Source organism: Choloepus didactylus, chromosome 13 (assembly GCF_015220235.1).
Source record: "Choloepus didactylus isolate mChoDid1 chromosome 13, mChoDid1.pri, whole genome shotgun sequence".
In the NCBI taxonomy this organism is placed as follows: Eukaryota; Metazoa; Chordata; class Mammalia; order Pilosa; family Megalonychidae; genus Choloepus; species Choloepus didactylus.
This window is the reverse complement of record NC_051319.1, coordinates 53,820,837-53,892,925: the sequence shown is the minus strand read 5'-3', so window position 1 is coordinate 53,892,925 and position 72,089 is coordinate 53,820,837. Positions and strand designations below refer to the sequence as shown.

The following is a 72,089-nucleotide window of genomic DNA, read 5'->3' as shown; positions in this document are numbered from 1 at the left end:
CAAAAATCCTGAGCTCTGCCTCATCATTTTTGTTTGAAAGAACTAAGGGACATTGAGGAGGAGTTAGCTACCCAGTAGGTAGTTAGAGAGATGGGTCAGGAAGTCAGGCACTCTGATCCTGCAGGAAGTGAGAAGGTAGATGGGGCCCAGGGAAGAGACAAGTGGCTTCTATCGGCAACCCTACCACTTCCAAGCTTTATGACTGTGCTGGTTTGAATGTATTGTGTCCCCCAAATGCCATTATCTTTGATGTAATCTTGTGTGGGCAGACATTATCAGTGTTGATTAGATTGTAATTCTTTGAGTGTTTCTTTGGAATGCGCCCCACCCAGCTGTGGGTGATGACTCTGATGGGATAATTTCTATGGAAGTGTTGCTCCACCCATTTGGGGTGGGTCTAAGTTGATCAGTGGAGCCATATAATGAGCTGACATCACAGAAGGATTCAGTGCAGCTGTGAGTGACATTTTGAAGAGGAGCAAGCTTGCTAGAGAGGAACTTCCTGGGAGAAAGCCATTTTGAAACCAGAACTTTGGAGCAGATGCCAGCCACGTGCCTTCCCAGCTAACAGAGGTTTTCTGGACGCCATTGGCCATCCTCCATGAAGGTACCCGATTACTGATGTGTTACCTTGGACACTTTATGGCCGTAAGACTGTAACTGTAGCCAAATAAACCCCCTTTTTATAAAAGCCAATCCATCTCTGGTGTTTTGCATTCCACAGCATTAGCAAACTATAACAATGACCCCAGAAAAAGTCATTTGAGATCTCTGATTCTCTCTTTACCCATATGACAAAGGATACTAAACAAATATCTTTATATTCCTGTTCAGCTGTAAAATACTACTGCTCAAATTTAGCTTGCCATTCCTAATGTCTTTTCCAACCATGACACTTTTGCCCCAAATTTACAGCACACCTCATGTCCCAGCCTTTGCTTATTATGATGTTTCTTGAGCCTAAACCATGCTTCTCTGAAATACTTCACCTATCTTGTATCATTTAGAATACCTTGGGTTGCAATTACATAAATCCAAATTTCAATTGACCTTAACAGTTAAGTGAATTTATTGACTTAGTAACTGGAATAACCTGACGTATTTCCAGTTTCAGTATGGGTTAGATGTACTAGGGATCTATTTTTCTTCCTTTCTATCTGCTCTGTTTCCTCCCTCTACCAGCTTTGTCCTTAGGCTTGGTTCCCTTATGGTAGGAAAGAGTCTATAATTCCATGCTTTACACAAATACACTACACTACCAACCAGAAGGGAGTGAACCATAAATGTCATGGGATTCCAAGCAAACTGCCTGAAATTTATGAACATTCAACTGATGTTCAGGCTTGGGGATTGACTCATGTCCCCCACAAAAGGCATGTTCAGGTTTCAACCCCTGGTCCTGTGGATGTGAACCCATTTGTAAATACACCTTTGAAGATGTTCTTAGTTAAGGTGTGCTCAAACTGAATGAGGATGGACTTTAAACCATTATGGCTGAAGTTCTTGTAAGCAAAGAAAATTGGACACAGAAGGAGAAGCCATGTGGAGCAGCCAGAAGGTGGAAGTCAATGGAACCCAGAAGAGAAGGAGAAGATGCTGCCAGGTACATTGTCATTTGATAGAAAAATCAAGGATGAAGAACCCCTGGCAGCCAGTCCCACAAGGCTACAGTCCTCTGAGAGAAAACATTGCCTCACTAAGGCCATGATTTTAGACTTCTCTTAGCCTCAAAACCATGAGCCAATAAATTCTTGTTGTTTAAACTAACCCATTATGGTAATCATTTTAGCAGTGAGGAAACTAAGACACTGGGTTACCTGAATTAATTACAATGAAAATAAAGTGGAGTTCTACTGACTAGGTTAGACCAATCAGAGCCTACCCAGGGAGCAGTACTGGGTCAATCTCATTCAAACTCTATTGTTGCTACCCAAGGGCACATCAATGGGATGAGTACTGGCAAGATAATCACAATGCCTTCTAATTAGAAATATGTATCCCAGGTTGTCAAATCTTACCCTTAGCTCAGATGCCACCTCCTTTCATGGAGTCTTCCTCATTCAGTAGAATGTAATGTTTCCCTCCTTTGTATATTCCCCACACTGCATATATTTTTTCAATCTATTTTATCTTCCAGACTATAAGCTTCATTAGGACAAGGACTGTGCATTGTTTAGCATTGAATTTTTCATTTCTCTAGCACAATCTAACTGCCAGTATTAATAAATCTTTGCTGAATGAAATATAAACAATACATTCTGGGTAGCTGAGAAATGCACCCTCATTTTTCTTCTATCAATCCTTGGAAGACGGAAATCATACCTAGCTTATGTAGAGGAATATCAGAAGCACAAATGAGTAAAGTGACCCTCTGAGCAATAATTCTCAACATTTAAAGTATTTTAACAGTCTATTGGCCTTGACATTTATGATGTCTTAAAGTAGTGAATGACAAGATTTGAATTTCAACCACTTTAATATGGATACTTAATTTATCCCCCTCTGTTGGAAGAACTGAACTGATGGAGAGAGTGCCTAAAATGCAAATAAATTACCCACCCTCTCCTTTTGAAATGATTGAAGACTGTGTCCTTTCTGCCTTTGAAGAAAGGAGAGAGGAGTATTGGGTTTCAGTGACTAACGATTTTGGCTCTATTTTTAATGGACCTTGAAGGTCTACTTTAAAGGAAAAAGGAAAGGCTTTGAGGGATAGAATAAAGAGCTTTGGGGAGGAGAGTAGTTCTATGGGTAAAAGAAAAGGAGGTCCTGGGAAGACTGGGTGGAATAAACCCAAGCAAGTGTTTGCTGATCTTGTACCTGTCCCCTTCTTTCCCCACTTGGTACTGAGGATAAGAGTAGGGCAGTATCTGGGAAGTGTTTGTGCACACCATAGGCCATGTTGGATCTAATTTCTGGACACCCAAACACCAAGCTATCCCACTAAGAAGCTTCTTACAGCTATTTTCAAGCCTCAGGATGATTGTCCACTCTGCATCTTTACCTATCTTCATTAGTTTATCAGCATTTTACCACTATAGAGGGAACAATGTCCAGTCCATCCACAAGTCCTGGTTTGTCCTTAATCTATTAAATACCAAAGACACCTCCCAAACTCCCCCAAGCCACTGTGAGCCCAAAGAGAATATCAAACCTGCCTATGAGGAACTGAAGTGTGCTGGCTTGAAAGTATTATGTCCCCCAAAATGCCATTATCTTTGATGTACTCTTGTGTGGGCAGATGTATCAGTGTTGATTAGAATGTAATTCTTTGAATGTTTCCATGGAGATGCACCCCACCCAACTGTGGGTGATGACTCTGATTGGATAAATTTCCTGGAGGTGTTCTCCACCCATTCAGGGTAGGTCTAAATTAAATCACTGGAGCCATGTAATGAGCTGACAAACAGAAGGAACTCAGTGCAGCTGAGGTGACATTTTGAAGAGGAGCTACATCCAAGAGGGACACTTTGAAGACTGCACAGAAGCTGAGAGGTAGCTGCAGATGAGAGACAGTTTGAAGGTGGCTGTTGAAAGCAACTCTTGCTCCAGTGAAGCTAAGAGAGGACAAATGCCCCAAGAGCAACTAAGAGTGACATTTTTGAGGAACTGCAGCCTAGAGGAACATCCTGGGAGAAAGCCATTTCACAAGCAGAACTTGGAGCAAACACCAGCCACATGCCTTTCCTGCCAACAGAGGTTTTCTAGATGCCATTGGCCATCCTCCAGTGAAGGTACCTGATTGTTGATGCATTACATTGGACACTTTATGGCCTTAAGACTGTAACTGTGTAACAAAATAAACCCCTTATAAAAGCCAATCCATTTCTGTTTGTTTTGCATCCCGGCAGCATTAGCAAACTAGAACACAAAGTAAGCAAGTTCAAGACTCAGACTGTAGTTTAGTTAATTATACCCAGCAACTATTTTTCACATCAAAAGTGAATATTATCACATCTGTTTGGAGAATTTGAAAAATGAATCACAGCCTCTGAAAAAACTGGAGACATTCTGAGGTATTATAAAACTACATATTTGGGGCTCAACAACATCAGTCCAGAGATGTGACATAGAAGATTGTGCTATAAATTAAAAGCCATATGTTAGGATCAATAGAAAATAGGTATATCAAAGTTTTCCTTCCAGAATATTTAGGAAGGTTTGAAACTGTTCTCATTATCTTGAGATCTACATCCTGTTTTTCATTTAAGGAATGAGTGGTACCAGCTACCAGCCTAAACATGATGGTGACAGGAATAATACAATTCAAAGCGGGCAGGTCCTCAAAGACTTTGGACCTTTGACCTCCAATGCTGCACAGCTACTCAATGGTAATTCTCTTTCCTCAAATTAAATCTGTCTTCTGCTCCCCCTCTACTGTACATTTACTATTTGGTCCCTTATTTCACTGCTGTACTACATTCCCCACTCTTAACACCAGAGGCCCTTCTGCTTGATAGGAAAAAAGCTCAGAAACTAATTACTTTGAAGGGTAAATTAGGAGCTTAAAATGGACCACTCCCTAGGATCATACATTATAAAGCGGAGACTTGGAAACAAAAAATAAATTTCTGTATGTGGATTTTAGAATTTATGTCCCTTGGTTAAGAGATGTCTTCGGCCTGGGTCTCTTTTTAAATCCCCCATACTGTACACTGGTAATTTAGCCATTCACTCTAAGGCTGGGGCTCAAAGTCACTAATGTGCTCTTTTTTATCTTTCTACCACTCAGGGTCCAGAATGAACTAATGATTTGCTCCTGAGAAATAAACTAGCTACTGGATGGACAGATCTACAACCAGCTTTGAACAGATAGGTGAAACTGACTGGTTTATGGAGTTTCAATCAATAAAATGCAGGTTTTTTTTTACTGTATATAAAGTATTCTTAGATTTCAATTGGCCCCACAACTAAATCTTTCACCAGAACTTGTGGAAAGCAGGCAAACTGACAAACGGATGAGTTCCTTTACCCAACCTTCCTTCTGCTGTACAGTGCTTAATTAGCATCAAAATGACCTCCAAAAAGTAATAACAATAGTTCCCCTTGACTGATGGATACTACAGCATGGCACTCTTCAAGTACTTGATGTATACTGCCTCATTTAATCCTCATGAAAATCCTGTGAATTAGGTATTGTTTTTCGGTTTGCTAAGCTGTTGGAATGCAATATACCAGAAATGGGATGGCTTTTTCAATGGGGTTTTTAGGATACAAACTTACAGTTCTAAGTTCCATGAAAATGTCCAAATTAAGGCATCAACAAGAGGATCCTTCTCTAGGAAAGGCTGCTGGCAGCTGGGGTTCCTTTGTCACATGGGAAGGTACATGGAGATGTCTGCTGGTCCTCTCTTGGTTCTGGTTTCAATGGCTCTCTCCAAATGTCTCTGGGTGTTTCTCTCTCTGCCCTCCCTCTCTGTTTCTGCCTTTTATCCTCCCATAAACGGGATTAAGACTCACCTTGAATGGGCTGGGTCACATCCTAATTGAAACAACCTAACCAAAATTTCCCACGCACAATAGGTCTGTCCCCACAAGAATGGATTAAAAGAACTTGGCATTTTCTGGGGTACATAACAGCTCCAAACCAGCACAGGTACTATTATTATCCCCATTTGAAGGTGAGAAGATGGAGAGCCAAGTGAAGCGGCTTGTCCCAGGTTTTGCAGCTAGTGAGGGTCAGAGCTGGAAACTGGGGCGGAGAAGCACCCTCACCTCCTGCCTTCTCATCAAAGAATGCACAAAGCTTCCTGTTGCCACACACAAAAAAAGGCAATCTAATTAAGTGCTGAAAAATATGAAAACTGACTGCAGCCTTATGGATTTCAAAGTTTTTATAATAGCAACATAACAGGCAGAAATAGAATAGAATTCTCTTAAATAATATTCTCTATATTGATAAATCTAACAGTGCCACTACTGGATCACCTTTAAAAAAAGGATAGTAGCTAATATCTTAGTTCTACATAAAGAAATGTACATGAAATCTCTCCATAAACTTTAAGTACCCATCCAACTGTCAGAAGTAATTATTTTTATACATATGCATGTACTAAGCTGTAGTTTTTAACTGTTGTTTATAAAAGAGGTATGCCAAAGGTAGTAGTACTCTTTTTGAGTAAGTATTTCTGTAAGTTCAGATTAAGGAAAAGAATCAATGTAAACAAGCCCTAAACTAGCTGATACCTGCAAGGAAAACCACGGGTTTACAAGTTCCATGTACAAGAGTGGCAAGAGTGGACAAGAACCCACTCTGAACAATGCCAGAGCAAGTTTAAATTACCTTGGAGGGTGCAACATAACAGCTTTCCAGTGTTCTATAGCCAGCACTGAAAAGCCTACCTGTAGACTAAAACCTATCTTCATCTTAGGAAGAAAAATTTATATCAGAAAAAAAATCTTTTCTTGGGAATAAAGGCTAAAGAAAAGAATTTCCTTTATCCATTAAGTCCTTGTACTGAAATGCAGAAGTTCCTCAGTAAATCAAGTTTTAGTTAAACCTGGAAACAAAATATATTCTGACATTATATATTTTGACATTTAACTGGCTATGAAGACATCTGCTTAAGATTCTTATATAAAATGAAACAAAATACATTTCAGTGGCTAAGAGACTTCAAATGGAGTTGAGAGGTCACTCTGGTGGACACTCTTATGCACTTACATAGATAACCCTTTTTAGGTTTTAATGTATTGGAATAGCTAGAAGTAAACACCTGAAACTATCAAACTCCAATCCAATAGCCTTGACTCTTGAAGACAATTGCATAACAATGTAACTTACAAGGGGTGACAGTGTGATTGTGAAAACCTTGTGAATCACACTCCCTTTATCCAGTGTATGGATGGATGAGTAGAGAAATGGGGACAAAAACTAAAAGAAAAATACGGTGGGCTAGGGGGATGATTTGGGTGTTCTATTTACTTTTATTTTCTATTCTTATTTTTATTCTTTCTGGTGTAAGGAAAATGCTCAAAAATTGTTTGGGGTGGTGAATGCACAACTAACTATTTGATGATACTTGTGAACAGTTGATTATACACCATGGATGACTGTATGGTATGTAAATATATCTCAATAAAACTGAATTAAAAAAAAAGAAGAAAAAAAGATTCTTATGTAATAGGAGCCCAGGGGTAAACAGATTTTTGGGGAAAGACTGACTTTCCATTCGCTCCAACCACATTTGGCTTTGAAAAGTTACCTCTAACACATCTATGTGTGCTCAGATCACTAATTAAGATCAAGGAGGTAAGGTTAAGAGGAGGAAAGAGCAAAGCTAAGGAAAGTATTTCAACTAAAAAGGAAATACTATACATCATGAACATAAGACTTTATGTCAAAGTATCACTTGCAACAGTGATGTGGTTATTATGTTTCACTTTTCAACAGATGTATTAATTACTGTAAGATTTTATTTACATTCACATATCAGTAAAATTTACAGTTCAGCTTATCTATTCAGAGGGGTCTGTCTGGTCTTAAACACCTTCAGAGTAATTTTAAACAAGTCCAGTAACTTTGATTAATGCTAGTGATTTGTCCCACATCCCACCCTCACCCCACTCCCCCCAGTAACTTCTTGATCAATGAGCAGAGAGGTATATACCTGATGAAGTTAGGACACTTTTAATTTGGGGATAAGGACAGTTGGATTTTTCTGAAGTAAAAATGCCCCTTCCCTCTAAGCCCTTTGAACTAGGAGACCACCCTCCTCAGGTGGATCTAAATACCAAATGTCCAGAAAGTGAGGCCAATTTATCAAACCTAGAAGGCCACAGCTGCAGTTGAGAGGTGAAGCCCTTTACATGGAGCTGTTGACGCATCCCTGCTTTGACCTGGATGCATTGCTCTTGTCTTCAGCAATCAGCTGGGCTTTGAAGCTATAGCTGGAAGTTACTATACACCAGTGAACACAGGCTCTTTGTAAATCTCCCCCTTTCCTTTCTCTTATACTCCTCTTAATTGTTTCATCAGCATAAGTCAACTAAAAGCCCAAAGACATAGTTATTCCTTATTTGTAAAACAATTACTTCTGCAAGCATCCTGACAATTTGGCTTCTACATTATTGTTAACTACTGTTATGACAATAACCACTGTTATATTTTGATCACGATGCCTCACAGAAGATCATGACCTAAGTTGTCAAGGGAAGAAACACTGTAGGGCTAATGACTGAGGGTTTCTTCACATCACTGAAGATCTTTTGACCTAGTTTCAGCAGGACAAGGTGAGAGAATATGCAAACTGCCTGTTCCTTAAACACTTTCCAGTTCAGTTCAGTTTAACAAGCAATTTTTTTTAACATCTTGGGTATACACAGATTAAAAAGACATGGCCTCTGCCCCTGAGGACTTAGAATTAAGTGAGAGCAACAGAAACATGAAAAAGCATTTTGAAGATAGTGTGGTGAGTGCTAACCAGAGGCAAATTTACCATGAAACTAATGAAGTTTAAGCTCTCACTTCCACATGAGGAAGAGGTTTCTTAGCAATATGCTCACATGATCATATACTTACATAAATTACAAAATAAAGATATTTGTGTATGTTTGTTAAAAACATGGCACACCAAACTGTATAAGGTTGAGGGCCCATACTATTATAGATTTCCTCTGAAGCTGCCCTAGTTGTATGTACAGGGCACAATGGATTTTGACAGGCAAAGACTTGAGAACCCAACTTCAAGCCTGAAATCAGCCACAATACAGAAATGATAACACAGTAAGAAGGCCACACCACTGTGATGCTGCTGCTGTCATCAAAGGCCTCAACAACAAAGGGATTTTTTTCTAGGTGAAATCAAGGCAGAATTCAATGAAATAAATAGTCAAGGCATAATTATCCATCACTGAAGCTATTGTAAGGATCAGCCATTTTCCAAAGGCTCTGAACATCACTGGCAAAGCAGCTTTTGTACAGAGAAGTGTGTAAAATGCTAGCTTTTTGAAATGGAAAATGTTCATGAAAAATGATGCAAAGCAATTTAGAGCAATAGCTTGGCTGTTATACAATTAGGAATCAATAAGCCTGCTAGTTATTTAAAGCAGATAAATAGCTAGATAGCTAGATGTAACAACATGCTTATTCACTTCCTACTTCTCACAGAACACAAGAGAGCTAGACTCAAGCTTCTTTCTCTTTTTATCATCACACTTAAAATCCCTGCTTTGAAAGACAGATAGAGGGAGAACTAAATTAGACATAGTTAGGTTGATATCTGTTAGTTTACTGAATAAAAAAGTAGAAATGGCTGTTCTAGGGAAATTGTTAACATCTGTAGTTTGCAGTTCCCAAATAGCATGACCTTTTCTCCAAGAATACAGTACCATATCTTAATCATGCTTTAAAGTTACTGCAGGAGACATTAATTCCAACTACTGCTCACAGGAAATCGGGCCATTTGAAGAACAATTTGTGGTATTTCCTTCAGAAAGTAAACAAGACTTCATTATACTTCCTGTTTTCATTGTGGCTTCTTACACTGGGACCAGGAACTGTTAAATCCATTACTGTTTCCCACTGTTCTATTGCCTTTCTCTCTCCTTTTTCAACTTCCTTTTCCTTTTCTGTCACCTTTAGAATCTCTCCTGATTTTCCAGATTTTTTTAATTAAACTACTTTGTATAGGTTTTTAAATTTTTTTTTTATTTATCCCAGGAAAACACTTGATAAGAATCCTAAACTTAGCCGTCATGGTTTTCGCCATTTTCCTTTTACTCATACGAAAGAATATGGTTAAAAATTCCCTTTCTGCCAGACATCTGTAGGAGATACAAAGTTGAGTAAAGACCCTTCCTTTGGATTCCCATTATGTTCTGTCTCAGCCTCCTGTGTGGTGCTGTCTGCATTGTAAAATGGCTATTGTGTGCTTGTCCAATCTCTACTCTGCAGGCTGCACGCTCCTTTCCAGCAAGGTCATTGCTGACTGTGTCCTCCAAAGTGCTTCACAGGCAGTGCTTTTCACATAGCAGGCATGCTCAGAAATTAATTTTTTGGGGGGTGTCCTAATTTATATGAGCTTTCATTCTAGTAAAAGAGCTCTCAACCAGATTATCCCCTTCCCTTGGAATACAATAACAGTCCTTTAGTTGTCATGTTCAAGTCTGAAAAATCACTTTGTTAGTTAGAATATAAATTACAGTCTCTGCTACTATCAATGTGATTTTAGGCAATTTAATCTCACTGAAGATCAGTTTTCTCATAAAATGGAGATATTCCTACTTCATAGAAATGTGAAAAATAAATGTGAGATAATTTACACAAAACATAGTAACTTGCAACTAATATTCAAACAATTCTTCTGTATAACTACTATGATAAAAGATGCCAAGTATGATGCCTGGAACAAGGCAGGTATTTTCATTAATATTATTAGCTATATATTTATGGCTAGGCACTCAGGGCTGCTGCTTGACCAATAATGCAGGATGGAGTCTTGTTTAAAGGTTTAGCTCTTTTCTACTGTGGAGCTTTTATGAAAGCCTTGGGGTTCTAAAATGTGGTATTTACTGAAAATATTTTGGTTTAAAGAACACTATATGGAAAGGAAATATGACACCTGATTTATACCCAGTTTTCTTCTCTTTTCCAATGAAGACTTAATAGATGATTCTACAATAAAGTTAAATAAGTATCCATAGAGGAGTTAAATGAATTAAGACTGTTTCAATGCCATTGACCAAAGGTATTACTTCCTTCAAACTTCTAAAGGGGTAGCATTATTTGATACACATAACACATACTTAGGAATCAGGCTAAGTTCCAAGTTTCATTAGTTCTGTGAACCAACACAACTTACCTGAACCACATAAATGTGTTTTCTCATCTATAAAATGGATTTAATGATTGCACTCTCCTGATAGAGTCATTGTGAGGATTAGACTAAATAATGTATGTAAAACACAGGTGCTCAGTAAATGTCAGGGTTTCCTTTGGGGAGAGCACCAGAACATAAAGATTTGCTATTAAACAGATGCTATGTCAAGAATAGATTGCATACTGATCCATGCTTCCAAATTTAATTAAATTCTACAAAGGCACAAATTATAAACAAGTGTAGCCAGAAACTTTGAAATGAGATATAGAGCACTTGACGATTTCTCCAGTCCATTATCCCATAATTATACAAATAGTAAAAGGAAAAATAGCCTGTCTTAAGTCTTCCATTCTTACTCTATCTAAATTTGGAAATTACATTAGCTCTCTTTACATTGACTACCTCACTAATAAGTTTATCAACTGATATACTATGTTGATTGTAAATATTTCATCTTATCCATTTACTAAGTCTATTAGCTGAATTTATCATGTGTTTATTTGCTGATTTCATATACTCTGTGCCTATTACATAGTATCTGGAAAGAAGAATGATTGATGTATAAATGAACTAGACTGCAAGACCTGTGTGGGAGAAAACTGGTGAGTCACATATCAGGCAAAGAATCAACCCTGCCCCCCTTTCTTTGTTCCTACTTTAAAATCTATTCAGGTTTCCAATGACTTCCCTGAAAGAAGTGATCTGTTCTACCCCTTAGGTGTGTGTGAGTTGAGGAAGGAAGAGTTAGGGGCATATGGTTCCACAGTGCTCCTAATTCTATGATCCACCTGGACACTCTGGCAGTGCTTCTTTGGAGATAACCAAAGAGCTAGTTGGTCTTCTTCCAAATGTGTGCAAAGAGCATTATGTTTCTATGTTCAATATTTTACAAAGAACAAGATGCTTACTCTACATTATCTACACCTACTGTTATTTTTCCTGTGTATTTTTCCACCATCCTTGTGCTTCTAGCTCTGTTTTTCGTGCAAACCTGATTTATGCAGATGGTTATCTACTTAGTTCTAAAATACTTTTTCAACTTCAAAGGCCGAATAAATTTGAAGTTTAACTCACTCATAGGTAATCCTTCCCTACCATACACTTAACTATGATCACTCCAAATCTGAGGTGATTCATTTTTGGTTTCTAAAACCACTTACACATGCGCACAGCTATGACCATAAATGCATGGTTAGCGGCAAGGCCTGGATGCTAGTCCTGCCTCTGATCAATCCACTCACTGAGCGATCTTGGCCAAGTCACTTCCTCTTTCTGAATCTGAGTTTCCTTGTCTATCAAGGGAAGAGGTTAGACTCTTTCAAATTCAGTTGGAGGAAAACCCAAATTAAACTGACTTGGGAAAAAAAATAACAGTGTTTGTGTGTGTATGGGCATATGTGTCTGTGTGTGTTGGAGGAAGGGAGTGTTTATTGCCTCATGCAACTTAAAAGACCAGCTGTAAAAGTAGCTTTAGGTACAGCTTCATCGGCTTCCAGGACCTGGTCTCTTACTCCACATTAGCTTTACTCCATATTGGCTTCGTGGTCAGGCTTCAACCTGTGGCAAAACAATTGCTAGCAAATTCAACCCTATGTCCTCCCAGGTTCAAGTCCAAGGGTAAAAAGGAATTTCTCTTAGAAATTAGAGCAAGAGTTCTGGATCTATCCCTGGACCAATCAGTGAGCCAGAGAGATAGAACATGTGAATGGGCCAGGCCAGAGTTGCACATCCTGGAGCCAGGAATAGAGTCATCTCCACCCAAACCACCTGGGTTGAGAGTTGGAGAGAGGTGGGTCCCAAAATGGAAATTCAGGTGCCTTTACCAAAAACAGTAAGAAATATCTCATATAGACTATGATTACTAATGTAAATTCTGGTTCCAAATTTGTATGACTCCATAAGAGATTCATTCAAAAACATTCAGAAATAAATGTGAAATATTTTTATTTGGTATTCATGAATCTTGCTGAAATTAATTTGGATTCTTAATAAGAGGAAAACATTTTAAAGTGATATCTTGTGAATGGTGAGTAAAGTTGTGAAGTAATGAAGTAATTGGTTATTCAAATGTTTGACCCCAAGCAAACTCTATAGTAACAATGAATTCATTCCTCTAGAATAAATATATCAGGCAAAATTCTCAGACAGATTCCAATATTAAGATACTGAAAGGCGAATCTCATGCCATTATAAAGATACAAGAGACCATGTTCCTTCCTCTATTATGAAAAACTGCACAAAGTAAAAATTACATGAAAATTTGCAGCAGAAAACTCACCAAAGGCAATTAGGTGCTGAGTGCTTATTGGGGAGAAAAACAGGGTAATTACAAGGAGAATTGAGGCTGGTATGAAAGGAGAGGCTGGTATTAAAGGAGAGACCTGATTTTAAAAAATGTGTTCAGAATCCAAATATGGTCCATGGGATTTTTAAAATACTGTACAAATAGCAAAAGTTTGCTTTGAGGGAATCCATTGAAATAAGCATTTGCTGTTTGCAGCCTGGACCTCTGCCTGACAAGGATTCACAGGGGCCTTCTGGGTTCAGGGGTACAAAAGGCTACAGATCGGGCCTTGGGGTATGGTGAGTGCCCTTTTCAGAAGTCAAGGCTATAGAGGTGATCAGAGAAATGCATGGACTAAGACTAAGATTTCTGTGACAGACAGTGATTGTCCACAACATGTTATTATGCAGCTTCCTTTCCTTGAGTGTGATCAGACACAGTTTCTCTAGGCAGCTTATTAAATGATTGACGGATACCCTGTCAGCTGACACAAGTACAGGAAAATGGGAGGAAAGCGGATGGATTAAACAATAGGCATCATGTTTAAGTAAACCAGTATCATTCTCTTCACAGCTCCCAGAAGGTCCAGGGGTGTTATGCTTAGAATGGCAGGCAGACCCTTGCTCACTTTTACATGTCATGCTATAACAGATCCCTGGCTTGAAAAGAGGGGGCTAGGAATCGGGGAGGTGGGGGAAGGGTGAGGGTAGGAGTCCTGGTTCAGACTCCACCACTGACTCATTGAAAGATCCCAGAAAACTCACTTGCCTTCAGGGCCTTGGTTTCCCCGTTTATCTAGAGATGGTGGGCTACACAAAGTGTGTTGACTGAGCAAAGTCTGGAGCCTTGTGCCACTAGCAGTAAATAACCAGGCCAAGATAAGGTTATAGTGCAACGGACTTGAAATTTTATCTAGAAAAGTGAGTGTTAAGCTTGTTTGAGTCCCACATACTTAAAATGTTCACACGAGGTTTTTCAAAAGGCAAAGGCCAAAAACACACAAGAGAAGTTGCTCAGTTGAAGTGGACTGAGGACTCAGAACCCTGCCAACTTGGCTTCCTCTCCACTCAGGCCTCAGCAGCTCCTGAGGGGGCTCTGAAGAGGCAAAAATTAAGAACTGCTTGAAAATCACTCACTTTATAGATGAGAGCAGTGAAGCTGTGAAGAGTAATTAATTGACTTGGAGCTAGTTAATGGAAAGCTGTGATGAAAACCTAGGGAACGTGACCTCTGGTCTAGTGCTCACTGTTAGACGTCAGGTGATGCCTTTAATGAAGAGTGGCCAAGTCCAGAAGGCACAATCGGGCTTTTCAAAATGAGCCTGAGACTTGATTCCCCACAATATGTTGTCTACCTAACCCAAAAACCTCCAGCTACAAACAATGAGAAATGCTGGGTAGACAATAACAAATGTTGTCTTAAATGCAAAATTGAGCTCACAGGAAAAAAAGTGATTTCCTAGTTTCTAAAATTAAAGAGAGACTGAAACTAGAATTGTTAGTGTGTGAGAGCTAATGTGGCAGATAGATGCCCTGGAGCGGGAATGGGAGGTGGGGGTTGTGAAAATCTCAGCAACAAAGGGCTTGGACTTTAGTCCTCGTCAGAAACAAGAAATGAACTCTTAAGCCAGAGCAAACAGAGAGTTAGAACTAAGTTCTTCATTAGGCTATGTCCTCATGGTAAAGGTGGCCTAGAAATAATCTACTCTTTAGCACAGAGAGATGGTAAGAAAGTCTATTCCCACCTGGATTTGGGAGTGGGTGGGAAATGCGGAAGTCTCCATAAGAATTTGCAACTGCAAGTCTGTGCCTTATAAAGCCTTGGGATTAATTTGACATTGTCAGCAGCATCCAAGAAGCACAGAACATAGAAATTAATATTTTTTTTAAATGGCAGATTGGCAGCGATAACTGTAGTTACCAGCCCTTGGTCTAGAATATTTTATGTAAAACTGTTCCTGAAATTTGATAGAACTTGCTTAAAAATTATCTGACCTGAGTGCATGTATGTGTGTTGAGTAGATTTTTAACTGCAGTTTCAATTTCACTAATGGTTATATATCTATTAGATGTTCTGTTAATTTTCAATTCAAAACGAATAACCTCAGTAATTTTTGCCATCTTAGTAAAATGTTTATTTCATCAAAGTTTACAAATTTGATTGGCATAGTGTTGTTTGTATTCCATTGTGACTTTTATGTCTCTCAATTTTAGCATTATGTTCCATTTTCCGTTCTTAATTATCTTTTTTTCTTCCTCATTTTTGTGGTTAATCTTGCAAAATGTTTCTCTTTTTCATCAATATTTTCCAAGAATTATCTTTTGGTTCTATTAGTATTCTTTATTTTCTCTTTCTTTTCAATTTCATCAATCTTGGCTTTCATCTTTTTTATTTCCTCTCTTCTACTAATTTTCAGTTTGTATTTTTTTTTTTTTTTTCTATTTTCATGTGTGGGCCATACCATACCTGATGTAATGCTGTGTCATAGCACAGAAGTGGCCATAGACAATACATAAACAAATATATAGACAAACGGTCACAGCTGTGTTCCAATAAAATTCTATTTACCAAAACAGGAAATGGGCTGAATTTCACCCATGAGCTATAGTTCGACATCCCCTGTTTTAAACAACAGAAAAAGAGGAAACTCTCCCCAACTCATTTAATTAACTATTAAACTATTAAATACAAAAATCCAGCAAGGATTAGAAAGAAAACAAAGGTGAATGTTGCTTCTGAATATAGACGCAAAAATCCTACATAAAACATTAGCAAAATGAATATAGCAGAATTAAAAGAAAATAAATAATACAGTATGATGAAACAAGGATTGTCCCAGGATTTTAAGAATGATCTAATATTGGAAAATCTACCAATGTATTGTATTTAGTATAATTGCAATCAAAATCCCAATAAAATTTTTCAGGAAACTTGATGAGTTGATCTTCAAATTTACTTAGCAGGCCAAGAATGGCCAAGACTGTTTTTAAGGAAAACAATAAATGAGGATTATAGAAATTGACTTACTATGAGACTATAATAATTAAAACATGGGATACTGGCTCACGGAGCTCACAAACATATGGGAGTTGACACATGACAGAGAGTTGGTATTACAAATCAAATAGTGAAAAATATACTTTTTAATAAATGGTGCTGAAAATTCTGGCAATCCATGTAGCAAAATACGAAAATATATCTCCAACTCATGAATAAAAATTAATTCCGCATAATATCCTAAATGTAGGAAGCATTCTTTAACATTTTGGAGAATATCTTTACGATTTTAAGAAAAAAACTGTTTACTTATTCAGGTCTTTAAAAAGCCAAAACAATAAAGGAAATTTTTTAATTTGACTACATTAAAATTAAAAGCTTTATTAAAAAAGACATAATGAACAATGTAAAAAGGCAAATCATAGACTCAGAGAAGACAATAACCCAATAAAACTTTATGAAAAAAACACAAACAATACAAGAGAAAAATGTGTAGTTGATAAGAACTGAGAAACTGTGGAGGACAAAATCCAAATGGCCACTGAATGTATAAAATAATGATTCACCTCACTAGTAATCAGAGAAATATCATTCATTGAAAATTCTATTAAAATGAATAAAAGTAGAAAAATGAAATGCAATTTAACATCCCTCAGAGTTGCAAAATATGAAATGTCTAATAAACCTAGTGATTGATGTGTGGAAAAGTAGGACTTTTTAAAGAGGTATGACTTCATAACGTCATGCCCAGAGTGTTTGGAGCACTTCCGAAATGGGAATGTCTGGAAAAATGAGAATTCCAAAGAGTGGCTGCTGGTAGACAAATTTGATCTCTGTGGTAGTTTGGTGCCGTTATGTACCCCAGAGAAGGCCACGTTCTTTTAATCCATTCTTGTGGGTGCAGACCTATTACGGGTGGGACCTTTTGGTTAGCTTGTTTCAATTGGGATGTTACCCTTCCAATTCAAGATGGGTCTTAATCCTTTACTAGAGCCCTTTATGAGAGGATAAAAGGCAGAAACACAGAGAGAGAGAAACACCCACAGAAACTGAAAGAGCCAGAACCTGAAAGCCATGAAACCCAAGAGAGAAGGATCAGCAGACGTCAGCCATGTGTCTTCCCATGTGACAGAGGAACCCCTGATGCCATCAGCTTTTGTTCAGAGAATGTATCGTCCTGTAGATGCCTTAACTGGGACATATTCATGGACTTAGAACCATAAATTTGCAAGTTAATAAATCCCCATTGCAAAAATCAATCCATTTCTGGTATATTGCATTGCAGCAGCTTTAGCAAACCAAAACAGCCTCTTTCACCATCATGCCTGGTTTGGTACAAAAAAACTTGCCAGATCTTAAACAAGAACTCTTCTGTGCTGTGGGTGGGGGTGTAAATCAGTTGAACCCCTTTGAAGATGAGTTGGATAATAGGAAAGTTAAAGATGTGTATACATTATGATACACAATGATTAAAAATTTCACTTTTATTGTCTACCCTACAAAAATGTTCACAAATATTCACAAAGAAACAGCCTCTTTATGTTCATTACACTGTTGTTTACAATAGAAAAAAAACTGGAAAAAACCTATCTACTAGAAAACATTAATTAATTAAAGTATACACTGGAATTCTATATAGCTATAAAAAATAAAATTACATTAAAATTAAAATAAATTAAATTTAAATTGCATAAATTGACATGAACAGAACAAAAACACCATACGAAATGCAGAAAGCAATCAGAAAAAGGATAATATTCATAAAAATACGCATATATAGTAAAGTATAAGAAGATACTTGAGAAAGGTAAAAACAATCTTCTGGAGTAGGAGGAACAAGGGTAATGGAAGTTAGGTTATTTATCTATCTGTAATGTTTTATTTCCTAAAAAGTAAAAATAAAAAGAGAAAGAGAGGAAACTTGAATCAAATACAACAATGGTTTGACATTTGGGTATGTTATTTTTCAGGATGTTTGAAATATTTAATAATTAAAATTATTTTTTTCAAAGAGCCTTGAAGTAATATATGAACTTTTAATTGCAAAAACTCTTATTTACATCTGCAAATTATTTCCTTTGAATCAAATACAGCAATGGTTTGACATTTGGGTATGTTATTTTTCAGGATGTTTGAAATATTTCATAATTAAAATTATTTTTTTAAAAGGGCCGTGAAGTAATATGTGTACTTTTAATTGCAAAAACTCTTATTTACATCTGCAAATTATTTCCTTTTTAATAAACAATTTTCCAAAGAACAGTGATGACAATAAAAGAGACATGAGGAAAGGAAAGGAGAGTGCAAAGCCCACACTGGTGGTCCCTGGATGGAAAGATAGAGACACAAATAATGAGTTCTCCACATCCACAGGTACATAGTAGAGAAGTGGGTGTGTTCCCCATAGAATTCTGAGGTGAACACCCCTTCTTCTTGAAGCCTGCTTTCATCCCTTCTGGGGGGTAGATTTCAACATATAAAGTAATAGTTAGGAACCTACCAGTCCTAGCTTTCACACTCCCTCCCAGGTTGGAGCTCCTGACATCTCCCATCTCCCTATTCATCTTCTCTACATTCTAGACCCTTTGTCTTGATGGATGGACTTTACTTGTTTTTTATTTTGTTTTTTGTTTTTTTGGGTAATGTATACTTAATATTTGAGCTAAAATACATCATCCTAAATAATTTACAGGAGAAAATTTATGTGGATGGAAGGATGGATGGAGAGCTGATGGGTAGGTTCATAGATACATAGATAATCAGAGTAATGAATGTAATAGAAATATATTAAATGCCACAGTTTGAGGACTAAGTCCCACAGTTTCTGGTTTCTATAAGGTAAGGACAATTGATTTTGGGAGGAAGGAGGAGTTAAAGCAGCTGGCCCAATCTCCATTTCTCCCCCAATGGCTGGGAGGAAAGAAGACAGGTGGCCTTGACTAATCTGTTATCATGCTGATGACTATCTTCCCAGTGAATAGACAAATAATCTTTGTTAGGAGGAGGAAAGTTCTTAAATATGTGATGCTCTTGGCAGGAAGTCTCAGGATTAAGATTAATTGTACTAAGTGTGAAAGGTAGAATAATATCTCAGCTCCTGCAAAGAAGTCCATACCCTAATCTTGGAATATGTGCAGATCAACTTTAATTAACAAAGACAGCAGTCCACAGTCCCAATCTCCCCCAAATATCAAAATACAGTCCCTAAAAACCTTGACTTTCATGATAACCTACAGTACATCATGCCAGTTCACTATATTGACAAGATCACAATAACTGGACTTGATGAGCAGAAAGTAACACATACCTGAGATGCAAGACACATGCATGCCAAGGTTTGGCAACAATCTTCACAAATAATCAGGGAACTGCTACATCAGTGAAGTTTTCAGGGGTTCATTGGCCTTGGTATTATCTCTAAAGTAAAAGGCAAATTATTATACCGTATACCTCCTACTACTTAGCAAAGCACTTAGTAGGGCTCTTGAATTTTGGAGGCAATATATACTGGACTTTGGAAACTTGATCATACTAATACACTAAAAACTACCAAATCCCTTTGGATTTGTCTTTCTCAAGCAAACAGATAATAGATAACAAAACAACAGAGGCTCTCTGTAGAAAGTTAAAGAAGTCAAGGCTCTCCTGGATTCTTTCATGTGGATTAAGGAAATAGCTTTCCACGTGACCTGACTTCTACTTCTGCTCACCAATTGTCTATTCACACAACATCCAGGGTCATCCTTTTTAAACAAAAATCAGGTTGTGTTTCTCCTCTTCTCACAACTTTCCAATTACACATCCCCATCACATTCCAAATAGAATCCCATGTCCTTCCCACCAGCTGTCATCTGGGCCATGACTACTTCTCTGACCCTTTGCCCTCCTTTACTCATCCCGAGCCTCCCTGGTCTTCTTGCTACTCCCCCAATATTTCCATGACTTAATCCTTACTTGATTTAAGTCTTTACTTAAGTGTTGCTTCCTCGGTGTGGTCTACTCTGACCACCACCTTTATTTACTACCCCTATACTCTGCATTAGCTTTTTTCATTGCCCCTTATCACTACCAAACCTCATATATTATTTGTTTAATGTTAGTCTTGCCCATTGGAGAGGGCAGAGATTTTTCCCTGTTATCTCCATATCATCAGCAACAAGAACAATGCTAGAACAGTATTTGGGATATGGTGGTGGCCCAGTTAATATTTGTTGAATGCCTCAACACTGCTGGTTTTGTAGTGTTACTGGTAACAAGATTCTATCATCTTCTTTTAGAAGTTCTCCTTCCAGTTAAGTTTTACATTGAGAATGAGTGGTTCAAAACCTGTATGATTATGTATTTTTGATATATTTTTTGAAATTCCTTTTTTTAGGTTAAAAAATTAACACAATTAAAAAAAAAAAAAAATCCCTCTCCTATCTCACTCTTGTTCTCCACCCCTCTTCCAGGATACCAACATTAACTACTGAAGTGTTTCATTCCATGCCTTTGTCCATGAAAATACCAGCATAAGGATACATATTAATTTTCTTTTAATTTTGGTAATCTTAGGGAAAGTAAAACCAAAAAAACCGTAGGGAAATTGAATGGGGAACACGCACATATTAAAATTTCTGTAAATTTATCACAGGATGATCTTTACAAGATCTTTCCATGGCTTCCATCTAGGGAATAAACACTATCCACATAATGTATTATTTGCTGAGAAATCTTTGCAAATTGAAGCCTCAGCAGCCATCTGTGACAACAGAAAGCAGAAGACTGAAGAGCATATAGGAAAAGACTGAACCACTGAAACTGAGGTGAATGGTGACCACAAATACGAGCCTACAGGAACACCACACTGTGGCAATCTGTTCCTCACAATTTAGCTGGCTAGGATCCAATTTTGCCAGGTGTGGATGACAGCAGGTGCTGACTAGTAGCTGGTAACTAGACTCTCAGGCCAGGTTTCTGAGGCTGCTGCTGCTGACACCTCCTCACTGTGTATTCAAAAACAACTCTCCCCTGCTTAACGCAATCACAGGCCCACAACTCCCTGATCCAAAGCACAAACTGACCTTTGAAATTGGAGTAATGCATCCATTTGTGTTGAACTTCATGCTCACTCTATTCAGAGTTCACAAAGGCCAATGTCTGGGCTCTCTTGGGATGAGGACCAGTGGGCTCTGATGCAGGTTTGTAAATCCTGGATTTTGAGAGACATCATTGTCTTAGTTTGCCAGGCTGCCAGGACAAATACCACACAATGTGTTGGCTTAAACAATGTGATCTGATTGTCTCATGGTTTCAGAGGCTAGAAGTCCAAATCAAGGCATCTGCAAGTTCCTGCTTTCTCCTGGGGGCAGCAGTATTCTGGTGCCAGCTTGCTACAATACTTGGGGTTCCTTGGCTTGCATCTCTGTCTTCTGTTACATGGTGATCTCTCTCCTTGTATCTGCTCTTCAGGTTTCCACTGATTTCCAGCTTCTTCCTGTATGGCTGTCACAGACTTTTTATAAGGCCTCCAGTAATATGGACTAAAGCCCACAGTGATTTGATTGGGCCACAAATGAAAAAAAATAACATCTTCATTAAGTCCTCTTAACAAATGTGTTCATACCCAGAGGAACCTGGATTAAGATTAAGAACAGTCTTTGTTGGGTGCCTAATTCATTCTATCATATGCATGATATATTGATAAGTAACAAAGAGAATCTATACTTTCTCAGTCCTGAACTCATATTGTTGTGCATATTTCTGCTTTGAGCTCATTTATATAATCAATTACCCAATTTAAGCCTCCAGCCTTAAGTCTCAGTAGAGGACAGTGTATGATTAGGCTCCAAATCGTTACTCCAAAACACTTATACCATGAGCTTCATATTTATTTTTCCATTCCCATCATTTCTATTGGAGAAAATTAAAAGGGATAAGGCATAGAGAAATCTGAAATTTTGTGAGACTAGGCACACCAACTTTTAAGATTCAGGGGCCTTAGCTATATTGCTAAGTTAAGTATAAGTTGTCCCATCTTCTCTGCCTAGTCAAGCATTTGATAACGAACTTCTGGTGAGTATATCCCATATCCCACCTCCCCTGACACCTAGAGAGCATACTCCCTAGTTGGTTGGGGAAAAGCCTAAGCTACATTTGCATAGATTAATGAATCTAAGATTATACTGAAACAGTCATATTGTGTTGGTTTTATTTTGAAGAATCCAATCTAGACATTTCTATGGTTTCCAAAAAGCCTGCCTTACCATTCTAGAGTCAGGATTGCACAATGTCTACCAACTGGTCAGGGACCAATTAATGACATTATTGTAATTAATTAATTGCATTGTGATAGACACGAAGTAATTCTTTATAGCAATTTTTAAATGTTATGGTGATCTATAGTTATTGTTACTGAAAGTGATAAGTAAAAAAATGAAGAAGGTTACAGAACTGTAGGTGTAAAACTATTTTTCTATATCTATATGCATGTGGGTGTGTGTACATACATACACAGAAAGACATCAGGAAAGATATCCAAAGAAATTTGCTCATTCAATCACAAATACTTTCTATGTCAGATATTGTTCCAGATGCTGGGGAGAGCAGTAGAGAACAAAACAAAGTCCTATCTTGATGGAGTTTATATTTAATAACAACAGGGAAAGAAAAATCAAATAAAGTAAGTAAATGAATGGCATCTCAGACAGTGATAGATAGGTACTTTGGAGAAAAATAAATCCAGGTGTACCGTATCATGATTTGTTGTCACTTTGACTAAGGCTGATGTCTTAGTTTGCCAGGACTGCTATGACAAATACACACACTGGTTGGCTTAAACAACCAGAAATTATGGGCTCACAGTTTGGAGGACAGAAATCTAATATCAAGGTATCCACAGGCCATGTTTTCTCCCTGTCTTAGTTTCCAGGCCATTATGACAAGTATCACACCATGGGCTGGATTCAACAATAGGAATTTGTTGGCTCATGGTTTCAAAGGCCAGAAGTTCAAATCAAGGCATTTGCTAAAAGGCTTGCTTTCTCTCAGGGCCGTAGCATTCAGGCTGGTTTGTAATCCTTGGTTTCCTTGGCTTCCCATTACATGGTGATGCCCTCTCCTTTCTCTACTGGGTTCCTTTGAATTTCAGCTTCTGGCTACTCCTTGTGACTTTCTTTCCTACTGTGTCTGAATTTCTTCTGTTTCTAAAGGACACCAATAATCCAGATTAATTCCTACCCTCATTCAGTTGGGCAAATGTTAACTAAAAATAACATTTCCAAGAAATCCTATCTACATTGGGGGTTCACACCCAACAAGAATGAGATTAAGATTAAGACTATGTTTTTTTCTAGGATATATAATCCAATCTACCACACCAGAGTCTATAGCATTCTGGTGCTGGCTTGTTGGCAATCTTTGGGGTCCCTGGCTTATAGATGCATCTCTGCATCTCTTTCCCTATTATGTAATGTAATATATAATATAATGTAATATAATATAATATAATATAACATAATATACTATAACATAATCTCTCTGATTAAGACCCTGAATCAATTTTGCCTCTTCCAAATAGGATAATCGAAGATACTATTTACAAATGTGTACATACCCACATGTCTCTGTGTGGGACCTATTTCAATCTACCATACCTGGGAATTATATTTCACAGAATCCCTTTCCCTATAGGACTTTGGGTTGGAGTTGGTCATAAAAACAGAACTGGCATGATATTTTAGGAGGCAGAAATTATGAAGTGGCAATCACTTTTGGGAAGTCATGACTGTCAGACAGAGTGACAGACAGATGTACATGTGTCTGGTGGGCTTCAGTTTCCTATGCATGTTCTTCACTGCTGGCCCCACTGACCAATAGCAGCCACAAGGCAACTACCAAACTATTACCTACAGTCCTCTCAGAGGCATTCTACTACATTTCCCTAAGCCATTAACACTCCCCACTCCTAGATAACTAGTTTACATCTTCCCTTCTTCCTCCCTTACTTTCTGTTTCACTAAGAAATTAAGAGAACTTCCACGTTTCCACAACTACATCTACTAAGAAGATATCATTTGAATCCATATGTTCTGCTTTCCCATCTGCAGCTAGAAGCTCACCAATTCTCTCTCTTTTCTGAGAATGCAGGAAGACTGCATTTTCCAGCCTTTCTTGTCATCAGGGTAAAGCATAGGGATTAATGATAGCAAAGGAACATGGGTAAAAGTAATGAAAGGCATTTTTAGAACTGGCCCTTGAAATCTCCCTTGAGATTCTTGGCCACTCTTTCTACCCCATCTGCATGGCTGGAAGTGAAGGATTCCAGTAAGGCAGAACCACACCATGGAAGGAGTCTCAGGCCTGGAGTCACTTCTTGGAGGGGTGCTACCCAAGACGGCCTCCCAAGCTGCACTGGACTATGGTATGAGAGAGAAATAGACTATTGTTTTAAGCTACTAAGATTAATTGATAATTTCACAGTGTCTAATAAGTATGACCCTGATTAGTATATCTCCAGTCACTCTAGATGAACCGTCCATACTCCTACCTGAGGCCAGCCCCTCCAGCTGTACACCAGACCTCATTGTCTTTTCCCTACCCAAGGGCAAAGCTTCAAAGACTGTCCCACTCCTGCCCAGATAATCAATTTCTCCCTCCCTACTGAATTAATCCCAGTAAATAAATATACTGCAATATTTCCTATTTTTAAAAATGACAAACAGTGCTTTTATCTGGGTGATGAGAATTTTTAAACAGATTACTATTTTTTTTCTCTCCCCTGTATTACTTAAATAAATCCTTTTTACAGAAACAAAACAGAAAACATTCATCACCACTGAAGAAGTCTTCAGAGTACATGACATTACCAATGATCTCCCCTTTCTTTCAAGGGCTGGGCATTCCCGGGGGCTCCTCCATTCATTCATAAGCAGGCCAAGAGCCTGACTCTCAGAACCTACTCACTGCATTGAGTCTCTCAACATTCACAAAGAACACAAGGAAATGGAAAAGAGAAACATTCATCAACAGCCACTCCTTCTCCCCTAACTAGCTGCAGACTCTCCTGGCCTGGTTTCTTCAAAACCATATATATTTATGATTTCATACTGTGTTAGTCAGGGTTCTCCAGAGGAACAGAACTGATATAATATATATGCAAATATTAAAAGATGTATTATAGGAATTGGCTCACATGACCATAGGGACTGGCAAGTCCAAATTCTGTAGGGCAAGGCACAAATTGGACACTCCGATGAAGGTGAAGTTTAATTTCCTAGGAGAAGCTGGCTGGATGAACTAGTGGCAGGGATTCTTTCTGATTTCTGAAATCCTCAGTTCTCGCTTTAAGACCCCCAACTGATTGGATGAGACTCTTCTCATTGCTGAGGGCAATCTCCTTGTTGATTGTAGATGCAATCAGCCATAGATGTAATCAACTGACTATAGATGCACTCTATCCATGAAATAACCTAACTGTAACAATTAGGCCTGGGCTTGCTCAACCAAACAACTGGACATCATAACCTAGCCAAGTTTACACATGAAATTAATGATCACACACACAGATATATATACACATACATAGAAATACACACACATATATATATATATAATTTCAAGTAATTTACATCTCAATAATTTCAAAAACATTCTATTTACTTCCATCCAAATCAATAAAGTACCCCTCCTTGGTTTTGCAACCTAACCCCCTGGCACAATCTAGTGCTTGAAAGAGTCCTTGGAAGAGTTAAAAGAGATAAAATTTTTTAATTTTTAAAATCTAAAGAGAAAATGTTTTCTAAACAGAAACAAATTAATTTCTTCACATTGACATTTCAGTAATGGGCATCAGCTGCTGTTGTATACACACTTAATTCACAGAAGCAATTCTTTGGGGAGAATTTTTAAACTGCCTGCCAGTCCCGAAATCAAGTGTTCCTGTTTCATTTGGACAGGGGTCAGAGCTTCTACAGTTTTCCTAAATGTTTTATTGCAGATTGAGCAGGGCCCAGGGTATATCAGCTTGACTGACCACTGTAGAAATTCTGAAGAATGTCAGTCTGTTACCCCCCATCCCCCCCACCACCACCACTCGTTATTCAGCTAGAAGTCTGTTTGCTGTCAGTCTTCGGGGGATAGAATAGCTTTTGGACAAAACAAGTCAGACAACACCCTGCTGCCCTGCAGATTCCTGCTGTCAACCGTGACTCTGGGCCACACCAAATGTCATCCCTAAGGAAACAAACAAGAACCCAAAGAGCAGAGGTGGCCGCAGCCTCTATTCCAGTGACATTCTTCTTCATAAGAATATTGGCTAAAACTTAGGTTAAGAATAGCCATTAAGGCAGTAACACTTCAATGCTTTTTTACTACTTTGTGTTTAATTCGTTTTTAATTTAAACTCAGAAAGATAACTTTATTAGCAAACATGGAACCTTACTTGCTACTTTGGGGAGCAAAAATTCTGTCTTCACCACATGTCTCAGAGTTTGTGTCTAGCAGAGATGAGCACTCTAAATTTAGGGGGCAGACACATTCTCATGTAAAACACCAGAGGAAAATGCCTGCAGGTCTCGTTTCCTTAATAAAGAGAGTTAATCAATTTCAATTCAGTCAATCAACAGGCATAAATTCAACACTTGCCATGTGCCTAACTTGCAGATCTGGTAGGAACAAAGCTTTGAGTTGGATTTGAGTCAGAAACAGCCAGGGGCATCTTTATTCCAATATCAGCAGCTGTAGGGGAGAAGAGAAAGCAGAACTGATTCCTCTCCTCCCAGAGTTTTATGGAATATATTTATATATGAGGAGGTCAAAGAAAGGAAAGAGGGAAAAGCTAGGTAAAACTGGTGCGGTAGGTCATACAGTTTAAGTGAAATAGAGCAATCATATTTCATGAAATTATATTATTCCTTTTAATAAATGTATTTTATTATGACAAGTAGATCTCTATATGTTTGACAAACTTTTTGATTTAAGATAAGCCTTGGGGTTAAGGAGCTACATTTCCAATAGGCCCCGTCACTATAGTACAACAACTTGATGACAAGAGTCCATTTCTTTGTAATGAATATCAGGAAAATATAACAGAGAAAGTCTTTAACTTATGATAAGCGATAGTCAAATTCAATCTTATCTAAGACCTTCTCCTAAGCCTAATTAATCAATTAATATAATTCTGGGTTTAGCGCACTAAGTCAAAAACTATCTTTAACCTTCAACATTCTTATCAGCATGCAGAAAGGAAATTTAAGGAACAGTGCCTGAATATACGAAGAGATTTTTGTCCAAATGATTGCTTCCTTTGCAAACTTCTATACCCACAATAAAACTGTGGCTTCTACTCAGGGATAAGTAAGACAAGACTTATAGGCAACTGTATTTCACACTTCTCTTCTCAAAGGAAAGATACTTTCTGATTCCACAGAAGGAACAAACGATACAGAAATGCAGGACATACTCCCTGCCCTCAAGAAGCTCCTGAAAAAATCTAACATTTGACAATGAGAAGTCAATTAAGGGTTCATCCACCTTACTCTAACTAAAATAGGAAATCAGAAAAAAAGGATTTTAGTGCAGCTGGAAGAGTTGGAGGAAATGGAATTTGAGTGAATCTTTTCTCAATGGCTTTATTTGGTTTTCTGGCTTCTTTCCATATGCCCAGTTAAGCTTGATCACTGGCCTGTTTCCTTCTCAGCAACACCTTCCCTAAAGAACCAGGGATTGACCCTCCCAAACACTGTTTAGGAAGCTGACATTCCCCCTTTTCACTCATTCAAATACTACAGAGAATTTTGCTGCCAGCTCAGTTTCACCCGTTTTCCTAGTCTGGCAGTTATGATTTCTAGTAGTAATGCTTTCATGTTACTAGAACAAGTCGAAGGCACTGTGGAGTTCACTAAAATAAACTTTATTTGTGCCAAGGCCCAACAATTTTAAATAGGAGCATTTTGATATATCTTCACTGTTTGGCACCAGCCCCAAAAATCATTAGGTCCTTGCAACCTGGCACTTCCTCCCCCACCATGACTTTTGGCTCCTCCCCATTGGCTGGCAGAATCGGAACCAGAATCCTGCAGATCTCTGGCTGGACCCAGACTCTGGCTTCTCACAGCCACGGGCGCAAGGGCCCCTTAATTCAGTAAATCTCACTGTTTCTTCTCTAAGCTTAACCAGCTTGAAAGACCTGGTCTATGATGATTTATACTCTGACAACTTATTAAATCTTCCCTAGCATTTCTGTACTTTCAACCAGAACCTCTATACAGACTGTTTCCCTGTGCAAATTTAATTGGCTGTTAGACTCAAAGTAACAAGCATGAAGTTGTGGAAAGGTCATTCAAAGCAGGCCAGGTTTCCTCTAAGTTGCTCCTGAAAAAAGAACACTTATTTAAATTATCACTGCCGTTCTTCTCATTTACTAAATTAGGAAATAAAGAGCTTTTGGTGTTAGCAAAAATGCTACCAAAGTCCAGGGTGATTTTGAGTGTTAAGATAAAGACATTATGGGAGAGAACATTCTTTTCTCTGTTGTCACAGAGAAGTAGAAAATTTCTTATTACCATGGTGAGGGATGGAAGCTGTTTTGACCAAGTTCTCAAAAGTATCTGTTTGCTACAACTTTTAATTGAATTATCTAACAAATATTTATTGACCCTTACCAAAATGGCCCAAAGTTAAACCCAATCCCCTAACAGAAATATAAAGTTCTCATCAAGCAATGAGATTTCCAATGTCCTTCCTAAATTGCTCAAGGTCTACTGTTTCAAGCTTTCCTGGAATCTAAGCTTTTAATCTAGAAGCCTATTCTGAGAGAAGATTCTCAGAGATGGTGTAGTGAAGCGATCAGAACAGAAAACATTTCAGAGTACTTTCCTGTACCTTCCCCCACCTTTCAGGTCTCATTATAAGCTAATTAGAGGAGCCAGATATGGAAACATAAAAGTTTAAAAAGCACATGTGTACTAAATAATGACATAAGACAATATAATAGATACTGCAAGATATTATATAAGGACCAAATAAATGAGATTTTACTTCATAGGTGGGAGAAATCTTTGTGGGTTAGTACAGTCAGGGAATTTATCCCGGAAGGGGTATGGGAAGAATGATTGGTTGTGAAGAGGCACAGACTAACTGACTGACAGACAAAGCATCAGGTAGAATTGTTCTAAAAGGGGTGGGTAAAGATCCTCTAGGGGGCCTGAGGAAATGCTTGGGGTGGGGGAAGGTGGGGGAGATTTAGGGTTATTACGATGATTAGGTGAGCATCCCTGGCTTGTAGTGGGTGAGAGCTTGGGGCACTAAACCTTCTGCAACACCCAAGGAATCACACACTACAGAGAACCGTCTCTCCCAAAATGCCAGCAGCTCCTCTCATTTTAAATATTCTAGAACTGGACAGTGGCAGGCCACTACGTATTTTGGAGCAAGCAGGTAACTCCTTCCCATCCACTGCATAAAAAAGTATAAATTCAACCCCCAAAAAGCTGGTGGAAAACTGAGATTTTCCCCTGTAGTAGAACACCACCAAATCTCCATTTAAAGGATCTTAAGAGTTAGACAAGCAAATGTCTCAACGCAGTGGTCTCCAACCATCTTTTACTTGTACCCTTAATTAATATATGTTAATATATTGTGGCTTATTATAAAACAGATACAAAAACTAAAAATTAACGATAGCATAAAAAGTAAATAGACATTTTTAACTTTCTTGTGACAACTCAATAATTTTTTTTTTTTAACCGGTCAAACCTTGGAATCTATGCTCAAAGCCATAAGCCAATCCAGTTCTAAATTAGTTGTCTTTCCCTTTGGTTCCATTGTTCACCCTATTTTTATTTCTTTTAACTGGGAAAAGTGCTAAACTGTAAGGGAGGAAGGTAGAAGGAATACCCTGAACACCTTTTACTATCATTTTTTTCCCTTTTTTTCCCATTTTTTTTATTGAGATTGTTCACATACCATACAATTATCCAAAGATCCAAAGTGTACAATCAATTGCCCATGGTACCATCATACAGCTGTGCATCCATCACCACAGTTAATTTTTTCTATTTTTAGAAATTTTCATTACACCAGAAAAGAAATAAAGGCACACGAAAAAAGGAAACTCAAATCCTCCCACACCCCTAACTACCCCCCCTCCATTATTGATTCATAGTATTGATATAGTACATTTGTTACTGTTGATGAAAGAATGTTAAAATACTAACTGTAGTATATAGTTTGCAATAGGTATATGTATATATGTTCCTATATGCCCCTCTATTATTAACTTCTAGTTATAGTGTCATACATTTGTTCTAGTGCTTGAGAGAGATTTCTAATATTTGTACAGTTAATCACAGACATTGTCCACCACCAAGATTCACTGTTTTATACATTCCCATCTTTTAATGTCCAACTTTTCTTTTGCTGACATACATGATTCTGAGCTTCCCCTTTCCACCACTTTCACACACCATTCAGCACTGTTAGTTATTCTCACAATGTGCTACCATCACCTTTGTCCATTTCCAAACGTTTAAGTTCACCCTAGTTGAACATTCGGCTCATAATAAGCAACCACTCCCCACTCTTTAGCCTCATTCTATATCCTGATAACTTACATTTCACATCTATGAATTTACATATAATTAGTTCACATCAGTGAGACCCTGCAATATTTATCTTTATGTGTCTGTCTTACTTCACTCAATAAAGTGCCCTCAAGGTTTCTTCATCAACACATTTTTTTTAAGATGGTTTTGTTCACACACCATACATTCCGCACTAAGTAAACAATTGATGGTTCCCTGTATAGTCATGTATTTATGTGTTCACCACCATCACCACTATCTGTATAAGAACATCTCCATTTCTTCCACAAAGAAGGAGGAAGAGTCAAAGAAGGTAGAGAGACAGGAGAAAAAGAAAAAAAGAAAGAGGAACAAATGAAAAAAAAATGACAGCTAGGGAGCAACAAAAGGAAAGATAGCATTAAACTAAAGTAGAATAAAGAGTCAGACAACATCACCAATGCCAAGAGGCCCATACACTTACCCTATGTGCCCTCCATATGCATTTAGCTTTGGTATATTGCCTGTGTTATATTAAAAGAGGCATAATACAACGTCTCTGTTAACTGTAGTCTCTAGTTTGCATTGATTGTATTTTTCCTCCAATCCCACCCCATTTTTAACAACTTTCAATATTGACATTCATTTCTTCTACCTCATGTAAAAATATATTTGTATCTTTTATCACAATTGTTGAGCACCCTAGGTTTCCCTGAGTTATACAGTACCAATCTTTATCTTTCCTCTTCCCTTCTGGTGTCCCACATGCTCCTAACCTTCCTCTTTCAACCATACTCACAGTCATCTTTGTTCAGTGTACTTCCATTGCTGTGCTACTGCCTCCCAAAACTGTGTTCCAAACCTCTCACTCCTGTCTTTTCATTTCTGTCTATAGCACTCTCTTTAGTGTTTCCTGTAGAGCAGGTATCTTGTTCACAAACTCTGCCATTGTTTGTCAGAGAATATTTTAAGCTCTCCCTCATATTTGAAGGACAGTTTTGCCAGATATAGGATTCTTGGTTGGTGGTTTTTCTCTTTCAGTGTCTTAAATATATCACACCACTTCCGTCTTGCCTCCATGGTTTCCACTGAGAAATCTGCACATAATCTTACCAAGCTTCCTTTGTATGTGATGGATCACTTTTCTCTTGCTGCTTTCAGGATTCTCTCTTTATCTTTGACATTTGATAACCTGATTATTAAGTGTCTTGGTGTAGGCCTATTTGGATCTATTCTGTTTGAGGTACTATGCACTTCTTGGATCTGTAATTTTATGTCTTTCATAAGAGATCGGAAATTTTCATTGATTATTTCCTCTATTATTGCTTCTGTCCCTTTTCCCTTCTCTTCTCCTTCTGCAACACCCATGACATGTACATTCCTACAGTTCATTTTGTCCCTAAGTTCTGGGAGACATTGCTCATATTTTTCCATTCTTTTCTCTATCTGCTCTTTTGTGTGAAGGCTTTCAGGTGACTTGTTCTCCCATTCCTGGGTGTTTTCCTCTGCCTCTTGAGATCTGCTATTGTATGCCTCCATTATATCCTTCATCTCATGTGTTGTGCCTTTCATTTCCATAGATTCTCTCAGTTTTTTTGAACTTTTGATTTCTATCTTGTGTACACCCAGTATTTACATTATATGCTTCATCTCTTTTGCCATATCTTCCCTAAACTCTCTGAATTGATCCAGCACTAGTTGTTTAAATTCCTGTATCTCAGTTGAAGTATAAGTTTGTTCCTTTGACTGGGTCATAACTTCACCCTTCCTAGTATAGGTTGTAGTTTTCTATTTTCTAGGCATCTGGCCTCCTTGGTTACCACAATAAGGTTTTCCTAGGCCAGAACAAGCTCAGGTTTTGGAAGGAGGCAACAGTTTCAGGTCTCCCTGAGGGTGTCTTAGAAGACTGATTACCCTGTAAGCCCTCAAGTCACTGTGTTTTTCTGCCCAGCAGGTGGCACCTGTCAGCCTGTAGCTCCAGACTGGTGTAAGGAGGTGTGGCCTGTGGCTGTTTTCCCCCAGGCTCTAGGGTCTGGTTCTGAATGGAAGGTGGGTAGTAGTGCTTGGCACCACCTCTTTCCTCTTAGGGAAGCTATACCCCTGGGGAGAGGTCATTAGCATTTGAATAGTCTCTGACTCCGCTATCTCCACCCTTGTCTGGGTCTGAGCACTGAGAATTGAAAATGACTGAGGCTTTCTCCACTGAGCCAAAAAAGGGAGAGAAAAACCCCCTTCAGGGTCAGTCTGTGGCCCCCCTCAGTTTCATCCATTGGCCAGAGACAGCACCCAGTCCTCTGGGCTTCCCCTCCCTCCTGGAGAGGTCCTCCAGCTATCCAAGGTCACTCATCACCAAAAGCCTCTGTCTGCTTGTTGCGGATTTGTAGCTTGTATTGAGCAGTCCACATATGCTAATTAAAACCTCAGTTGGAGCTCAGCTGAGCTATATTCACTTGCTTGGAGAGTGTTGCTGTCTAGCATCATGAGGATTTTCAGTTTGGGGGAGTGCTGCTCTCTAGCACCACGAGGCTTTGCAGTTCAGGCCATGGGGGCAGGGTGCTCCCAGCTTGGGTCCACAGTTTTTACTTACAGATTTCATGCTGTGCTCTTAGGCATTCCTCCCAATTCAGGTTAGTGTGTGATGAGTGGACAGTCACATTTGTCCCACTGCAGTTATTCCAGATTATTTTCTAGTTGTTCCTGGCTCTTTATTAGTTGTTCCAGGGGGATTAACTAACTTCCACTCCTCTCTATGCCACCATCTTCTTTCTCCTACTATCATTTTTAAACCTGCCAGTGAACCAGCACTCAGAAACAAGGACCTGAAGGCTCCATACCTTGCAGAACTCAGATCTGCAAGTTGACTTTCCTTTTGGGCTGGGATGGCAAAGCCCTCCGAGAACCCCTGGGGCAGGGGTGTTCTATGCTTCTCCAGCAGGGAATGTGGCCCACTTTCCCATGGTAGTACCTAGGATGAGGAGAAGGAACAAGGGCACAGTGATGGGAAGGGGCAGTCCGTGGAGACCATGGCTGGTGGGCTGCAGAGATTAGACTGCAGTAGCCACAGGTGAATTATCCACCACAAAATATGTTCTTTTTTGGATGCTGGATGTTGAGAGTTGAATTAATCATGCTTTTAACCCATAGCATAGTATCATCATTATTACACATGAGACTCCTCTGCTGTTCTTGCTCTTATAAAATGTATACTCCTTTTACATATGAGGTTTTGTTCATATAGATGGTATTTTATTTGCTACTTTTAAATACATCAACACATTTTTATAATCCATACATGTTGCTACATGTATATCTGACTTTTTTTTAATTGATGCATGGCACCCCATGATGTGTACCCACCAAATTTTTCCTATAGACTGCTCCAGTAATAGAATTTCAGACTGCCTCCATATCCCCACCATCACCAACAACGTGGCAATAAACACCCTGCTACTGCACTATAATTAAGATTGTAGTTCTTGGGTCATAGGATAAAACGGCACATATCCCACATATAGATAGAGATGGGGAGTAAAGAAAAGTCATATTTTAGTAATTGTTGTGAAAATCTAAGCTAAAAGTTGATCAATTGTTTCAGAACTCCAACACTGGTGACTCCAGAAGGATGAAGGAGAACATGTAGCCATCTGGGTGTACAAACAAATGGGGAAGAGAGAGTGATGACTTGGGAAGTCCAAGTGGGACATGGGAAAAGGAATAAACACTACTAAGATAAAACAAAGGGGAAAAAGAGGCACTAAAAAGGAGATAGTGCACAAAATTGTACCTTAAAATCTGCATTCTTTTCCACTCTTAATTCCCATCATTCCCAGGCAAAATGCTCCCTTGTGTGGATGCCATGCTTTAGAGGTCCCCACTCTCCTCCACCCACACCCCTTCCCATACACACACAGGTCAAGTGAACGTGCCCATCTATAGTTTGTTCCTCCCCTTCTATATCATGCTTGGGGTATGGAGACTCTGAAATTCTTGTCCCACTGGTCCTAATTCCAATTCCAGGTCCTGCATGGGCATCTCTCTGATCCATCCGGCTGAAAGGTCACCATTCTGTATACCGCTTGGCCCGAGGGTTGAGCCAGGGCAGCTGATGTGCTATGTTTGGATAGAGCTTGGACCTTCAGGCTGGGGTGTCCACACACTTTCACCTGAGATTTATGTTTGGAGTTAGAGCCAGAGGTGGAAAAATAAGGAAGACAGGCTATGGGCCAGAAGTTGGAGGAGATATGAAAGCCTGCCCTTCCAGTTTCAGGCTTCTTTAAGGAACTTAAAAGGGAAATGATGATGAGGCTAGGAATGTAGACAGCAACTTGTGGTAAGAGGAAACTTTGATACTTTGATAGGAGTGGAGGAAGTGAGGAGACATCTTGAAACTGCAGCACTCAAGACCTTCACTAGGTGGTTGGGAGATTAGAAGTGATAGGTGAGCAAGCAGTCAAGCTTGGGAGGGATAAAAAGGCCTCTCTGCCCCCCAAAGAGGAAGAGAGAAAATAAGGGAGATTATAGAAATGATCATGGGCCACACAGCAGAGCCAGCAAGTGAAGGAGAAATCCTTTTCCCTCCTCTCCTCCCACCCCAGCCCAGGGGCTGTCACCAATGAGTATTCTAGAAATAATCATGGTCTTTGGCAAATATTAAATTAATTTTGAATTTTTACTATATACAGTTATTTGTTATGAATTGCCATTTTATACATAGTTTTTAACTTTCCCCATGTAAGGTATATATTCCAACATAGAAGCAGGTAACATTTATTTAAGTTTGTTAGCTTGGTTTATAATTTTAAGCATTTAGACATGTGGTACTCAGGCCTCCATGTGTACCCTTGCTTAGACCATGCAAATGTGAGTGGGGGGGCTGCCATTCTCATCTGTGAGAAGCCACTGCCAGTCTGTGAGCACCAAGGAGGGGCCAGAGGCTTTAGTTCTGTCTTTTAATTTGACCCTCATAGCATTTTATGAGATTGAGTAGACACATGAGAATCACAGAGGTTAAGATGCTTGGCCAAGATCATCTAGCTAATAAAGACTGGAAACTCCAATAAAATTCTACCCAAAACCAAAGCATCCCCTTTCACATAGATTATGCCTCAATTTAATCCAATGTAGTAATATGGGTGAAAGTGGCAACTTGGTTCTTTGATTTTTTTTTTCATTTAGAATGGGGAAAATGAAACCAACAAACTAAAATTAATAAATTGAGTGAACTGTGTGTGTGTGTGTGTGTGTAAGAGAGAGAGAGAGAAGGAGAGAGAGAGAGAGAGATTGATTTGTGGACTGTTTGAAATAACCAGCAAAAGCCAAGTTTACGATTCATATTTTTGCATTAATCACTGACCAATCCCTTCCTCTAATAAAGATCAGAGCCCTCAGGAGTTTTGCTCTTCATACTTAAAATCAAGGTTCTACTTTCAGATCCTCTAAAAATGTAATGGTCAAAAATCTAACACACTCCCCTATAACTTTTATTATCTTTCTAAATCACTTATCTGATCATATTACACCCCTACTCTAAAATGCTGCCTATTAGATCTAAATTCCTTTGCATGACAATCAGGTCCTTTAATTCTCTTTATCAAGCAAATTATGTCAACTTCAGTGCCTGCTAACTGAATGCACTGTCCTCTTAAAATATGCCAAAACACATGCCATTCCCCAAACAGGCCTTACCATTTCATCTCCCTGTGTTTGTTTATTGTGTGTCCCCTACTTGTCTACTGTTGAGATTTTATTCATTCCTCAAGATCCATTTCAGAATGACTTCTACCCCAAAGCTTTCTCCGACTATATCCAAGACAAGAGGTTACCAAAAATTTTGGAATATATAGATTACTAATATAAAAAATATTAAAACCTAATATGAGATTGTCAACTTTTACTTCACTAAATATGAATATATGATAATATATTTGAAAGGTTACAACAAAAAACTTAGGAACAACATAGTCTCAGGATAAATGACAGTTCTTTTCAACATCCTATGAATTGCTTTTATGAAAATTTCACTCATTTGGTTGTTTTTATTATTTCTCATATCGCCACAGGAAAAAAAAATGCCATGAACCAGCATTTGGGACCACTACCCTAGAATACAGGTTGAATTGGTTTTTCCATTAATTGTCTTCTATACCTTATATAGATTTACTACAATGAGTTGTAAGTATTTTACCAGTTCTCTCCCTCTCCTCTCACCGATCATTTTTTTTTTTTAGTATGGAGTGGTTTTTTTGTTTGTTTGTTTGTTTTTTATAATTTTTATTCTTCTCTGTATACCAGGCATCTGATACATAATAGGTGTCCAATAAATGTCTGTTAAATTAAATTTTACACAAATGACTCTGTGTGTAGAAGGAATGCCAAGGCAAACTGGTCCCAGACCAAAAAAAAAAAAGTATCTTCTTAGTAAGAGAACAGTTTCTTTTCTGTGTATTTTTATCATTGATGGTTCCTAAACCATCAAACATCATCTGTTGAGATCCTTCTGACACAAGGTTTTCTGCTGGGAACAGCATATAGGGAAAGTTCCTGTCTTTTAAATTATAATTTCACCTCCTTAGTCATCATGCTTTGAAATCATCTTCTTCCTTACTCTGTAGAATTCAAGAGATTTCACAAAATGAGAATTTTTTTGCTCTTTCAGGTCACCTGAATATTAGTTAGGATGCTTTAGGTTACAAATAAGATAACACACTGGATTAGGCAAAAAGGAAATTTATTAGTTAACATAACTGAAAAGCTACTTTAGGTAAAGCTTGATCCAGCAACTCACTGAGGGCACTTTGAACTTCATTTCTTCCCATCTTACCACCTGTCTTCAGCATATTTTCTTCATCTAGGGCTGGCCCCTTTGTGGTCCTTAGAGAGGTAACTTCCAGCAGCGACTTGGGCTACATCATTTTTTTCCTCATCTTTCAGTAAAGAAAATGTAACTGCCCCTACATTCTCATAAATTCAATGTAATATAGTGTAGTTTAGAATACCTGTCCACCACTGAACTAAAGTAAGTGGAATAATATTCAGTGACTGACTGAGTCTAAATCTCAGGTTCTAGCTCTAAAGCCAAGGATAGCGCCAGCCTTCCAGGAAACACGTAGATCCCCAATAGCAATTTTGCATTGTTGGAAAGGAGTAAAGGAGCAGTAGTTTTTGGCAACAAATATCTACTAGAATCTGTAAAAGTAATAATTTTCTGAAAACAGAGGTATCCTTGAAACCTGAGGGCTTTCATAAATATACTTAGGGATGCTTAAAAATCTCTCTCTCAAAAAAGGTGATGATGCCCTTTCAAAACTCTTATCCCACCCCCACAAAAAGCAGCCACATTATTCTTTCTTTAACAAAGTGGAATTTAAAGATCTCTTCTGGAAAAAGATGGATGATGATAAAGGGGCTGTTTGAGGAGCTGACCCAGAAAGTAATGATTAATTGTATTCTTGCAGGCTTAACTGTCAAAAGTACTAGAGGGCATCATCTTTCTTCCAGCTTCTAAAGAGGTCAAGAGATTCTTTGCCTGTGGCAGTGAGCTATGAATGGAAGGTTAGTCACTTGATCCTTCCACAGAAGCAGTAATTCACTGCCTCCAAGGAGAGCTTTCCAAAGGAACACATTTGAGGGACTATATCAGACCAATCCACCCAGCTAAAATGGAGAGATTCTTAGAAGCTCTTTTAATGGAAGGCAGCTTTTACCTGAAGATTGCAGACTGGCTGCCTATCTATCCTAAATTCCCCCGTAAATAGACCAACATGATCTAGTAATGACTAATGATTATAATCTTGAGACCGATAAAGAATAGTAAGGCTCAAATTTTGTCATGCAATTTTTGGTTGCGATTTCAACTTGAATTATAACTTTACCCTTAGATAAAATAATAAAGTAATTACCCTTAAGGTAAAATAATAAAGAATCATGTCTCCCTGTACCCATCCTCTTAGGTAGTCCCCCCATCACACACACACACACACACACACACACACACACAAACACACAAATACACATGCACACACTGACTGGGATTAGCCAAGTGACTTGCTTTGGTCAGTGGGGCAGCAAACATAAGGCACACAAAGACTTGAAAGGGCTTGCTCTTTCTGCTGAGAATTCTTCTGCTGAGAAGCCTTCTGGAGGATAAGAAAGCAGAAAGAGTGAAGTACTTACTGTCCCAGTCATACAAGTTACCTAAGACATCCCAGCCAAGGCCCAAATGCATGTGCAAACCCAGCCATCAGCATTCAAAGTAGTGATGAATCGTACCAAGCTGAGCCTAACCCACACTGCCAACCTAGAGAATTGAGAGCAAATAAATGGAGTTGTTTTGAGCATGAAGTTTTGGGTTGCATTGGTATACCACAAACTGTAACTGACAAACCCCCATACCTTATAGTTCCTGAATACCTTAGAGTATATAGTAGGTGATCCATAAATGTTTTCTGAATTATTTAACTAATTAATATAATAGTGCTGGCCATCCATTTGAATGACATTAAACATAGCTATAAAGAGCTTTTCTCATAGACTATCAGAAAAGATAAAAGATTTCATTGCAACTTATTTTACTCAAAAGAAGACATATTATAGAATGCCATTTTCCCAATTACTCTAGTAAAGCTATAAAACAGGAGTTTAAGTAAATTAAGTATTTTAAAATGCTTAACTCAGTTTCTGGATCTCAATACCTGTTATTGCTGATGATATTGAGGATGGTCGTCAGTGAGAGTGAGGATGACAAAGATGACTGAAAATTTCTCAAGTGTAGGGACTATATAAATAAATGTATATTTATTCATAGTACATTACTTATAATACCATAAATATAGAAAATTTGATGTCTATGATGAAGAGAATTAACAATAGATAACAAATAGGGAGAGAGTTTTTAACCTATTGTTCTGTTTGGAATACACTATGTGTTCCGGTTTGCTAACACTGCTGTTATGCAAAACATCAGAAATGGAATGGCTTTTATAAAGGGGATTTATTTTGTTACAAAGTTACAGTCTGAAGGCCATGAAAATGTCCAAATGAAGGCATCATCACAAGTATACCTTCACCAAAGGAAGGCCAATGGCATCCGGAAAACCTCTGTTAGCTGGGAAGACATGTGGCTGTCATCTTCTGATCCCAGGTTGTGTTCCAGCTCCACTCTCAGCTCCTGTGCATTCTTCAAAGTGTCTCTCTTGGCTGCAGCTCTTTTATATGGCCCCAGTGATTTAATCAAGACCCACTCTGAATGAGCGGGCTAATACTCATGATACATTTCCACCTAATCAACACTAAAATGTCTGCCCCTAAAAGACTGCATTAAAGAACATGGATTTTTCTGGGGGACATAATATATCCAAACTGGCACACTGTGATTCTTCAATCTAGAACACACACTTTATAAAAAATCCTTAGCTTTCCATTCTTCTTTCCCATTTTTTTTAAATTGCATACTTAGTACTGAAATCATCTTAATCTATTAACTGTTCTTTAATTTTTTTCCTTCTTATCTCTCTGCCAGGAGCCCTAGGCATTTTCTTTAAATTGACCTTTTAGTTCAATTAATTTTCTCTTCATCTACACCTAATCTATTGAATTCATCCCTATGCTTTTAATTTTAAGAACCATATTTTTCAATACTGGAAATCTATTTGGTTTTTTATTTCCAATCCACCCATTTCTTTCACACTGTTTTGTTCTTTCATTGTGTTTTCTATTTATTTTTTATCTCTTTAATTATTGTAAATATTCTTATGTAATAGTTTCTTTCCGATTTAAAATGTTAAAGTTTTGGGATATTGATTATTCTGTTGGTTGCATCTGCTGGCTCTCGCTTAATTTGTAATTTATAAACATGAGCTTATCTTCAGAGATGAGTGTTTATTCTTTGGGAGTCTTATGTGCTCTGGCATACAAAAAGTATTTGAATAGAATAATTTCAGGCTCACTATACTTGGAGAGTAAAGGGGTTCAATTGTTCTGGACCATTTTTAATGCTCAAGAACCTGAAAGGATATCAGATACTTTCTGACTAAGCTCTAGGCATAATCACCAAATTCCATTCAAAACTGCACTCTTCAGTAGTCATCTAACATAGACAAACTTATTATTCCCCTCTACCTGGTTCACATATTTTACTCTTACTGTAATTCCTAACTTGTCATAAGCACACAGCCTGAAACAATTTCCACAATCAATCATCCTCCCTCCTCTTTCATATTCAATTCTCAGTTCTCCTCCATCTTAAGCTTTTCCCTTACTTCCCCCTATCCCCCTTCTTTTTGGTCTCAAGTTCACCTAAAGTTTACCTAGAGTTCAGCTCTGTGGCTGTAGCCTATTGTTGAAATTCCTCCTATCCTATCTGCACTGTAATGATTTACTAAAAGTCTATTTCAGTATTATGCACTAAGGAGATCATAAGATGACTCTGACCTAAAATAGGAGTGCACGTAGAATGCATGTAGAATTTGGTGTGGGGGAGAAGAAGGTATATTTTATTACAAGATTTGTTTAGGAATCTAAGTCTGACTGCGAACTTGGGATAGACTTTCTTCTTCATAAACAAGTTTTCTTAGGAATAAAATTGGCCTGGCCTTCAGAATATTAACTTTAAATCTTCCTCACAGAGATAGCCGAAAATAATAATGGTTCTATGATATTTTTAATTTTAAGGGTAAAGAGTGATATTAGCTCCAGAAAAACCAAAAACGGTTCATTGTTGAGGTAAGACTCTTGCAAACAAACAAGCAAACAAACAACAACAACAACAAAAAAAAAACACTGAGGGTTATGAAAAGAGAGTCTAATTTTCTAAAGCTTAGGCAGTTATATTTGCCACTAAGCAAACACTGGAGATTTTACTGTCTGAGCAGTGAAAAAAATATATATTTTTTTACTGAATTTCTGAACTTAAAAATGAGAAAATAGACGTGCAAACAGCTCCAAATCTGGAGACAGCCATGAGATTTCCCTCCACTGTGCAAGTCCTAGAATAAGAAAGCAGTGACAGTGAGGGGATGGCAGCAACAAAGCAGAGGTCCCTATGCCCTTTAAACAACCCATGTTGGAGGAAGAGAAATTGTGAGTATATTCCCTACTCACACAGCCAGGGACTGGGGAACATCCAGGGAGGAAAAATTCCAGAGATGGTTGGGGTTGTGTCCATTCATTCAACAGAGTTTATTGAGAACCTTCTATGTGCAAAGCACTGCCATTTTAGGCAGTGCAAGAGATGGAAAGTTGTTTCAGACTGAGACTCTACTCCTTATAATTCTAATCTAGTATAAAACAAAAAGGTGATGAAATGACAAGTATAAATTCTACTCCAGTAATACAGATAAAGATTTAAAGGCATTCAGTAGGAAAAAAAGTATAAGGCTCTGGTTATCAAAATAAAGAAATCAGAAGTTTATTACCAGTACTCTACCACCAGACCAAAAATTCCCTGAACAAAGTCAAATTTTCTCAAATGTATAGTAAAGAGGAGAGCAGCAGGCCCCAATCTTTATATCACCATTTACATCTTCAGCACAAAACAAAAGACCTGCATCCTAAGCCTTGGAAGCCACAGGCTCTTTCCCCAATGCACCTGTCCCTCTGGGGATCTAGAGTGTGGCGGTGACTTGTCAAGAAAGCAACTCCCTGCTCTGTCTGAGAGACTATTTACAATTAGCCACCTGAAAAATACTGTTGTCAGTTTCTTGGATATAACAGAAGGTACATAAAATGCCATACCATACATAGCTTGTAAAATTCTGCAAAATCCTATTCAACAACATCAAACTGCCAGGAGTCCTTCTTGGGGACTAAATCACAAAAGACATGCTAAAGCTTTAATCCACATTCCTGTGGGTGTGCACCTATTTGCAAACAGAACCTCTGAAGATCTTATTAATGAAGGGGTGGATTCATTTGTGAGTAGTCTTCAAAGATCCTATTTAGATGAGGCCAAATTGAATCAGGATCAGCCTTAATGCCTATTACTGGAGTGCCTGGATAAGCAAAGGAAATTTGGACTCAATCAGTCAGTAGAAGCCAGAAGTCAGCGGAAATCAGAGGAGCATCACCCTGCCATGTGAGGGAGGATTGCCAGAGCACTACAGACTCTGGCAGAAAGCAAGCTCTGCCAATACCCTGTTGCTAGACTTCTACCTTCCAAAACTGTGAGACAATAAATTCCTATTGTTTAAGCCAGCAAGTTTGTGGTATTTGTCATACCAGCCCTAACATACTAAGACCGTCCTCAACCCTATGGGACCTGCCTGCAAAATCAGCAGGTCAGTCTAGATTATCTCTAAAGTCTATATAGTCCTGGATTTTATGAGAGTAGATTTTCAGATTGCCAGTGCTTTCTGTTATGCTGCTCATTTGGTGACAAGATTCATATAAGCTAATTTCAGTAAAACTGTCTTAAATACAGTTATCTTAAATAGGAATTTACTGTAGACTCCCTCTTTTTGCTTTTTCCTGGGTGTTCATAGCCTCTGCCCTGCCCTCTACAACACGGGTAAATGAGTATCATTTCTGCCCCTTAATCATCAGGCAGAAAGTCTTCAAATCCAAGTGCAAAATGATGGCTCCTCAGAGGCAACAGCATGCAATTAGATGTCTGCAGTTTTGCATATTCCAAGCAAACAATTTAAAATGTCAAATAGCAAGCAGTTTCTTTGTGTTCCATAAAAAGATTCCTCCTGCTTCCCCCAGACAACACATTTGCAGAATTGCTAGTAAATCAACATAATTTGTTTTCCCTGAGACTGTGTTCTGCTAGGGAAACCTCCTTCAAAATTGCTGAAGCCACTGCAATTATATAAAATTATTGCATCTCACAATAAGGAACTTCCCTATAATTGGTCATGCAAATGAGGGACAATAATATATAGGCAATTTAGACACAGAGAACTCTCCTTGCAAGGCATCCTGTTTTCCCAAGTTAGTTTAATTCCATCAGTGTTCCCTTTGCTTCATAAAACCCTGAATTCTACAATTCAGCAGCTATTACATATCCCAGGAACACACACTTTGCTTGGGTGAATTCAAATATTTGCAGTATTTGAATGCAAATACACCATCATTGTGACATCTCTACTGTAGAATGGAGAATGATTAGCTTTTATTTTTAAGCAGCTGGCAGGCAGATTTTTTCCAAAAGCTTTAACAGAAAGCCTGCAGGCAAGTCAATAATATCTAATTCCACATACTTGGCACCACCAAAGAAAATGGATCAGTGCCCAAGGCGGGCCCTTTGTGGTGCACTTTCCCTGAAAGAGATAACTATCCCAAGACAACTAAAGACCCACATTTGTACTATTTTGGTATCTAGATATGGATATAGCCTTGATCAAAGAATGCCCCTGAAATCTGAAAAGGCAATATACTCTGGAGGCAAAAAGAGCTGAGAAACCTGGGGTCATAGCATAGCATCATGATTGACTAGCTGTCTGACCACTGTCAGACACTGACAATTTGCTTTTCCAATCCTCCATTTGCTCAAGAACAAAAAAAAGGAATTGAGGTACATGATCTCTATGATATCCTTTTACTATAAAATATTATGCACCTACCTATGATAAATGCTTGCTATTACACAAAAGGTTGCTATGGAGTTATGGCAAGAACATGGCCTTAGGAGTCTGACAGGTTGGGGGTTGAATTCCAATGCTAAGGTACTAGCTATGTGAGTCTGTACTAGGTCCTAGCTCACTGAGCCCTTAGTTTCTTCATCTATAACATGGATTATAGGGAGAAGAAAACATTCACCTGTTAAATAGTTAAAAATCTGTTAGTTTCCACCAGTATAATTAAAGGCAATCCTAGTTAAAGTTAAGAGAGTCAAGATTGTCTACAGCCCTTTCTCCCAGAATTTTTAATTTTTCTTTAAGCTTACACTCTTGCATTCATGCTGCTTCCCTCTTCCAAACATGATAACCAAGGCATACTAAGTTGAAGGAGGTACAATGTATTAGCAGTATGTATATGCATCATAGTACAGAGGCTCAAGAGCAGATCTGGATTTAAGTCCTGAATCCATCAATCACTCCAAGCCTCAATTTCTACATTTGTAAAATGAGGACAATAATATCTAGTTTTATAGATTTATGTAAAGACTAAATGAGATGTTTCTAATGTGCTTGATATTAGGCCAGGTACTCGTGAGTGTCTAATAAACAATGGTGCCAATTATTATTTATTCTCTTAACCTGTGATTGGCTCAAATTTAGCTTGTAAATTAATAGAAACCATCTATATTTACAAAGGAATTTGAACCATATTTCCTCTCTCCTGCCTAATTGATCTATAAGTATCCAATGCAGGCTTCGCATTTTACCTTTTTCAATTACACCTCGTTCTTTTCAGCCCAACATTCACTTTCCTGCCTCTCTTTCAGCTTTCTGCTGAGAGAAAGGCAGACATAGAGACTGGGAAGCACCTCCAGTCCTATCTGCCTAGGATTACAGCCCCAAATTTCTAATACCTATTAATTCCTTCTCATTCATTCCTCCATCCAGACATGGAACAGTCTTTAAATGACTACCTCTTATTTGCCAGTCTCAAATAACAGCTGGGAATAAAAAATAGCAGAGATCACCTTCAAGCAGTTAACTGCAGAATGGGTGGAAAGGACCTATTTGAAAGACATTAAACAGGTAACATTAACAAGACTTGAGTATTGATGGATCTGGCAGATCAAGAATGAAATTCACTCCCTTTAACCTCTCCCCAAGTTCTTCTAGAAATTCTTTGCATGCATATGCTTTTGTCTGCATATTCTCATCTGCTAAGTCCCACTATACGGTAGATTATGCAATATTAGGTATATTAATACAATGGGGAGGAAGTTTTCCACTTCTAGATGTTCACACACATGTTTTCTCAGAAACAAATTTCCCTCAGCTGAAAGTGGCAAAAACTGACTCAGCAAACGGAAAGTTCAATACTTTGACCCACATCTGCTTTAATCATTGGGTTTGGGACCTTTGAAGATTTTAAAGAATGATTTGTCATCTCAAAGGTTTTATGGCCTTTTAAGGACCAGAATTCTACTGACCAGAAATACAAAACAAAACTCTTGAATGTGCTTTGATTCTGCAAAGGAAAGCAAATGCCACCCTGGAACCGCATAGTTGAATTGAAAAGTAGCTAAACTGCTCTGCAAAAATAATGAGAAAAGTTGATTATGATGAGGTGATTTGCTTATTTTTCCCTCCTAAGGCAGGCAACAGAGAGGGCTGAGACCCTGAGACCCACGAAAGTAAAGTTGAGAAAGGGGACTCATATTAGAAGATAAACGATCTCCAGAAACATAGTGGCAGTCCAGAGTCAAGAAGAATCAGTAGAGCACCCATATGTTGCACGTGGATAGATCCCAGAAGCACCAATACATATACCAGGTTTGTTTTCCTTTTCCGCAGTGCACCACCTCCTCTCCCCTCCTTGTTGCCCTGAAACTCAGTAAAATCTATTTAAAACATCTGTATCAGTTTGGTGTGGAACATTTAAAGGAAGGTCTGTATCTATGCACAGGGTAAAGGAGAACAAGGAAAACAGCTCAACAATGTGGAAAAGCTTTCTAAAGGAAGCCAAAGAAATTGTAACAGAATCCCAGAGCAGTGCTTCAAAGCAAAGAATGACCAGCGAAGAAACACAATATGTGAGCATTTCCTGGTATCCTTAGAAATCCTTGAAAGGGAATAGACTTCCTAGATGACACAAGCTGCAGACTCAGATTATTGTTATTTGAATATTAAAGGAAAGAGTTAACTTAAAAATTGGTACATTTCCCACCTACCAGTCATACATTCACTCTTAAGAAAGTAGAGTTGGAGTTGCTTTTTGGGGATGTTGTTATGGATTGAATCAGGTCCCCCTAAAAAACATACTCAAGTCTGAACCCCTGGTCCTATGGTTGTGAAGTCAATAATAAACAGGATCTTTGAAAATCCTTTCAGTTAAGATGAGGCAAAATTGAATCAGAGTGGGCCTTAATCCAATATGACTGGAGTCTTTATAAGCAGAGGAACAGGGACACAGTGGTGGAAGGAGACAGAAGGAGACAGATGGTCATGTGACAGAAGCAGAGATTGAGTTATAGAGCGCTAGCAAACTACTACCAGAACACAACAGACTTCAGAGAAAGCATGATTCTGCCTACTCCTTGATTTTGGACTTCTAACCTTCAAAACTGTGAAGCAGTAAATCCCTGTTGTTTAAGCCACCCAGTCTATGGTATATGTTATAGCAACAAAGGCAAACTGAGACATTTGTCTTTATGGAGAAAGGAAATGAGCTAGGTTTGTAAGAGAAGGTCAGAGTCCAATCTACTGCATATTGAACCCCCTTCACTAAATAGGGCATAAGCAAAGACTCAAAAACATGCAAATACCAGGCCTCCTGAGTGTTTTAAAGTGGTTCTTTAAACGTAAAGGCAATGCTGAAGGATCCTATGAAAGGAAGGTGGCTAGACTAAAGCAGTCCTTTCCAGGACAAGGGGCTTCACCTGCTTGTTTCCCTTATCAGTGAGGTCTCTCAGATGTACCACGACTTACTATTCCTAGAAAATTCCATTAAAGAATGGCATAATCCCGACTGGCTGCCAACTTCACTGCTAAATGTCTTGTAGGCTGGGAAATCTCCCATTTCCCTTAATAACCTTCTCTCCAGTTTTTTAATTAGTCACAGTCAAAAGCTTTTACTATCAAACCAATTATCTCTTACAGAAATTCTAGCCCATTCCTTCTTGTTTTGGCTCTCTATGGGGATGAGGAGCCACTAGTCAGAATTCTCTCTGAATTTCCTAATAGTCATGACAGAAAAAAATAAAAGATTATTAGGTCACCTCTTCACATTTTCTTGCATAGACTAGACAACATCATTAATTTTGCCTCATACAACCATTCTATTAATTCATCCCTTTGTTAATTTCTACTGTTCTAGCCTCTCTAATTTGCTGCACTTTCTAATTTCCAATAAAAAAAGCAAATTGAAACAATAAGTTTAGGGACAATAAGAAAACATACTAAGAAGATACATGGCTTTATTTTTATATCACAATTTACCTATGGCATAATAATTTCTAAAAAATATCTTCATTTCCCTTTATTGAACTTTGGAGCCCTATGTATGTATGTATCTGCTGTGTGCTGAAACTCTTAAATTTTCAATTCTATTAAACAATGCTCTGTTCTGTAGTAAACTTTCTGAAACATGATTTTTTAGAAACCTAACTTTAGAGGAGTTGCTCAGGAAATTCAGTCACACATGGCTAAAGAGTTAACTTCATAATTGAAAAGTGTGTATCCAAGCTACTCTTGCTTGAGTCTTTGAGGACCCCCACGTGCCTAATCAAATGGCATTTTCTGGCCTCATCTCACTTACATCAGCCTTCCCCAAGGGAATCCTTCTTTGAAACATGGTCTTCCCTTCCTTTGCATGGCATCATACTCTTTGGGTTTTTCTCTTCCCTCTCTAGCTATTCCTTCTCATTCTCTTTTCCCACTCTTCATCCTCCTCTCCCAACCTTGGATTCATGTTTCTCAAGGTCCAACTTGGGCCATCTTCAATTCTCTTTCTTGTGCCCCTTCCATGTTTTCAACTGTCATCTATAAACCAAGGAGTTCTAACGCACAATTCCAGTCCAGTTTCTACTTGAAGCTTCATTGTACCATCAACATCGCCATTTAGATATCTAACAAGCAACCTCAACTCTACATGTCTAAGACTGAATACATGATTACTCACTTACCCTCCTGCTCAACCCACACCTGATAAATATTCTTATTATGCTTCTTACATTCCCTAAGTCAGGAGTTGCTCTCCCAGGAAACTTAGTAGTTATCACTAATACCTTGTATCCTTCACCTTCCACATCTAATCAATCACGTACCTCTCTTCTCTACATCCTTGATATCTCAAATATATCTGCATCTTTCCACTTTCATTTCCACTCCCTTTATCTCAGCCAGTATCATCTCTTTCTAGGATTCTACAAAACCTCATAACTGGTCTTCCAGACTTATTTTCATTCCTCTCCAACACATTCTTCAACTTGCAGCCAGAGTGATATTTTAAAACACAAAGCTGACAATGTTACTCTCTTGCTTAAAAGTCTTAAATGGATTTCTATCACAGTACAGAAGATTCAAAATCTTTAATCACAGCCTTCAGGGACCTGTACAATCTGGATTCTGCCATTTTCAAGCCTGATCTCTCACCACCTGACTTCCTTCTCTCCATATTACAGCCACACTGGCCATCTTTCAGTCCCCCAAATGTATCAGGTTCTTTTCCACCTCATACCCTCCATATATATAGCTTCGTCTGCCTGAAATGCTTTCTACCTACTCCTTGCCTGGGTACCCACATTCTTGCTTACTGTCTTAGCTTAAATAAATGACTCTTCCTCAGAGAAGTAGCAATTGATTCCCACACTAGGTGTGGCAGAGACAACAGTGCCCACCACCTATTCCAAGTGATCCCCCATATTTTTCTGGCCTTTCTTGCTATTCGCATAGACCTTTTTGATAAACTTTGGACCACTGGCCAGGAGTGATGACACTTTCCTCTAAAACAGTTATGACTGCATATGAATTCTTCATTTTCTCTCTTGATAAGTGGCTGAGAGCAAACAACTCTACGATGGTGGAATTGTAAGACTGCAAGATGAGTGAGAAACAAACTCTTGTTTCATTAAGTCACTGAGACTTTTGAGTTTATGTTTTTAACTAGCACCTAGTTTAGCCTATCCTGACAGTCTAAGTTAGATCACCTTGTTATTCAATATCATATAACCTGTACCAATATATCCCTGGCACCTTGCACAGTGTTTGACATCAAATAAGCACTTTAAAACTATTTGTTGAATAAATAAATAAACGGGTGAAATAGAGTATAGAGACTGACAATGATTTCCTTTCAAAGAGATAAAAACAAATTTAAGACAATTAAAATCCTGTGCTAGAATTCATAGAAGACTCCAGAGACTTATGGTCACCAACAATATGACCCTGGGAACTTCACTTCTCTTTATGGGGGATAGAGAATGAAAGACAAAGATACATGCAGTTAAAATTCCCCGGGGATTCCCTTTTTAGAAGACAGAGTAGGAGGGTATCACAAGAATGATTTCTTTTGCTTACTCAGCACATAGATTACTGCTGAGAGAAAAAAGAATCTAGTAGCTCTCTTTTCAAACTATAGATACAAATATAAAAGACTATGAATAAAATAAATTAACTTTATTTTTATTCACTCATTTATTTATACATATATCTTAAATTTTATCTATCTTAATAACAAAATAATAATAAATAAAAATGCTTTTGGGGTTTGAACATGGTATAAATTACAAATAATTGCATCTCAGAATTTGGTTCCTATAAAGTGTTACTCAAGTATCTTATCCTTGCTTGTTTCAAGTTGGGTAAGCTTAGTTGTTTTATTCAAAAAGAATTATTTCTAAGTGTGAACATTTAGAGGAGCAGCCTCCTCTATCTTCAGAAGGCTTCCCACCAAATCTTAGTGCGTTGGGGCGGGGGGTGGACAGAGACTTTGCTATGCAACCAAATCACCAGGGCTCAATCTAGCTCTCTGGAGCAGCACTAGGATATCAGAGGAACAGCTCTCTGAAAAGCAAAATCTGCAAAATTAAGATGACAGAATGAGAGCTAATGTTACAGTGGTCAGGACCTGGAAAACATAATTAGGAGAAATGCCATTAGGATATATGTGACAATTACAAGCCACACAGCCTGAAAGGACACCACATCAAAGGCTACCCACATTAATCACCCAGATAAAGTGCCACAACTACTAAGGAAGCAGGGGAACTGTGCACCCTTGCTGTCAATCAAAGGTCTATGAGCAAACAGTGTGGGCATCTCTCCTGCCTCGGAACCATAAGAAGTAACTATTTTATGGAGGAGACAGCCCATGTATACAGAACATTTGTGATTAAAGGAAAAATCAGTGCAGGCTATAATTTGGCAGCAGGGGAAAATGGGAAGAACATGAAGCTGGAAGTGAGAACACCTGGGTCTGTGGCTGGCATTCACTGGGTGTCGTGGAATGTTACACTTCTCTTAACTGGAACTTGGTTTCCTTGTATGTATGATGAGAGCCTTAGAAGGGATGAGCTATTTTAAGACTGTGCTCCTCAGAGCTCCAGTCTAAAAATTCCTGGAGGCCTCCATAATGCCCTTCCCTTCCTTCCATCACACACCCACTTCATTGAGAGTAACTTCACCCTTACATGTATAGACCTGGAACTTCAGGGTGAGACTTCACTGGAACAAGGGTTTTCACAAAACCAAGATATTAACTATCCTGTCTTTAGCAAAGTTGACTTGGTTTCATCCCCTTAGGCTCCATGTAACCAGCATGCCAACCCAATTCCCTATATCAGCAAGGTTGAGCCAAACTCAATTGTGCCAGCCCTCCAAAAGAAGACTGAGAGAGGATAGCTTATCAATGAGATTTTTTAGTCTTTGATTTCTCCCTAAGATGTGGTGTTTTGCAACTTCCATTTTATTGCTTATTTTATAAAAATTTCATATTAGACCTGGCACAAAGAAAGAGGTTCCTCCTGATTTTGGCCAGCCCTAAAATACCACTTAATAAGAACGTTATGAGGTTTCAAAGATATAAAATATACAAAGCAGTCGAAACCACGCTTGCCACATAAATAAAGATTCAAAGTGTGTTACTATAAAGTATGATAAATAGAGTAAACTGATGAATAAATGGATGGATGGATGGATGGATGGATGGACAGATGGACATACAAATGAATAAAGGATCATCTTTGCTTCCCAATTCAATAATTACTACCATCTTTGTCAACTGATTGGTCTTTGTTTTTTTCATTAAGGAGAAAATCACAAACATCTCATATGCTACCCTTAAATTTAGTCTTCTTCCTTTTCCTATTTCTTATACTTTTAACGACATTATCTTCCTTATGTTCTGAATCAAAGGAAAATCAATGTCTCTATTTTCTTCACCACGCTAATCCCTGACATAGCCTAGAAAATTTTGTTTCATCAAATATTTATCCATCCTTTGGTTGTATTTTCAATCTCTCTCTCTCTCTCTCTCTCTCTCTCTCTCTCTCTCTCCACTAATTCTGCAATAATAATATCAACAATGATAATGTTATTATTATTATTATAGCAATGAATGGCTAGTAAATAGCTGCTATTTCTCAGGAACTGTGCCAAATGTTTCATGAGCATTTTTATCAATAAATCTCACAACAACTCTGTGAAGCTGATACTACTATTAACTTTATTTTATATATCAGAGAAAAATTAGGCTTGGAAAGATTAAATAACTTCCTCACTACTTAGTGGTTACAAAGTGGTAAGATGAGGATTTGAGCTCAGATCCATCTGACCCAAATCCAAATTCATAACTACTACAATACAGTGCCTCTAAAAATATTCTATTCTCAATGAAAAGAGGTAAGAATGAATTAACAATGAATGTAGCACAAAAGCTATATAAGAAGGAACATCACACTTTAATAAATGACAAATACAACCTGAAAAATTGCAGAGATAGCAGTCTGTCTCTACCTTAGGAGGACAATTGATTTCTGCAGGAAAATTCTCATAAGTTCATAAAGGTACCACCACTGAAATTAATTTCACATAATTATTTCAATAGTTAACAAACACACATATGATACACAATGTTTGCATAGTTGTACTTTACTGCCAAAACATTCAAGGAGAATAAAGGCAAAAGAGATCAACAAAAGGAATGCAAATTCTGAAAGTAATCCACCAGTATTACATAACAGGTGCCAATAACACATCTATGAAGAAAAATCTTATTTGAGGAAACTCAATATTCTAAAGATGCCCAAACCCAAATTATTATTCATAAATGTAAAGAAATACCTCCTAAGCCAAAATTGTGTTGCTATGTGACATGTCTTATAAAGTTGAATTCTCGCAACTGAACTAGGCATATCTCTGCGTATGCTTAAACCAGATTGCTAAATGAGAAAATCCAGTTTTGTGAAAGTAAAAATTTTCCAAAATATAATCTATAAAAATCAATGAAATTTTCAATAAAATTCTCCATTGTAATACATATATTTTGGTGAGAAAATAGGCAAGTTTTCAATAATGTTCCACAGCAAAGCAAACATGCAAGAGTAGCCAAGAGATTTTTGAAATGAAAAAATAAACTATTAACCTACAGTCATTGAAACTGTAATATTAGCATAGCAAGAGATAAGGATAATAAAACAAGTGGAGAGTATATATGGAATACATGAACTAGGTAGCATTTGAAATCTGTAGCAGAATTATTGGTCTTTGCTTCACCATGTAAAATTACTGTATAATTTTAGGAGATTTGGAATATCATTCATCTTTTATCTCTCTTCAAAACTTGGATAAAATATTTTATCATAAATAAAATAAAATAAATACTCATATGCCCACCACTCAGCTTAAACAAATCTTAACTGTTGGTCATATGTGCTACAAATTTTTGAAAAAAATACACATATTGAAAACACAAATAGCAATTTTAAAAAATAGTTTGAAAAAATAGCTATAGGTGAAACCTAGTATTAACCTGTCTTTATGCCATTCCCTTTTTTCTCTTTCCAAAATAAATTGCTATCCTGAAATAAGCATGTATCCTTCCACTCAATATTTTTATACTTTTGCTCTTTATATATTTCCATAAATGTGTAGTATTTTTTAATACACACATTTACTATGAGAGTTTTAAAACTTTAAATGAACAGTATTATAATATAAATATCCCTCCCTAACTTCCTTTCATACTCAACTTTATTTTTGGAGCATTAATCATATTGATACAAGTAGTTGTGGTTCATTTATTTCACTGTCCTATTGTGGCAATATATGCTCATTTATTTATTCTCCTGTCAGACATTTTAATTGTTTATACTTCTTTTGATATTACAAATAATGCAGCAACAAAAATTCTTAGAAATATCCATTTGTGTACTTGTGCTCATCTTTCTCTAGACATTTAACTAAACATGGAATTGCTGGGTCATAGGGGATGCAAATCTTAAACTTCATTAGATTTCCTTTCCCTCCCTCCACCACAGGTGTTGATTCCAAGAGTACTCCCTAATAGATCTCCTCCAGGCTAATGTCCATCTCAGAGTCTGCTGGGAGTGAGAGTAGGACACCCAACTTGCAACAACGGGAAAAGCTCTGAGGCCTTTGGTCCTTTATTCTTCAAAGAGGATCCTTTTTCTATGCCTCCACCTTCCACTGAGTCAGAATTTTCCTCCCTGGAGCTGCAAATATAGTAGTCTCAATGGCAAATGTTCAAGACACACTGAACTGAAGAGGTGACAGAATACCACACAGACATTTAGTTCTGATTTGCATCAAGTACAAGAAGCTTCATTTCTGGAATGAAATAGTAGGAAAATCCATTCTCTTTCCTTACTACTTCCTTCCCAATATAAATGTTGCTGTGCAGCATTTGCCCCTATATGTACAGGTGAGATGATTGCAAATATTATAGTCTGGCTTTAAAAAAATGAATTTCCTAGCACAATAGGAAACCAAACAACCTCAAAGGTGAGTGTTCTGCCCTAATAACTAAGATTAAAGTGTCACCAGGATGAAGGCTTACCAAAAGATTGTTCCATCTAACTTCTGTCTCTACTTGAGCTGTGCTTATTTCCAGAAAAAGAGAGCAAGCAGACACCTGCAAGAAGTGGTTGAGAACTGCAGCCACTGCCCCGTCGCTCCATGGTGAACCACGAAGTGCCCAGCCAAGGCAACAGCAGGACCCATCTTGATGCCGGCCACAAGATCCTGGCCTGCCACAGCCAGGGAAGTCCTCTTCCCAGAGCATGCACACGAAGCTCCAACTCTGACCTTACTTTACCTTTACTACTATAAAGCAGTAAATTCTCCACTTCCAGGTGGTACTTAGATGCCATTTTCTGAACATGAGATGCATGTAAAAGTACGCTCTAGCATGACCAAGGACTGTGCATGATCAGAACCAACGGTGAAACCCCACTGACCCCTTTCACCAACCACCTGTGCACACATGCTCTGAACCCTGTAAAAGAACAACGCTCCACTCCTTTGGGGGAGGAGGTGCCTTGAGGACACAAGTCTACCCTTCCCTATTCTTTGGCCAAAGAATAAAGTTCTGCTTTGTTTCACTAAATCTGGTTTCGTTCTATTGGTGCAAGCAACACTGGACAGGAAACCCATTTCCAGTGCCTGACCCAAGGAGGATTGGTAACAAAAGCCCTTATACACATGATTATTATCTTCTTACTTAGCTTTTATATAGCCACAGGAAGGAAAGGGGCTTTAAAAAGTCTGAGAAAATGAAATAATCCTACTTTACTGCCACTGACACCCAGATATCCGTTAAAAATTTAGTTGTCACATAAACAAAGTTGTATTGGAGTTGTCCTAATTTGGAATAAGCAAAGCAGGGGAAACTTTAAATCCCTTCCTGGAAATCTGTCTTATCAGCTTTTAATGACATTAGATTTGTAAATTTATCTGGAAATCAGAGGTGATTTCTGAAAATCCCTTTTTGTAGTCACATTTCAATTTAAAAACTAAAAGCAGCTCTCTAAGGCCCCAACATTCACTTGAGTCATCACTAAATATACTTTTCTTTGGAAGCAGAATTTTTAGTTTCTTTTTCATTGACTGCAGAAGTTATTCTAGCTAAATTTGGCCTCGCTCACTAACTTGCTTCTCAAATGAAAGATAAGGTCTTTCAGCAGGGTGAGTCGCTTTTGTCCTCTGAAGTAAACTGAACAGCTCATGAATGTATTTTACACGAAGTCTAGAAAACTTAAGAGTCACTTAATTGTGCTTTGTTAAAACAAATTAGTTTATTTAATATTGGAGCTTTTAAATGTTGGTCTTTAGGAAGCTCATTAATCCAATTAATATAAAGAAGTATTAATGGCACAGCATCCCATAATTGGAGAAATGTACCTAATATTTTTAATGTTAATTATCAAACAATAATCAAAACATTTTATATATTTTCAAGGAAAGCTATTGTTATAGCACATTTTGCTTCTTTTTGTACCTCACAATTTTCATATTCTTGTTTAAGCTTCCAAACAATCAACACTAAAGAGGGTATCATGTAAATTATCTTAATAGATACGCATACAGGTGAATATTCACATGCAAGTAAAGCTCTTTTCTTTTAAAGGTTATCCACCTGATTCAGGGTACTTAAATTGGGACCAAAAATTGTATTTCCCTGCAAGATTTTGATTAATCTTAAAATTCATAAAATTTGTAGATTCTCAAAGCATAGAGGAAACTTGGTAATCATCTGATCCAACTCTAATTTTACATACAAGGACATGAAGGCCCAGGGAGATTGCATTTGAGAAACACTCAAATAAGAGCAGAAGCTTTAAAGCCCGAAGTACCTGGATTCAATCCCTTCATCTACCACTAAGCTTGAGCTACTTAAAACCACTCAGCTTCAGTTTCCTTACCTATAAAAAGGGAATAATAAAATTTAACTTGAAAGTCATTTTAAGATGAATATATAGCATTAAATATTAAACCTGGCACAGGTTCTAAATAAAGTATGGTAGCAGTTATTATTACATTTGCCTAGTGTTATGGATTGAATTATGCCCCAAGAAAGATATGTTGAAATCCTAATCCCCAGTACTGCAAAAGTGTGACCTTATTTGAAAATAGGGTCCTTACAGATGAAATTAGGTAAAATAAAATGAGGTCATACTGGAGTAGGGTGAACCCTTAATTCAATATCACTGGAGTCCTCATAAGAAATTTGGACACACACACAGAGAAAGACATATACATACAACATACACACACACGCACACACACACACAGTGGGGGGGGCAGTGGGGAGAATACCATGTGACAATTGAGGCAGAGAACGCCGTGGATTGCCTGCAAGCTACCATCAGGAGCCAGGTCATAGGCATGGAACATACTCTTTCTTACAAATTTCAGATGGAACATGTCCCTGCCAACATCTTGATTTCAAACTTCTAGCTTCCAGAACTGTAAGACAATAAATTTCTGTTATTTTAAAGCACCCAGTTGGTGATGCTTTATTACAGCAGCCCTAAGAAACTAAAATACTTAGTTTTAGCATATACTTCAAAGTAGCCATGAAAATTAAGTATAAAATTAAGCTAAAAATAATTAAGATTTTTAAAAAAGGATTCAGAGCTATTGAAAAGGATTCTAGCATTCAGAAAATGCTAGAGAATCTGTGAACTGGAGTGGTAACCCTGGACTAGGATAGTAATTTTGTGGGAAGGAAGGAGTAATGTTTCTTTCAGCTGATACAAAAGGTGTAAGAGAGAAGGCCCATGTATTCTCTGATTATGTGAAACAAAATAAAGTGATTTCCACCTCTCTACCTCTACATATATTTCCCAGCCTGCTCAGACCCCAAGGGACTTCATTTTCCCTCTAATGCTTTGTATCATATTTATTATTAATCATGTTTATCATTAACCAAAATTTTAACAGGATTAAAAATTACTGATGAGGTTGAACAACTTAAAGCACTATATATTTTGGCCATATTCCCATTGCTCAGGCTATTGATACTTACTTCCACAGGGCACTTTATTATGGATCCTAATGGAAATCTTATAGGGCCATTAAAATCATGGAATAACAATATATTTTGAATTTATCTGAAAAAGTGCTAATAAATGAATCAATACTTTGGAAAAGGAAAGAAAAGAAGAGTGTAAACCACTGGAATGAATTATGTTCTTTAAATGGAGAATACTGCAGTCAATTAAGCAGAACATACAGTGTATCCATTGTTCTGCTAGAATATATAAGAATATCAAAGGATAAGCATGGTTCTGATCTTCAAGATTTTAGAATCTAATTGGAGAAATAAGACTAATACACATAAAACCATTACAGAACTACTAAACTAGGAAATCAGCAAGAGCTAAAGGAATCACACAATAATTAATACACTTTTCAAGGCTCTTCTACTTAAGTAAGCTCACTTAATATATATAAGGACCCCACGATAGGAGTGTTATCTTCCCCATTTGACAGGTAATAAAATGAAACTCAAAATTGTTTAAGACTCTAGTTCTAGCCCAAGTACGTCCAGCTCAGAAGGGACAACATGTTGTTAAGAGTGTTTCCTACCCAGCATCCATTCCCCACTTTTTAAGACCAGGATTTTGTGCACAGGTGGCACCACGAGAAGCTGGTCCCACTCCAGGTTCAGAGTGGACCTGGTATCTTTGTGATAATCCCATTTCTCTTGCTGGTAATTCTGTCTAAAGTTGTGACACTAGCCAAGGGTCTCCTGCAAAAGGGTTTGTCACTCCTAAGGGTGACTAAAAAAAAAGAAATATTCTCCCTTATTTCTCTGGTCATTGTTGCATCTGAATGCTATGTGTGGGGAGTCTGTGGCCATATTATTACTGGCCTGAGGAATAAGCTAATATCAAAGGTGGAATATTAGAGAGATGGAAGGAATCAGGTCCTTGAATACCTGAATACCTCGACTATCTCTTTGAGGAACTAACATCTGAAGCACTTCCCAGACCCAGAAATGAAAATAATAATTGCCTTATTGGTATAACAATTAGGAGAATTTTGGTGTGTTATTGTTTTTGTTTTAATTTGCCACAAAAAGCATCCTAGAAGTACCTAGAAACTCAAGAACCAGAATTCAAACTTAGGCCCTCAGATTTCACGTTCCACTTCCTTTTCCAGAATGCAATGTTATTATTTCTCCTTAATGTAGGAAACAAGACTCTCATTTGTCAGTCAGGATGGAGAACTCACAGAGCAGAATAACGATGCCTGTGGTGTTGAGAATCCTTAGGACTGGGAATGAGTTGGGAGCATGAAGCCACACTACTGGAATGCTCTGCTCTTCCTCTTATATCTAACTGAGCATTTCCTTTGTCCCGAATTTAATATTCTTAATAAGAGGTAATGCCATGTGCTCCAAAGTCTTGTTTGTCCTACCAGAATATTTCAGTTATTCTTATTCCTCCTCCTCCTTTTCCTTGCTCAGCCTGAACAAAAGTGTGTCAGTGTTTTGCCAAACTAAGGTCATGGGCTAATTCACCAACCAATCATTGATCCAAACGTCATGGTCAGCACTATGATGACTACTTTGAAGATTAAGGAAAAATGTTGAGAACATTGTCTGCAACCCTGTGGAGACCATATTACAGTCAAGGTAGCAAAATGGCAAAGATAATGATGATGATAATAGCTGTCATTTATTGATGCACCCTGGACATTGTACTAGGTGTTTTACCTACCCTTCTCTCCTATACACACTTGGGTAAATGGCAAGTACTTAAAGATTATGTATAAGCACTTAATAAAATGTTTCTATTTACAGACCCTATACATGTGTAGACAAAAGTCAACATCCATTCACAAAAACAGTTGTTGCCTAAGGGTGCTACAAACACGAGGGATTTTCTCTGTTTTTTGTTTTTTTTTTTTTCAATTATTCTGTAATGTTTTAAGATAGTTTTTAGAACTAAAACTGTAGACTTCTGGGGAAGATGGAAGAGTAGGGAGCTCCAGGACTCACTCCTCCTCTAAAAACAGCTAGCAGACAGGCAAGAACTGTCTGAAAAACTGTTCTGAGGCTCCAAAGGACAAGGGAGCACTGTACAACATCCAGGGAAGAGCAGGACAAAGAGGCTGAGAAACTTCAGTAAAGAACTGTGAGTAGCTGGCTCCGAGGTGGCTGACAGCACTCATCCCCCACTCTCGAAGAGGGCCATCTCGGTGTCCAGTCCCTGGCTGACTGCTGCAGAGAGGAGAGTGAAGTAATATTCCCCAAGAACATGGTGGGAGGGACATGGCTGAGCACTGATCATGGCTTTTGATTAGGGAATGTGGATCAATGGATCACTGGGTCCTGGATAGGAGCTGCTATTTTAGCCTGCCTCAGACAGGGACCACCACAGCCATTGTTTCAACCCTACTCTTGTCAGACAAGAGTGGAGTCAGTGGAGGTTTAAAGACACACCTACTTAGTGCTACAGGGAACAGTTTGTTGAAAGGTGCCATCTGCTGGGCAGGTAAGGAAAGCACAGCTTGAGGGAGAAGTCAAAAGAGGTTTTGTTGTTTTTCCTGACTCCCTCACTAGGGCTCTTTGAAGCTGGTCTGTGCTTACTTTGTGGGTTCTTGGCCCTTCTTTTGTCGGAAATACTGACTTGGGAAAGTTCTTTCTGGAATGATCCTCCTCCCAGAATTTGCCCTCTAGGCAAAAGCAGGAGAGACACAAAGGCAGTGTTAAAAAAAAAAAACAAAAAAAAACAAAAAATGACAACAAAAAAAAAAACATAGAGGTAAAACAAAAACAAACAGAAAAGAATAAGATTCCTGGAGAAGGGACAGAGGAAAGGAAGCGTTCTCCTGAGGGTGAAACAACTGCACAAATACTACAATCTTAAAAATTGTACCACATATACAGGGCAAGAATCAGATAAAGATCTAAAAAAATAAGATCAAACAGCTATTTAAAAAAAAAAAAATAGAAAACTACAAGTGTTGGAGAGGATGTGGAGTAATAGGAGCACTCATCACGGCTGGTAGGCATGTAAAATGGTGAAGCCACTTGGAAAACAGTTTGACTTTTCCACACGAAGCTAACTATAGAACTTCCATATGATCTGCAATCCCACCACTAGGTATATACCCAGAAGAACTGAAAGCAGGGATGCAAACAGACATTTGCACACGAATGTTCATAGCAGCCTTAATCACAATTGCCAAAAGATGGAAGCAACCCAAGTGTCCATCAACCTATGAATGGATAAACAAAATGTGGTATATACAGATGATGGAATAATAATCAGTTAAAAGAAAGAATGAAGTTCTGATGCATGTGACAAGATGGATGAAACTTGAGGACATTGTGTTGAATGAAATAAGCCAGACACAAAAGTACAAAGATTGTATGATCTAATATAAACTAATTGTAATAAGCAAACATGTAGCATTAGAATCTAGAATATAGGTTACCAGGGGATTAAATGGGCATAGAGAATAGGGAGCTGATGCTTAATTTGTGCAGAATTTCTATTTATGTTGATTGTAAATGTTTGCATAGGGATAGTGGTGATGGTAACACATTATTATGAGTGTAATTAACAGTGCTGAATTAAGTTTGTGAATGTGGTTGAAAGGGGAAGTTTTGGGTCATGCATGTCACTAGAAGGAAAGTTAAAAGATAAAACATGGGACAGACTGTATAACACAGTGAACCCTGTTGTGAATGATGACTGTGGTTAATATTACAAATATAAGAATGTTGTTTCATGAATTATAACAAATGCATGTCACTAGCACAGAGTGTTAATAATAGGGTGGTATATGGGGAAAATATACCTAATGTAAACTATAGACTATAGTTAACAGTAATATTTTAATATTTTTTCATCAACTGTATCAAAGGTACCACACCAATGCAAAGGTTCAACAATAGTGGAGTATATGGGAACGCTGTATTTTTTACATGACTTTTATGTAAACCTACAACTTCTCTAATTTAAAAAAATAATAATTTTTTTAAATTATGCTAAATAAAAGAAACCAGAACTTCCATTTATATAAAATGTAAATATAAATAAATCTACAGAGACAGAATTAGACTAGTGGTTTTGTAAGGCTGGGGAAGGATAGAGGGATTGAGAGGTGACTGCTAAGGGTTATGGAGTTTTTCTCTTTGGACTGATGAAAATGTTCTAAAATTGATTATGGTGATAAATGCACAACTCCATGATTATATAAAAAGTCACTGATCATAAACTTTAGATGGATTGCATGATATAGTGAATGTGCCAGTTTGAATGTATTGTGTCCCCCAAACACCATTATCTTTGATGTAGTCTTGTGGGGCAGACATTTTGGTGCTGATTAGATTTGCTTGGAATGTGCCCCACCCAGCTGTGGGTGATGACTCTGATGAGATATTCCCATGGAGGCATGGCCCCACCCATTTAGGGTGGGCCTTGATCAGTGGAGCCATATAAATGAGCTGACTCAAAGAGAAGGAACTCAGTGCAGCTGTGAGTGACGTTTTGAAGAGGAGCAAGCTTGCTAGAGAGGAATGTCCTGGGAGAAAGCCATTTTGAAACCAGAACTTTGGAGCAGACACCAGCCACATGCCTTCCCAGCTAACAGAGGTTTTCTGGACGCCATTGGCCATCCTCCAGTGAAGGTACCCGATTACTGATGTGTTACCTTGGACACTTTATGGCCTTAAGACTGAAACTGTGTAGCCAAATAAACCTCCTTTTTATAAAAGCCACTCCATCTCTGGTGTTTTGCATTCCGCAGCATTAGCAAACTAGAACAGTGACTATATCGCAATAAAAATGCTTTAAAAAAATCTAAAAATGAATGTATCTGATTCATTGTATGAGTAAATAACTAAATTTCTCTGGTTCTCAGTCTGCCCATTTGAAAATGAAGATGACTCTTAGCTATTGGGTATATTGTAAAGGCAATTTTAAATGATATACTGAATGCAAAGAGGCTACCTAAGAATAGCGAATTCTTAATTAACATTAATTCCCCTCTCCTTTCCTAAGAAAGAATACATTTCATTATGAACTCATGATTGCCAATACTAAATTTAGAAAATATAATCTCATTAATTCCTAATGGAAAGCATTAGCATAGATAAAAGGAAAGCCAAACATATCTCTATTCATCTCAATTGTTTAAATCCTTGAAGCACATCAGAGGGAAACACTTCATGACTCAAAGGCCTTTCTTCACATCATAAATAAATAAATTTTACAATTTTCCCCTCATGACAGGTGATTTCTCTTACCAAAGCAAAGTTGCTATATCCTCAACACCAATGATTAAAAATAGATACACTGAAAAATGATATGGTCATCTCTATTGATGCAGAAAACTCATTTGACAAAATGTAGTGTCTGTTAATGGTAAAGATCACTCAGAACATTAGAAGAGCAAAATAGAAGAGAACTAACTTAATCTGATAAAGATTATCTATTAAAAAAAACAACTAATATACTTAATGGTGGAAGCCTGAAAGCATTCTACCTAAGAAAAGGAAGAAGATAATGATATCTACTAATAAGAGTTCTAATCATGCAGTAAGGCAAGGAAAAAAAAGTCACATAGATTGGAAAGAAGTAAGTAAAACTTGTTGTCTATACTGAAAATTCTAAGACATCTCCAAAAACTTCCTAAAACTATTGTGTGAGTTTATCAAAGCCACAGGATAATTGGTCAATATATAAAATTCTATTGTATTTCTATATGTTATCAAAATGATTACATACAGAAATTTCTAAAATTACAATTTATAATATAATCAACATCAAAAAGCACAAAATATTTAGAGACAAATTTAACAAAATTTGTGCAAGTTCTGAACACCAAAATAAAAGACTTCTCTAAGAAATTTTAAAAGATCTAAATACTTGGAAAGATATACTTATGGGGTGAAATAGTTAATGTTGTTAAAACACCAAATCTTTCCAAACTGATCTATGGATTCAACATCCCAGTCAAAGTTCAAGGAGGCTGTTTTTGTAGAAATTGACAAGTTGATTCTAAAGTGTATATGAGACCGGAGGAGGGGCAAGATGGCAGACTGGTGAGCTGTATGTTTTAGGTACTCCTCCAGGAAAGTAGGTAGAAAGCCAGGAACTGCATGGACTGGACAACACAGAGCAATCTGACTTTGGGCATACTTCATACAACACTCATGAAAACGTCGAACTGCTGAGATCAGCGAAATCTGTAAGTTTTTGTGGCCAGGGGACCTGCACCCCTCCCTGCCAGGCTCAGTCCTGTGGGAGGGGGGGGGGCGTCAGCTCCGGGAAGGAGAAGGGAGAACTGCAGTGGCAGCCCTTATCAGAAACTCATTCTACTGATCCAAACTCCAACCATAGGTAGACTGAGACCAGACACCAGAGAATCTGAGAGCAGCCAGCCCAGCAGAGAGGAGACAGGCATAGAAAAAAACAGCATGAAAAACTCCAAAATTAAAAGCGGAGGATTTTTGGAGTTCTGGTGAACATAGAAAGGGGAAGGGCAGAGCTCAGGCCCTGAGGCTCATATGCAAATCCCGAAGAAAAGCTGATCTCTCTGCCCTGTGGAACTTTCCTTAATGGCCCTAATTGCTTTGTCTCTTAGCATTTCAATAACCCATTAGATCTGTGAGGAGGGCCCTTTTTTTTTTTTTAAATCCTTTCTTCTTTTTCTAAAGCAATTACTCTAAGAAGCCCAATACAGAAAGCTTCAAAGACTTGCAATTTGGGCAGGTCAAGACAAGAGCAGAACTAAGAGAGCTCTGAGACAAAAGGCAATAATCCAGTGGCTGAGAAAATTCACTAAACACCACAACTTCCCAAGAAAAGGGGGGTGTCCGCTCACAGCCATCATCCTGGTGGACAGGAAACGCTCCTGCCCATCGCCAGCCCCATAGCCCAGAGCTGCCCCAGACAACACAGTGTAACGGAAGTGCTTCAAATAACAGGAACGCACCACAAAACTGGGCATGGACATTAGCCTTCCCTGCAACCTCAGTTGATTGTCCCAGAGTTGGGAAGGTGGAGCAGTGTGAATTAATAAAGCCCCATTCAGCCATCATTTCAGCACACTGGGAGCCTCCCTACACAGCCCAGGAGCCCCGAACCACCCTGGGGGGACAGCACTCACCTGTGACATAGCACAGTCATCCCTCAACAGAGGACCAGGGGGTGCACGGCCTGGAAGAGGGACCCACTCACAAGTCTCAGGAACCATACGCCAATACCAAGGACTTGTGGGTCAGTGGCAGAGACAAACTGTGGCAGGACTAAACTGAAGGATTAGACTATTGCAGCAGCTTTAAAACTCCAGGATCACCAGGGAAATTTGATTCTTAGAGCCACCCCCCCTCCCTGACTGCCCAGAAACACGCCCCATATACAGGGCAGGCAACACCAACTATACACGCAAGCTTGGTACACAAATTGGACTCCACAAGACTCACTCCCCCACTCACAACAAAGGCAAAGCAGTGGAGAACTGGCTTGTGGAGAACAGGTGGCTCGTGGATGCCACCTGCTGGTTAGTTAGAGAAAGTGTACTCCACGAAGCTGTAGATCTGATAAATTAGAGATAAGGACTTCTATTGGTCTACAAATCCTAAAAGAACCCTAACAAGTTAAGCAAATGCCAAGAGGCCAAAAACAACAGAAAATTATAAAGCATATGAAAAAACCTGATGATATGGATAACCCAAGCCCAAGCACCAAAATCAAAAGACCAGAAGAGACACAGCACCTAGAGCAGCTACTCAAAGAACTAAAGATGAACAATGAGACCATAGTATGGGATACAAAGGATATCAAGAAGACCCTAGAAGAGCATAAAGAAGATACTGCAAGACTAAATAAAAAAAAAAGATGATCTTATGGAAATTAAAGAAACTGTTGACCAAATTAAAAAGATTCTGGATACTCATAGTACAAGACTAGAGGAAGTTGAACAACGAATCAGTGACCTGGAAGATGACAGAATGGAAAATAAAAGCATAAAAGAAAGAATGGGGAAAAAAATTGAAAAAATCGAAACAGACGTCAGGGATATGATAGATAATATAAAACGTCCAAATATAAGACTCATTGGTGTTCCAGAAGGGGAAGAAAAGGGTAAAGGTCTAGGAAAAGTATTCAAAGAAATTGTTGGGGAAAACTTCCCAAATCTTCTAAACAACATAAATACACAAATCATAAATGCTCAGCAAACTCCAAATAGAATAAATCCAAATAAACCCACTCCGAGACATATTCTGATCGCACTATCAAACACAGAAGAGAAGGAGCAAGTTCTGAAAGCAGAAAGGGAAAAGCAATTCACCACAAACAAAGGAAACAGTATAAGACTAAGTAGTGACTACTCAGCAGCCACCATGGAGGCGAGAAGGCAATGGCATGATATATTTAAAATTCTGAGTGAGAAAAATTTCCAGCCAAGAATACTTTATCCAGCAAAGCTCTCCTTCAAATTTGAGGGAAAGCTTAAATTTTTCACAAACAAACAAATGCTGAGAGAATTTGCTAACAAGAGACCTGCCCTACTGGAGATACTAAAGGGAGCCCTACAGACAGAGAAACAAAGAAAGGACAGAGAGACTTGGAGAAAGGTTCAGTACTAAAGACATTCGGTATGGGTACATTAAAGGATATTAATAGAGAGAGGGGAAAAATATATATGACAAACATAAACCAAAGGAAGATGGCTGATTCAAGAAATGTCTTCACGGTTATAACGTTGAATGTAAATGGATTAAACTCCTCAATTAAAAGATATAGATTCGCAGAATGGATCAAAAAAATGAACCATCAATATGTTGCATACAAGAGACTCATCTTAGACACAGGGACACAAAGAAACTGAAAGTGAAAAGATGGAAAAAAATATTTCATGCAAGCTACAGCCAAAAGAAAGCAGGTGTAGCAATATTAATCTCAGATAAAATAGACTTTAAATGCAAGGATGTTTTGAGAGACAAAGAAGGCCACTACGTACTAATAAAAGGGGCAATTCAGCAAGAAGAAATAACAATCATAAATGTCTATGCACCCAATCAAGGTGCCACAAAATACATAAGAGAAACACTGGCAAAACTAAAGGAAGCAATTGATGTTTCCACAATAATTGTGGGAGTCTTCAACACATCACTCTCTCCTATAGATAGATCAACCAGACAGAAGACTAATAAGGAAACTGAAAACCTAAACAATCTGATAAATGAATTAGATTTAACAGACATATACAGAACAGTACATCCCAAATCACCAGCATACACATACTTTTCTAGTGCTCATGGAACTTTCCCCAGAATAGATCATATGCTGGGACATAAAACAAGCCTCAATAAATTTAAAAAGATTGAAATTACTCAAAGCACATTCTCTGACCACAATGGAATACAATTAGAAGTCAATAACCATCAGAGACTTAGAAAATTCACAAATACCTGGAGGTTAAACAACACACTCCTAAACAATCAGTGGGTTAAAGAAGAAATAGCAAGAGAAATTGCTAAATATATAGAGACGAAGGAAATGAGAACACAACATACCAAAACCTATGGGATGCAGCAAAAGCAGTACTGAGGGGGAAGTTTATCGCACTAAATGCATATATTAAAAAGGACAAAAGAGCCAAAATCAAAGAACTAATGGATCAACTGAAGAAGCTAGAAAATGAACAGCAAACCAATCCTAAACCAAGTAGAACAAAAGAAATAACAAGGATTAAAGCAGAAATAAATGACATAGAGAACAAAAAAAAAAAAAAATAGAGAGGATAAATATCACCAAAAGTTGGTTCTTTGAGAAGATCAACAAGATTGACAAGCCCCTAGCTAGACTGACAAAATCAAAAAGAGAGAAGACCCATATAAACAAAATAATGAATGAAAAAGGTGACATAACTGCAGATCCTGAAGAAATTAAAAAAATTATAAGAGGATACTATGAAAAACTGTATGGCAACAAACTGGATAATGTAGAAGAAATGGACAATTTCCTGGAAACATATGAACAACCTAGACTGACCAGAGAAGAAATAGAAGACCTCAATCAACCCATCACAAGCAAAGAGATCCAATCAGTCATCAAAAATCTTCCCAGAAATAAATGCCCAGGGCCAGATGGCTTCACAGGGGAATTCTACCAAACTTTCCAGAAAGAACTGACACCAATCTTACTCAAACTCTTTCAAAACATTGAAGAAAATGGAACACTACCTAACTCATTTTATGAAGCTAACATCAATCAAATACCAAAACCAGGCAAAGATGCTACAAAAAAGGAAAACTACTGGCCAATCTCCCTAATGAATATAGATGCAAAAATCCTCAACAAAATACTTGCAAATTGAATCCAAAGACACATTAAAAAAACCATACACCAAGACCAAGTGGGGTTCATTCCAGGCATGCAAGGATGGTTCAACATAAGAAAATCAATCAATGTATTACAACACATTAAAAATTCGAAAGGGAAAAATCAAATGATCATCTCAATAGATGCTGAAAAAGCATTTGACAAAATCCAACATCCCTTTTTGATAAAAACACTTCAAAAGGTAGGAATTGAAGGAAAATTCCTCAATATGATAAAGAGCATATATGAAAACCCCACAGCCAGCATAGTACTCAATGGTGAGAGACTGAAAGCCTTCCCTCTAAGATCAGGAACAAGACAAGGATGCCCGCTGTCACCACTGTTATTCAACATTGTGCTGGAAGTGCTAGCCAGGGCAATCTGGCAAGACAAAGAAATAAAAGGCATCCAAATTGGAAAAGAAGAAGTAAAACTGTCATTGTTTGCAGATGATATGATCTTATATCTGGAAAACCCTGAGAAATCGACGATACAGCTACTAGAGCTAATAAACAAATTTAGCAAAGTAGCGGGATACAAGATTAATACACATAAGTCAGTAATGTTTCTATATGCTAGATATGAACAAACTGAAGAGACACTCAAGAAAAAGATACCATTTTCAATAGCAACTAAAAAAATCAAGTACCTAGGAATAAACTTAACCAAACATGTAAAAGACCTTTACAAAGAAAACTACATAACTCTACTAAAAGAAATAGAAGGGGACCTTAAAAGATGGAAAAATATTCCATGTTCATGGATAGGAAGGCTAAATGTCATTAAGATGTCAATTCTACCCAAACTCATCTACAGATTCAATGCAATCCCAATCAAAATTCCAACAACCTACTTTGCAGACTTGGAAAAGCTAGTTATCAAATTTATTTGGAAAGGGAAGATGCCTCGAATTGCTAAAGACACTCTAAAAAAGAAAAACCAAGTGGGAGGACTTACACTCCCTGACTCTGAAGCTTATTATAAAGTCACGGTTTTCAAAACAACATGGTACTGGCACAAAGATGGACATATAGATCAATGGAATCGAATTGAGAATTCAGAGATAGACCCTCAGATTTATGGCCGACTGATCTTTGATAAGGCCCCCAAAGTCAATGAACTGAGTCATAATGGTCTTTTCAACAAATGGGGCTGGGAGAGTTGGATATCCATAGCCAAAAGAATGAAAGAGGACCCCTACCTCACACCCTACACAAAAATTAACTCAAAATGGACCAAAGATCCCAATATAAAAGAAAGTACCATAAAACTTCTAGAAGATAATGTAGGAAAACATCTTCAAGACCTTGTATTAGGCGGCCACTTCCTAGACTTCACACCCAAAGCACAAGCAACAAAAGAAAAAATAGATAAATGGGAACTCCTCAAGCTTAGAAGTTTCTGCACCTCAAAGGAAACTCTCAAAAAGGTAAAGAGGCAGCCAACTCAATGGGAAAAAATTTTTGGAAACCATGAATCTGACAAAAGACTGATATCTTGCATCTATAAAGAAATCCTACAACTCAATGACAATAGTACAGACAGCCCAATTATAAAATGGGCAAAAGATATGAAAAGACAGTTCTCTGAAGAGGAAATACAAATGTCCAAGAAACACATGAAAAATGTTCAGCTTCACTAGCTATTAGAGAGATGCAAATTAAGACCACAATGAGATACTATCTAACACTGATTAGAATGGCTGCCATTAAACAAACAGGAAACTATAAATGCTGGAGGGGATGTGGAGAAATTGGGACTCTTATTCATTGTTGGTGGGACTGTATAATGGTTCAGCCACTCTGGAATTCAGTCTGGCAGTTCCTTAGAAAACTAGATATAGAGTTACCCTTCGATCCAGCGATTGCACTTCTCGGTATATACCCGGAAGATCGGAAAGCAGTGACACGAACAGGTATCTGCACGCCAATGTTCATAGCAGAATTATTCACAATTGCCAAGAGATGGAAACAACCCAAATGTCCTTCAACAGATGAGTGGATAAATAAAATGTGGTATATACACACGATGGAATACTACACGGCAGTAAGAAAGAACGATGTCGTGAAACATATGACAACATGGATGAACCTTGAGGACATAATGCTGATCGAAATAAGCCAGGCACAAAAAGAGAAATATTATATGCTACCACTAATGTGAACTTTGAAAAATGTAAAACAAATGGTTTATAATGTAGAATGTAGGGGAACTAGCGATAGAGAGCAATTAAGGAAGGGGGAACAATAATCCAAGAAGAACAGATAAGCTATTTAACATTCTGGGGATGCCCAGGAATGACTATGGTCTGTTAATTTCTGATGGATATACTAGGAACAAGTTCACAGAAATGTTGCTATGTTAGGTAACTTTCTTGGGGTAAAGTAGGAACATGTTGGAAGTAAAGCAGTTATCTTAGGTTAGTTGTCTTTTTCTTACTCCCTTGTTATGGTCTCTTTGAAATGTCCTTTCATTGTATGTTTTTTGGTTTTTTTTTTTTAATTTTTTTTTTTCATACAGTTGATTTAAAAAAAAAAAAACAAGGAAAAAAATATGTAGAGCCCCCTTGAGGAGCCGGTGGAGAATGCAGGAGTATTGGCCTACCCCACCTCGATGGTTCCTAACATGACCACAGACATAGGGGACTGGTGGTTTGATGGGTTGAGCCCTCTACCACAGAACTTGCCCTTGGGAAGACTGTTGCTGCAAAGGAGAGGGTAGGCCTCCCTGTAATTGTGCCTAAGAGCCTCCTCCCGAATGCCTCTTTGTTGCTCAGATGTGGCCCTCTCTCTCTAGCTAAGCCAACTTGAAAGGTGAAATCACTGCCCTCCCCACTACGTGGGATCTGACACCCAGGGGAGTGAATCTCCCTGGCAACATGAAATATGACTCCCGGGGAGGAATGTAGACCTGGCATCATGGGACGGAGAACATCTTCTTGACCAAAAGGGGGATGTGAAAGGAAATGAAATAAGCTTCAGTGGCAGAGAGATTCCAAAAGGAGCCGAGAGGTCACTCTGGTGGGCACTCTTACACACAATTTAGACAACCCTTTTTAGGTTCTAAAGAATTGGGGTAGCTGGTGGTGGATACCTGAAACTATCAAACTACAACCCAGAACTCATGAATCTCGAAGACAATTGTATAAAAATGTAGCTTATGAGGGGTGACAATGGGATTGGGAAAGCCATATGGACCACACTCCACTTTGTCTAGTTTATGGATGGATGAGTAGAAAAATAGGGGAAGGAAACAAACAAACAAACAGACAAATGTACCCAGTGTTCTTTTTTACTTCAATTGCTCTTTTTCACTTTAATTATTATTCTTGTTATTTGTGTGTGTGTGCTAATGAAGGTGTCAGGGATTGATTTAGGTGATGAATGTACAACTATGTAATGGTACTGTGAACAATCAAATGTACTATTTGTTTTGTATGACTGTGTGGTATGTGAATATATCTCAATAAAATGAAGATTTAAAAAATAAAGTGTATATGAAAATGTAAAAGAAGTAGAATAGTCAAAACAATTTTGAAAAAAAATGCACAAATTTGGAGGACTTACACTATATGAGTTACACAAAAGCAACATTAATCAAGACAGTTTAGCATTGGGAAAGATCAGACATATACATCAATGAAACAGAGAATTCAAAAACAGAGCTACATTTCTATGACCAATTAATTTTTGACCAAGGTGACAAGATAATTCAAGATAATTCAATAGAAAAAGACAGTATTTTCAGCAAATTATGCTGGAACAATTGGATATGCAAAAAATCAAACAAACAAAAGGAACCTTGATCCTTACCTCACACTCATTGATCCGCTTCCAAAAATAAACTACTTTTGACTTATAAGGACCAACTCCAATCGGTTAAAGCTAATTCTCACAGTTTTAGCATAAAGACCTCACTTTTAAAAGTTCTTGAACTAGGCCCCAGTTGCTTAACATTTAAGGTCTTTTTCACATACATTTTCCATTGTTGCTTTTTTTAAATAAAAAAAAAAGAAAAAAAGAAAAGAAAAGGAAGTCCAGGCAATATTCTGGAATAACCAGATATTTTCACGAATTATTATAATGCTGATGGATATGTCTTAGTCTTAGTTTTTCACCCAAATACTAAGAGCATACAACTGATACACAACTGTCCTCTCTTTAACTCGCAGGCTTGCCCACCTGGTCATCAGGAGAGAGGCTCTAAATTAGCTGCACCATCCTTTAGTGTTTAGCAGTGATCTTAAAGGTGGTGGTTTTACCTAAAATCAGAAACCAGCTATAAGGCTTTTAAAACCACTTCTGAAACTCACCGCAGACTTACTAAATCAGAATCTGGGGAGCTAGCTTGAGAAATTTGCATTTAAAACAAATTCTTCCAAGGGATTATTTCACTCAATAAAGTTTTGAAAACCACCAGAAGAGTGACTACATTCAACCGTAAATGAGGTTCTTGTGTGCCAGGCTTTCAAGTCAGGGCTTCATCTTGAAGGTCAGTGGTTCTCAAACTTTAGAAGTATCAGAATCACC

The 72,089-nt window shown here is 38.0% G+C and overlaps 1 long non-coding RNA gene across 2 annotated transcripts; it reads left to right on the top strand.

Moving 5' to 3' along the window:
- The first annotated feature begins 14,702 nt into the window (after positions 1-14,702).
- On the top strand, positions 14,703-54,211 carry LOC119508218. 2 transcript variants are annotated; one of them, XR_005211430.1, is made up of 3 exons: positions 14,743-14,825; positions 45,850-46,024; positions 53,728-54,211. It is a non-coding gene; the product is annotated as an uncharacterized LOC119508218 (long non-coding RNA). The 2 variants fall into 2 exon arrangements; XR_005211431.1 differs by lacking the exon at positions 45,850-46,024 and having other exon boundaries at positions 14,703-14,825.
- Positions 54,212-72,089: the final 17,878 nt, after the last annotated feature.